This window comes from Prosopis cineraria, unplaced genomic scaffold (assembly GCF_029017545.1).
Source record: "Prosopis cineraria cultivar Desert tree isolate PC_DT_omini unplaced genomic scaffold, ASM2901754v1 PC6, whole genome shotgun sequence".
Classification (NCBI taxonomy): Eukaryota; Viridiplantae; Streptophyta; class Magnoliopsida; order Fabales; family Fabaceae; genus Prosopis; species Prosopis cineraria.
In genome coordinates, this window is record NW_026555337.1 from 1,356,093 (window position 1) to 1,416,816 (window position 60,724).

Below are 60,724 nucleotides of genomic sequence, written 5' to 3' on the forward strand. Positions count from 1 at the left end.
TAAAACAAATATATACTTGTTGGGGGTTTCTTTGTATAATGCATGTGTAGAAGAATTCAGCCATAGCTGATAATAGTTAAGCTTCTAGCTAGTACCGTCAATTTTATAGCTCGAACCGCATCATCTATCTTCTTATATCAGCTACTTTCAAACACCTCCTTCTGATCATATCGTTCAATCCATATAAATTTCTTTTACTGGCTCGAGTTAGATTTATGGATACCAAGTGGTAGCATCCTTCCCAAATTAAACGTAAAGTTTTGGCTGAAATTCATGGTATAATAAGGGCTTGCTTGCCTTAAAAAATGTCAGATTTTACATTATGGGGGCAAACAAGGAAAAGCTGCACTTTGATGCTTGCTCTGCCTAAAAAAATGTCTGTTGTAAATTTCATTAGTTCTGATATGGATGGTATAACCGTTATTGTAAAAACGTGTCAATGACTTGAGTTTCAGTTTTCACATTAAAATATAATCTATTCTGGAAAAGTAAAATTCAAAGGGTATTGAAAACGATGACAAGAATGAAGTATCAAAAGGAAAAAAAAATAAAAATAAAAATAACGACACTCCAGAACTAGAAGATACGTATAGAGGACGACCAATAAGCAGCGTATATTAGCTAGGTAAAAATCTTTTCGAGGAGTTTTGGAGTCCCGATCTTTCGGAATGCTTGGTTCCTAAACCAGGAAATTTATGAGATACCTAACCGATCACCAAACGCTACTCGATAATTCAGTTGTATATAACCCAAGTCTCTTATAACTTTCTCGCAACTAATATCACATAATTATCATCTCCGCTTGTAGTCAGAGGCAGAAGCATCTGACTCTTCAAAAAAAAAAAAAAAAGAAAAGAATGATCCCTACCTCACTTCATTCAATGCCAAGTTTCTCCGTGGCATTGCTCTTCGCCACCTGCTGCTTCCTTTGGACGTTCTCTAACGTTGCTCTCGCCACTTCAAGCCATGCAGGCATCACAAGGCACTACAATTTCCATGTACGAATCTCTCTACATATATGCTAGAAATGAACAAGGTTGATTCTCTCATGTTGAATATGATCCCTTTCTTTTTGGCTGCAGGTAAAGTTGAAAAACGTTACCAGGCTATGCCACACAAAGAGCATGGTAACGGTGAATGGAATGTTTCCAGGGCCTGGTGTTGTTGCCAGAGAAGGGGACAGGTTATTGGTCAAGGTGGTCAATCATGTTGCAAACAATATCACCATCCACTGGTAATGTAATATCGAACATGAGCTTCAATATTCTCCTGTTAAGTAACGTAATGGGTAGATAAAAGAATGTAGTAGAATGGTGAATGTCGATGAGGGAGTTGATATGAGGCATATTGATTAAAGAATAATGGGTAAAACAATTACAGGCACGGAGTGAGACAGCTGAGGAGTGGATGGTCGGATGGGCCGTCGTACATAACTCAATGTCCAATTCAGACGGGGGAGAGCTATGTGTATAACTTCAGCATTGTCGGCCAAAGAGGAACCTTGTTCTGGCATGCTCACATCTCCTGGTTAAGGGCATCCCTCTATGGTCCTCTCATCATTCTCCCTCGCCGTCACGAATCCTATCCTTTTCCCAAACCCTACAAGGAACTCACCATCCTCTTCGGTACTTGTCCTACCTACTCGCTGCATATCATCTTCATGCTTTCATTGAATTTCTTGGTTTCTGATTATTGCTATTGTAATGTGTAGGAGAGTGGTGGAATGCGGATCCAGAGACTGTTATATCACAAGCTCTTCAGACAGGTGCGGGCCCCAATGTCTCCGATGCCTACACCTTTAACGGCCTCCCTGGGCCCCTCTACAATTGCCCTGCTAATGGTATTCTCCCTCATCCCTCAAACCACAACAGAATTCTCAATATCCTCCTTTTCTTATTTTTCTGGAAAATTTTTATAAAGGATTTGATGTTGATGATGATGGGCAGACACGTTGAGGATAAAAGTGAAAGCAGGAAAGACGTACCTGCTCCGACTGATCAACGCTGCGATCAACGACGAGCTCTTCTTCCGAATAGCCGACCACAGCCTTACTGTGGTGGAAGCCGATGCAACTTACGTCAAGCCCTTCACTTCCGACACCATCCTCGTAGCACCCGGCCAGACCACAAACGTCCTTGTTCCCACAAAACCTTTCCACCCCAACGCCACTTTCTTCATCCTAGCCAGGCCCTACTTCACTGGAACGGGCACTTTCGACAATTCCACTGTCGCTGGCATTCTTGAATATCAACACCAAAACCCATCCAACACCAACAATCTTCATCTTCCCCTCTGGAAAACCGCCCTTCCTGCTATCAACGACACTTCTTTCGTGGCCAATCTCAGCACCAACTTTCGGAGCTTGAACAGTCCGAAGTACCCAGCCCACGTTCCCCAGAAGGTGGACAGGCACTTTCTCTTCACCGTGGGCCTTGGGAGTAGCCCGTGTCCGAGAAACCAAACCTGTCAGGGGCCCACTAACACAACCAAATTTCAGGCTTCCGTGAATAACATATCCTTCACCCTGCCTTCCGTGGCCATCCTGCAGCAGCACTTCTTCGGGCTGGCCAAAAATTACACCCCTGATTTCCCGGCTTTCCCGCTCACTCCGTTTAACTATACGGGCACTCCTCCTAAGAACACTGCCGTGAGCTACGGAACGAAGCTCCTGGTCATAGCTTTTAATACAAGCGTGGAGGTGGTATTGCAGGACACTAGCATTTTAGGAGCCGAGAGCCATCCCTTGCATCTTCATGGGTACAATTTTTACGTCGTGGGTCAAGGTTTTGGGAACTTCAACCCCGAGACAGATCCACGAAAGTTTAATCTTATGGACCCTGTTGAGAGGAACACTGTTAGTGTGCCTTCTGGGGGTTGGGTCGCAATACGCTTCTTGGCGGACAACCCGGGTGGGTATTATATATTCTTCTATCCCTGTCCACCATGAATGAAATTTTGTCATTGCCAAGTCAATAATTGATGTCTAGAATTTGACGTTATGGGATGAGTATTATTTGATTTGATGCTCGGGGAATGAATGAAACAGGGGTGTGGTTGATGCACTGCCACTTCGACGCGCACCTGAGTTGGGGATTGAGGATGGCTTGGATTGTGGAAGATGGGAAGCTCCCTGATCAGAAGATGCTTCCTCCGCCGCCCGATCTTCCCAAGTGCTGATTTCTATGGTTTCTTTATATATCCCCTGACAAACTTTCTTCATCTCTTGCACTTCTTTTCTCTCCCTTTTTTGGTTTAGGTTATGGGATTTTGCCATGGCTTCTTTTATCTTCCCCCCCTTTCCCGAGCTGTTCAATAAGATTGAAGAAATGACGAGAATTGGTGTTCAACTTGTGTTTTTACGTGTTATCAGTTGGATGTTCCGTCCTCGCACCTGACTCTTGAAGGAAATTTCGTGTACGTATTAGATGGTGTCTCCAAGAATGTGTCTATTTTTCAACAACAACCAAAACAAAAAAAAAAACAAAAACAAAAACGAAACAACTGATGAATATGACATTAGTTGATACTTATATAGTATGTTCCTAGAAAAAGAATGCCTTATTTTATTTAAAGACGACCTTAATTTTAAGGAGCAATTTTTGTGGATGACGAGTATGGAGTTAGTGGCCTTGACTTGATCTCTGACTTGTTGCTTTTATAAAATAAATATAATTTTTTCAAATCATTTTAATTCAAGTTGGGCTGGAGTCTCAAATAAAAATTACAATTCCCGTACAAATATTGAGTTAGCTTTTCGACTTTTGACCATTATAAATCCAATTCCGATTCTAATAAATACAGTAAAATACTCAAGCCTTCTGTATCTGCATCTGCATCTGTGACCCAAAAAAGAGAGATACTCGAGCCGCGAGGTATCCGTTCAGCAGGTTGGTCTTCCTTGACTCTTCCATCGAAATAAGCACTCTTGACATGTTATCATCTCGCTGACTCCCCAACCCCATTGTATAGGGGAAGAGTTTCATATATTCTTTCATCATGATTCAATTTATTTCCATGTAAACCGTAAACGTGAGCGATGAAGGGACAGCTGCTTCACAAATATAAACATGAAGGAGACCTATTAAGTATTAATATGGAAGAAAATGTAAAGAATATATAAAAATAAAGCTTCTGTAAAAAAAACAAAAAGAAAAAGAAAAAACTGACGGGTCGTCAGATATTATTAGCGTTAATCTTGAAATCTAAAGCGAAGTCGATGCTTCGGGTCAATTCTCACCATTCGCTTTCTCTTCATTCCTTCTTTCTCTGTCATGGAGCTTCTATGTGACCAAAAGATCAACTTAATCAGTGAATTTGCATTTTTTTCAGCTGGGTCTTGCTATAGTTAAATTGTAACGCCTGATCAAAGCGATTTCGCGAGAAAAGCATGGACCAGTTAGTAAGAAGAGAAAAGGAAATCTTGATTTCCAATCGATGATCATATTCCCACGAACTTCAAAAATGAATGGCTATGAGGTGATGTTGCTTCAAATTGCAAAACCCCCCTTGAGGGTATCGTAGAAGGCAGGGGAAAGAACGAAAGTATGAACGAAGTCATGTAAGTAAGTCGACGTGGTGACTTTTTGGACCCAACGCGTCGTTCCGATGTGTGGGAAAAGCAAGGAATGTGGCTTGCATTTCCTAGGCAGATCTGAATACTATTTTATTATATTTGGCGTGTCCAAAATCCTCCAGAAGTTGAAGAGAATCTACCTCTCCTCCGCCAAAAAGAAAGACCTCGCCTTCTGAACCAAAACATAGAGAGAGACTGAGAGAAAGTGGGGGCAAAACACAGAATCACAGAGTCAGACACGGGATATTGACACATGATGAGAAAGGAGAGGTATGGCAATAAATCAATGTGCAGTGTAAGTAAAACCTTCAACTCAACTCAGCCGTCATTACAATGGAATCTATATTGAAAATGAGAAAGAAAAAAGGGTGGATCTATATGAGTTAAAGCCACAAAATGTGAGGATGTCCCGTTCTGATATATACTCGCTTCAAGAATTAATCTCTATGCTTGTGCCAGCAGACTAACATGGCAACACAGCGCCTAATGATGTAAAACCTGGCTTTGTGTTCCTTGGCTAGATCGGTGCATTTTTTGCCTATAGAGGAGGAGTTCTTTTGGGAGAAGCTCCTGGGGAGACTGGACTTGGAGTTTGAGGAGGACGAAGGAGTCTTGTGAGAGAGGCTTCTGAGCAGGGGAGAGTTAGAGGTGGAGGCACTCCTCGCGAATAATGGGTTGCCCTCATTACAGTTCCACGCTTGGCTGCTTGAACTCTGACCTCTCTCCTTCTTTGACACCTTCCACTTGTCGTCCATCACCCAACCCACTCACACCCACTTATAACAGCAACGCCTATGGCTATCACCCACTTTGTGCCTCGCCCTTTGTTTCTGTGGCCTATATATTCTTTTTTTTCCTTTTTAAGAAAACAGGAAAAACTCGTACTGCACTGGTGAATTTAAAGAAGCAATTTGTTTGGAGGGGTTGCGATGGTTAATTAGAATGAGGAGGTGATGCTTGAGTGACTCGACAAGCTTCAAGCGCTGTGTTCGGTCAAGATGCCTGTTCCAGGAGCAGAAAATGCGCACATGGATGAATGAGCCCCTGACATCACCCTGCTTCCTTGATAGTCAAAAAGAGCGCATCAATTAACATAATTAATCATCAATCATGGTCATGAATCCTGAATCCCTCACGTATTCCTAGGAACATGACTCTTGTTTGTCAATTCGCGCTTTAAATAATCAGGCTTTGCCCATCCCCTTATTTCACAGATTTTAAAATCAAATAAAATATGGCATGTGTTGCTTTAATAATCTCCCAGAAAGCATTATTCGGGTGAAACAGAGGAGGAGTGGTAGATACGGTCAATCTCGTGATCACTCCAGCAATATTCCACCTTCACGCCTGCTTCACATATATGCATCGAGTCGGTGCTGTTTGTTGGGTTCTTCATCTGCACTTGCTTCGCCTATAAATCTAGAGTCCACTCCTGTGCATATTATAAATTTATTGGCAACGCTATATATATATACATATTACCATTGCTACTGTTTCCTCGTTGATTAATCTATTGAGGCCGGATTCACTTGCACATGGCACTTGTGTGAGCAGAGCAGTGGTTAGAAACCTGCCCTAAGTACTGAAGCCGCGCATTCGGATTTGAATATTCACAACCAAGTGCGCTGCTGGCTGCTGCTGAACTTGGCATGTGAAGGATTTGATCTCGAGTGTTTTTTCTTTTAAGACTTAAATATGGATGCATGTTGAGGGAAGCCTTCGTCTTGACTGCCCAAAAATTTTCCCGAGCATGCGAGTGTTATATTGGTTAATTTCATTGGGTGATCAAAAGCAGAATAAAACAGAGAGAGGTTTTGGAGGGGGGTGTGACTGATGGAGCCCACGATGCCTTTTTGTGAGGAGGCTGTTTCAATAAGAACGGCAGGCAGGCATCCACAAAGGTCGTAGAATTATGTGGCGCCCACAACAATAAAAAGTAAAAACGGTGCAAAATATGAAGTTGATATAAAAGGTGAGAAACAGTCAATAGAACGCGAGAATGAGATGGTCAAAATGTAGTCACGTGGTATGTTGCGGTTGGTGCAAAATCCTCAACATTTTTCAGAATTTTTTGCTTGTCCAGGGGGAAGAGGGCACGTGGAGGCATGTGAGGTGCACTTGGGACGGTCAGGGTGGGGCCCGACTCTAAATGGTAAATGAGAGATGGCCCTTGGACTCTCCAAATTAAACCCACACACACATGGAACCGAAGTCCACTAGGCGCGTTTCGCATCAAATCTGTTTGTGATCGATATGATGGCAGCGTTACCAGCTACTTTTTGAAATCCTATGACATCAACTTTTATTTAGAAGGGACCGGTTATTCTACTGCGATGCTATTTCACTCCTGTAGTCTCGTCAAGTCTGTTTGTGTTCTTATTCTTAACTCTGCATTTTAACTGTAATATTATTGGAAGGGTTACTGCGTACGACTTTTTGAAATCTTGCAACTTACAGGGTACAGATTCTGCTGCACAGTAACATAACGTGAGCCTCTTCATGTCTTGGCCCCCTTGTTCTTTTCTTGTCTTTTCTTTTCTTTTTTTGGCCCAGAAAATAAGATGGTCGCCGTAAACAATCAAGATCTCACATGTCCACAAACAAAACAAAATAACCCAGAGAAATTGAAACAAGAAACCCTCAAACGTCAGAATTAGAGTACAAGATAGGAAACCAAAAGGAGCCAGGCGGGAATGTGGGACCTCATCAGCGTTTCAGGCACTGTTCCTTGTGAATAAAAACTCAATAGCCTAGCTATTGTGGTGCATTCATTTTCAAATCACAACAAATTGATCACTCTAAAGTAACAGCCATCAAACAGAAACATCCTCTTTCATCACATTTCAACTCTTGGTATTTTATTGTGGTCGTGTCAACCATGTTCGTACTATCGTCCACGCTTAAAGCAAAACAGAGACGGAAAAGGAAATTAAACATTATGGAAGAAAGTTTTCAAATGCTATTAATAGTTTCTCATCCGATCCGTACGTATACAGCCATGAAGAGTATTCTGAACCAAATACATCCCCATCCACGGCAGATTACTGCACTCACCATAAAAGTCACACCACGCGTTGGAGTGACTGTTCACTGATTCACTCATTCCCACACAAAATCCATGCATGTGAAAATAGGTCGTAAGCAGTCGAACTCCAATCTAAACAGCAACAACAATTTTTTTGAGAGAAAGGGAGAGTTTCATGAAAGACTGAAATTACGAGCAATAATAATAAAACAAACCTAGGGTCTGAAAGTTTCTCGCCATCAGCAAGGCAGTCCACAAATCTTCAACATGGTGATATCTGTCAATGACTCGGCTTCATCAAATCTCGGACGATCATTTAGGACAGGAAGTCCCATACTCCCATTTTTTTGGAAATTAATTAAAATATACAAATACGGTTATTATTCTTCCTTGTGTTCCATTATCAATCTAAAATATTCTAAATGTGGGCACCGTGCATGGCCCTTAGCTATGGAGGAGAGCCTCGCCTTTATATAAACATTTGATTCTCGTAACATTAATATGTACTATACTCCATTGAGACATAACTAGATATAACTGCATGGGTTAAAATTAAAGAATTTAAAATAAATATCATTAATACTGTTGATATTGACACATTTTAAATTTCTTTTATTTCTTTTTTATTTATGAATGATAGTTGATGAGAGTTGATTGATAGAGTACAATAAATTAGAAAAATACATGAAAGATGAAAAAAAATTAAATTTCATTGATCAGAAAAATTAAAAATACATGAGAAAGTATATATATCGAATGCAGAATGATAGCTGGATAGAGTTAATACTAACGATAAAAAAATTTAAAAATGGGACTACTCTTGAATCAAAGCTCCCATAAAAGTAGATTGAAAATACATAAAAAAATATAAAATAAAATTAAATCTCATTAATGAATTAAGAGAAATTATCATATTAACATTAACCTAAAATCTATTAACCAATGAGAGTCAAATTTTTTTTGGCTAATCAGATTGAAGCTACAAGATTTGTGTGTGTATGTGTATTGATATTGATATAGTAAATTATAATTAATTAATTCACATTTTACAAAAACTATTAGTTAGAATCTTAAATTCTCAAAAATATTTATATCTTTTTATTTATACTTTCATTAAATATCATATATAAGAGTCTTGATAATAATAACTAAAATTTCAATGCATGATTTTTTTAAAAAAAAAAGAGTAATAAATAAAGTGGCGGTATAGTTGAAAAAATAAATATCAAGTTATCCAATATCTTGCATTTTAGACCAAGAGAAAAAAAATTTTATTTATACCTTACATTGTGGCATGAATGGAGTATGTAGGAAGCCATATTATTTATAAGTCTATGTGACTTACCTCATCATACTTCATTAGGTCTTTCCTATAAAATTTTTTGGCAAATAAGTTAGGAGTTTTAGTTATAAATAAAATATTTAAATTTTAAATGTTTCAGTCAATTTGCATTTAGGAATTTTTATTTAGAATTTTCTGAATTCATAACTCATTTTTTTAAAAAATTTTGTCAACGACTTACCCATCACTACTACAGAAAGGTGTATAATTGACGTCTTATAATTGATGTTTATTTGAAAAAAATGACAAATAAAAGAACGACAAATTTTGGGTGACGTTAGCCCCAGCGGAAAAGATAGCTGTAATCCCTTCAGACAAAATACTTGAGGTAATGCATTTTCTCTTTTAAATTTGCTCAACTAATTTTTTATCTAAACAACTAACGTTCTTCATTTATTTAGGGCGAGAATGACTGTAACTATTTAGCACATGATCCGTCACGCAAAGTAGTTGCAACAGGACACGTGTATAACATTGCTGGGGACATAATTCATAACCTTCCCCTCCCGCCCGATTGCATTAGGGTTTCCTTGCTTGTTGCAATCGACCCCAAGTATCCATTACCTTATCCTACCGATGAGATGCAGACGGTAGGAGATGCGTTGGGGAGCTTCGTTGTATGACCCAGCCACCTTATTGTGGTTGGTACACCAAAGCCGACAAAGGACCCAAAGCCACCAAAGGACCCCTTGCCACCAAAGAAAAAGGTATATATGATTTATATAATTATTTAAAATCTTTTATATATATATATATATATGTCTAACTTTTTCATTGTATAGCCAAGGGGGAAAAGCAAATTGAAGGGTAAGGTGTCGGGCCATACTAAAGAGTCAGTCACAGTTTCGCAACATGCAGTGCCCATGCTTGTTGTAGAAAATAAATTTCGTGACTCTCTTAAGACTTATGCTTCGGCTACGAGGATGATTCGTCAAGAGCCGATAGGGGATATCATTAATTTTGACGACGGGCTATTTGGTAGAGCATCATTTGAAGTCGTTCGGGATGAAATTTTGAATGAAATCCTCAAGCACGATATGGCGAGCACTAGTTTGATGACTTTCTACATGAGGTAATTCTTCAACATTTATTAGTTAATTTCTTGAATTATTTATGTGTGTGAGTATACAAGCATATTAACTTGTATATTGTTTCACCCAAGTCACTTTTATACCTCATTCGTGATTCCTGGTGGCCTCGAGTCAAAGATCAAGCTGGTTAATCCTCATGATGTCTCTCCCCACAATAATATTACAAAGGAAGCCCTTGAAAATCAAGCAAAAATGCTTTCGGATCAATTTCGAGAAAGGGGAGCAGTGAAGGATACTTTTTTTCTCACTCCTTACTGCCACGGGTGAGTTGTTAATATTTGTTACGAGTAAATATTTTTTTATATTTATTTGTTTGGTAACATATGCTGTTTCTTGTTAGGAGACACTGGATGCTTATTGTGGTTAATCCCGTTGCTCCAAAAATATGGTATCTCGATCCCCTTAATGGAGAGCCAAGCAACAGGGAAGATATGGTGGTACTTTTTAATGAGTAAGTTAAATTTTTTTACTTGTTATTTCTTTTTAATTTTAGTTTTCATTCATATATATTTCTCACACTCATTCCATAATTCCTTCTTAGAACTGTGGTGTTGTATCGCACTGCAATCGACATGACTGTGTCCCCTAAGATGAGGGCATTCAAATCTTCAGAGAAATGGGTCACTGTTAAGGTATTCGTTTAATTGGTCAAGTTTTTAATCAAGAAATTGTCTCATTATATTTTATAATTTCATTGATATGTGTTTTTTTATAGTGTCCATTTCAGCCAGATCAGAGCAATGACTGTGGTTATTACTTGATAAAGTTCATGAAGGACATTATCACTCATGCCCCTACCACATTATCTAACAAGGTATATATATATAAAATTTAATTACACTTCAATTATAAATTTTAAACAATTTTAATTAGCTACCTATTAACTTGAAATTGTTATAACTATTTGCTTACAGTCCTTCGAGGATGTCTATTGTGTTCGTTATACGACTGTACATGTAGAAGAGGTCCTTGAAGAGGTGGCCCAATGTGTTTTCAATATGTGGGTAGCAACAGTAGTTAGGCCAGTACAATAGTTAGTTACATTTATATACACATTTTTGGGCCAATTTTTATGGGATAGGCCACTTAATTTTGAAACATTAGTTTGCAAATAAGTTTAGATTTTAAAGTTAAATGTATAGGAATTTTTATGTTAATTAGATAGGAAATATTATTACAAACATTCATTATATTGCATTATTTTCATTCTGGCTGGCTGTTTTTTATCTTTATTTATATCTTTATGCAGGTGGCTGCTTTAAAAACAGCCACCATATTTAAAAAAATTATGTCATTAATACTTGACAGTTATTTCAAAATAACCGTCAAGTATCAATATAGCTGACGCTTGTTTCAAAACAAACGTCAAGTATTTGTAAATACTTGACGGTTATAAGAAAACAAGCATCAAGTATTTATGGCTAAAAGAACTGGCAGGTTTTGGTCATAAATACTTGACGCTTGTTTCAAATACTTGACGCTTGTTTTAAAACAAGCGTTAAGTATTTATTTTAAAAAGTGCATATTTACTTCATATACTTGACGGTTTTTTCAAATAAACGTCAAGTATAAAATTAATACTTGACGGTTTTTAACCATCAAGTATTATTTCTTTAATATATATCGCACCCTTACTTGACAATTAAAAACTGTCAAGTATTGTAAAAAATAAGCTTCAAGTATGAGTATCTTCTGTGGTAGTGTATTAATAGTTTTTTTTTTAGAACTTTACTGTCATTCTTTGAAATATAAAAATTATACTAGAATTGAACAAAACGGATCATAGGTTTTTTTTTTTTTTCCTGATCGGCCATATAGAAATCTTCCAAAAAGAGTTCATGGAATTGGGAACAAGTATTTAATTTTTATTGAAAAGAAAAATCGTTTCTCTAACCTGTCAGGATGTACCAATTTGAAAACCACAATCAGGAACCCAACGCCTTCGTCACTGTATCTGGATATCAACAAAAGCATTAGCTGGCATCATACATATAAATCAAATAAATACCGAGGCAATTAATTAACCCTTAACATTCACGCAATATATTTACTAACATAAAGTGCTTCTATTTTTATTCTAACAAAAAATTTTGTCAAACATGGATCTACTTCTTAGCTCCTCCTTTGACACCCTCAAAAATTATAAAATACCCATTATCCATATCATCGACACAAAACCACCTTTTTTTATGTTCTCGACCCACAACTTTTCTAAATGCTCTTCATAGCTCCTCCTTTGATGAATTAATTAACAAAGATACGGTGCGACGTACGAAAAAAATGGAAGGGTGTTCCTACAGTTTTTATATGTGTCTGTGTGTGCGTGCAGAATCTATCATCTTTGATAATACTGACTTTGGATTATAGTAAGGCATCTCGGTTAGGAGTTAAAGCCCATTATCAGAGGCAGCTTTTTTTCTCCGATAAACTATCTTGGTGATTCCTGTGTAGAGATTTTCAAAATTCAAAATATATATTTGAGCATTTGCATATATACATGAATAATCTTGTACTTATTACATCCAGCTAGATGAACATTTCTTTTATAAAACACGTACTTTCGTTAGAATCCCACCACAAAGGGGTCAGTGATCTCGTGAGACAAACTATTATATATAAAAACCGAAGGCATAAATAAACAGTAAAGATAATGCTTTTTAAATCTCTGAAATCTTGATATAACATGGGCTTGATGTATACAAACCTTGCGCGTTCTTCATGTACTTGATCCTATACGTATACGTTGTCGAAATTTTTACTTTTCAGGCCTCCTGCAGCAAGCTAACAAACAAAAAGATGATAGAGAAACATGCACAACCACTGTGTGTGCCTGTGATTGTATAGACACCAATGCTTACCTTAATTGTATTTCACATGAAATTAAGAATTCCGATTGAGATTGGTTGGATCCAAAGTACAGCGGGAAGCAAATATAGTCATAGATTTGCTGGTGCAGCATCATCAATATTCCCACTACAATAAAAACTGCCATATATTGGAGCAGCGTGAATCTTAATGACGCCGCACAGGCAGATCAGACCGTCGTCTTGTGAGTCCTCTTCTTCATCGTGATCAACTGATGATGCCAAGGTTTATATGTGTGTGTGTGTAGATTATAAATTACTACAAGTTAATAAGGAAATTAAAGAAAGGTATAGCATAGATAATTAATGAATACAAGTAATACAGGTAAATTAATGAACCTAACCTGATAGATAGAGATCACAAAGATGAGAGATCTCTCATCTCTCATCCCGGGTGTCAAGGCTTTTCTGAATTAGTGGCACCGAAAGTTGATTAAGTGAAGCTAAGATTTCTGAAAATCTGAGATTGGATTTGCGGGGTGAGAATCAGATAAAAAAAAAAGGGTTTTGTATGAGGGAAATATAGCAGCAAGAATCAAGTCAATGATAGTTCTAATTAAATCCGGCCTGGTGTGGGCGATCGTATTCGTATCAATTCCCTGTAGAAGAAAACACATGAGGCGCTCAAATAAGTATATACCTGACTTCAGGGAAACATAGGAGCCATATAAAATGCTGCTGTAGTGTTATATAGAAACCCAATCACAGAGGCCTGGCGAGTTTTGTGTTCTTGATAGACTTCAGATGACGGATGCACCCTCATATGCCAGCGATCTCAAGTTCGCTCTTTAATATATTTATATGTGTGTGTGTGTGCGTGTGTTCTTCTACAAAGGCATAATTCTACAGCCCTTCTGATCTGATGAAATCGCTTACTAAATATTTGGTGGCGACACATGTCAGGAAAGAACAAGAATGTGTTAGGCTGTACCATTGCTAGCAAGGTTTATAAGATGGTAGATACCGGTTAATATTTCTTTCTGTATATTAAAAATAATTGAGTAATTAGCAGGATATAATTAGTGGAGGAATCTTGAATAATTTTCTTTCGTTAAAAAATTGCTGCCCGGGATATGCAAGTCTTTTCTAATTAGATCTGATTTCTAGTCAGCTACTGGCATATGCTCATGAATGCAAACAATTAACGTCTATTTTCAAAGAACCGACCTATACTCCTACATATGGATCATTAATTTCCTTTTATTTCATATTAGTTATTAAATTTACCTTTATTTGATGCATGTGTGACTTCTTATCTTCCTGCATCAACTCAAATTCATTCATATTTGAACCACCTAACGATTTCTCTCTCAAATTTGAATTTATTACAAGCTGTCCTCTATTAAATATGCCACTAACACCAAGTCTCCCCTCCTGCAATCAAAGTCGGTCTAATTTTTAGGCTTTAAACAGACTCATGCAAGTCTCTTCTATAACAAGGGACCAATCACATTTTAGGTTTCAAATATACGTACAATATATAGCTTGTTTTCAGGTCAATATCATTTTTTTCTTTCTCCGTTTTCAGACGTTCACTCTCAATTTCTAACAATCGTCAATAAAATTGAGGTAATGAGATTTGAACAGTGAAAAATAACTTAATTAATTAGCTATGTCCTTCATAACATCAAAGAGTTTAACTGACAGACATGGTGAATTCTAGTGTCTACTTGTTGAACTATGTGCCCTAATTGCTTATTAATTAACAGTGCTATGATTCAAATTTATAATTCGAATTAAAGAATAGTTGCATTTAAAAACAATAGTGGCATCGGAATTTCAGTCATCAAATATGCGCGCGCGCGTGTGAAATGATGGACAGGTCTTTATATCATATTGCTCCAGCGGGCATTTTCAGCGATACATGAATTTAATTGTGGTTTTTTATTTAATTTAGGGACATTCGTCTGGTTTACAGATTTTGAGCGATGATGAGCAGAGTAGAAAAGGGGCAAATCCATTATGTTCAACTGAAACCAGCTCACCGTTAAATAGTTTGTGAGGTCATTATTTGTTTATTTATTTATTTTGCGCCTTCCCACTTAAAATTTATGGTCTTGATTTGTTCTTTCTACTCTCCTCTCATCTTCTTTACCTTTGAATTTCATATTTAATGGCTAAGATTCAATAAGTGAATAAATAAATCAATTTGAATTGGTGGAAAAAAATTTTAAAAAAATGCACTTTATAAAATACTTGTCCACTACACAGTTCTGATTAAATCTTGAGCCTTGTTATTTAATTTTAATAAAAAATTTAGGGACCTGATTAAAATAAAATAAACTATAGGGACATGATTCAAGCTTGAGGAAAAAGTAGAAGTGACTTGCAAATAAATTTTCTCAATTTTTTATTGGCAGAATATCAATTAGGATCCTCCAAGGGAGATTAATCACATGTAAGATCTAATAGATTATGAAATTTTTGTATGAAGGCCCAAGGATTTTAATTGCAATTAATTTTTTGGTCCAATTACTCGAATACCCCTAGTTTATGTATATTTAAAAAAAAGAAAAGAAGTCCCCACCATCATTGGAGTTGCGTTGCCAACAAACAAACCTGTCACACAGGAGGCCGAACCTCCATCGTCAGTCGCCGATAGTGGCCAATGGTTGGTCGATTCAAGAAAAAAGCTAGTAGGGGTTTAAACCCTTGACCCTTGGATTCTCCAAAAAGTTAAGGACTATTGAAGCAACAAGCACTTCAATTTATAGAGTGCAAAAATATATATATATGTACATTATAACTTAAACAAGTTGTTGTTCATTTATAAAAAGTCACTTGTAAATATTCAAGCACAACTTGTTAACATCTTAGAAAAAGTTATTAGTTTCCAAAGACTAACTTGTTCCTTAAATATTAATAAGTGATCAATATTATGTTGAACAAAAAACACATGTTATAAATTTCATTGGCACAGGCTTTTCCTGATTCTGGCCAAGTTGTTATTTATTTTTAAATAGTCATTTATAAATATTTAAGCGTAACTTATTAATGTTAAAAAAAAGGTTGATAATTTTTGAAGATCAACTTGTTGGATTTCTTACAACTTGTTCATCTAATATTGACAAGTGGTTAATATTATACTAAATAAAAACAATGTTATAAGTTTATTTTCTAGACATTTTCATGGGTTTTTGTTGTTTTTAGACAAGTTGTTGTTAAAATTCAAACAATCATTGGTTAATATTCGAGTATGACTTGTTTATGTTAAATAACAAGTTTTTAATTTTCAAAGACCAACTTGTTTGATGTTTTATAGCTTGTTCTCTCAATGTTAACACGTAATCAATATTATATTAAATAAAAAATATATGTTATAAATTTACTTTTCAAGCATTTTCAAGAGCTTCTGTTAATAGATGAGTTGTTGTTTAAATTCTAATAATCACTTATAAACATTGAGAAAACAAGTTGTAAAAAATCGAACAAATTGATCTTCAAAAATTGACTATTTTTAAAAATATTAATAAATCATGTTGGAATATTTATAAATAATTATTCAAATATTAACAACGACTTGTCTAAGCATAGCTGATGTAAATCCTCAGAAATGATAGTTATAGTGTGTGTGTATTTCTGTACTATATAAATTGAAGTGTTTGTTGGTGCAATAGACTTCCAACATTTTGGGTTATCAAGGGATTAAGGGTTCAAACGTGCCTAAATCACTTGTCGGATCTCTGGTGGCTCACAACGGAGGCACAGCCTTAGCAAGCACTTAGTAATCGGGCTAATAAATTTAATTGCAATTAAGGTTCTCGGAACCTTTGAAACTTAGAAGAGTTTTAGAATCTATTAAGCCTTGTTGGTGATTACTCTCATTGGGAGGGCCCTAATCGATATTCTTCCTTTTTAATTTTTAAGAATTTCTTTAATCATGCCATTTGTATAGATCAATGAGGGTCGAGTGATTGGGTTTCACTGGAAAACTCGTATTTAGTTACTAAACAATGTTTCTTGCTTCTCGTGACAAGGCACGTGACAGGCTTGCCTTGAAAAAAATCTCTCTCCATGTAATAGGACAAGTGCACAGGCATTATAATTTATAAGTAATCCTTTTTAAATTTGTACATGCTAGTCGTGGTTAAAGAAAAAAGTATACCGACAAGTCTTTTTTTTTTTTTCTTTGGATCAAGGAGAACATGTCAATTTTGAAACTGAGGAGAAAAAAAAAACTGAATTTTATTAGCAGGCGTGAAAATAGTTGCAAGTATTCTACGTATATTAAATGAACCCGCTGCAATATATATTCTTTTTATTTAAAAACATAAGACATTTTTAATTTGTTAAGGTGTGATCATTACTTTTATTTTAAAATATTTTTATTGAATAAATTACTTTATATTTATTATATAATATTTAATAAAAATAAATATAAAAAATAGAATTAATTTAAAAATAAATAATTATTTTATTGAGAGATAAAGTTTAATTAAAAATATTTTATATTTTTTTAATGGAAGAAGTAATTAGATATAATCATAAAGTATTCAAATGTCGTGATAAACCCGTTGTAGATTAGGTACTGTTTCAAAGCCGCAAAGTATTGAGATTTATTGCAGGTTTCGGATCCACGCGATGCAACTTTGAAGCCAATACTCTACCGGATATAATAAAGTGAAATATAAAATAAACTAGAATGAATAATGAAAAAATAATAATGAAATTTCTTTAAGTTATTGTTTATGGTGAATAACAAATATCAGGTGTGTCAGAAATGCTGAGTTTTAATTGATAGCAAAAGACTTCCGAATTCCCTTACCATAGTTCACTCGAATGTAAAAAGATATAAGGTTTTAATAAAATAAGTGTTTGATTTTATTGAAATACGAGAAATTATATGTTTGAATTGAAAGTAAAACTAATTGATAAAACTAAGGCTACAAAATGCAAAAGTGTAAGTTTTTGATTGAGTGTTAACTATTTTTCTTCTGTATCTTCATCTTCTATTTATAGTGTCAGAGTAGTGGTAGCATCTCCCTTAATACTTAGCACGTTTTGCCAAAGAATCAAAGATCTTGTGAAACTTATGACACAGTCTTTATTTAGAGTTTTTCATTTTTGGATAATTAGCCCGTCTCACCGAGATACTTAGGCACGATGTTCGTGGATTTAAGAATTACTGGAGACTGTGTCCTTTTGTACCAAAGGTCTAACGCTTGTAACTGATAGAATTTCAACATGTTTATTTTATCGTGGCCTTTATTGAGCTTCAAAGCTAGCTTTTTTGTTTATATTGGGCCTGACTCTTCAGTTACTCAACCTAACTAGCCTTGTGACCTATCTGAGCGACATTTCATATTTTAGTCCAAACAATTATATAAATGATATTTTGATCATTTGAAATGTCATAATTTTTTAGAGATTTTTTTGTCATTAAGGAATTAATGTGAATGATCAAATTGTCTTTAATTTACATATCAATTGCCGTTTACAAATATTGATCAAAGATTCACAATTTTTTTTTAAATCATAAGAATTCCATAGTAATTTATAAGTTTGTATTTAAAATCATAATATTTTTTAAGTGTTGTAAATATCAATTACCATTCATAATTTTTGTTATAAGATTCACAAATTTTTTTTTAAATAATAAAAATTGAACAATAATTCACAAATTTAAATTAAAAATAATTTAATTATTTATATTAATTTTATAATGATAAAAAAGTTTTTAAGAACTTCAAAAAATATATAACATTTTAAGATATCAAAATATCATTTATATAATTTAAAAGAGTTTTATTATTATTTTTTCAAGAATAATTGACGAAGGATAAGTGTCTCCCAATATTCTTGATTTCAAGAACTAATAAAAATAATAAAATCGTAGTTATTAGTTATATTCAGTGAGGAGCCCAACAAGGGAAAACAGCATGAGTTATTGACTGTGGACCCGTGGGAGAAAAAAGCGGGGTCCAATTTTCGACGCCTAGGCCCATTTTGGTATAATTTGTCCATGGGTCCTAAAGGTTAAGAGGAACCAAAGACTGAAATGCGGAGAAAGATGTGGCGGAGGTAAGGTGTTAATGGAAGGAAGGACGAAGCCGTGGAAGCAGAAATGGAAAGCTGGGATATACTTGTAGGGGAGAGGCTCTCCTGTGGCGATCTTCCGATGAACACCACATAACTAAGGATTGGGCGAGATGAGCGAGGAGCCAAAAGAGAGATACCGGAAGGAGAGGAGAGGAGCGAGAGTCTGGAAGATGGAAGAAGGTGCTGCGAACTCGTGGACACGTGGGCGGCGTCATGACACCTGTGGTTTCCCTCTATTCCCCACGCCCTTCACAGTTCACGCCCTTTCTCTCTGTCGCTGATCACAAAATGAACATGCAGCCCCGCTCTAAGCTCTGCTGTTGAGAGTTGAGACCCTCAGCAGCCGCCTACCATGCTTACACGTGTCGTCTCCACGAGCATTCAATCCATCGCCGCTTTACCCCCGCCTCACCTCCGCTCCATCCCCATCCCATTTCTATTTGCTACTGCATGCGCCTTTTATGTTGTTTCCCTGGATTTCATTATTTGTACATACTCCCTTCTTTTTTAAAATTTATACTCCCTCCCTTCAAAATATATAAAACATTTTTAATTAAATTATACCCTTTAAATAAAATAATTATCTACTTTTAAATTAATTCTATCTTTTCACATTTATTTTTATTTAATAAAATATTTTATTTTAAAATAAATATAATACAATTTATTTATTAACAATGCTTTTTAAAAATAAAAAAAAATTATAATTATACTTTAAAATATTAAAAATACCTCCCATTTTTTTAATATTAATCTTTTAAACAATGTTTTGCATTTGTGAGAGGACGAGGTAATTCTTGGATATACGAGTTTCACAAATATAGTCTCATTATATTTTTTTTAAAATTTAATCAATAATAGTATTATCTTAAAATTTTATAAATGATAGATAAATAGCAGCAATAATTCTTTTAAAGAATGAAAATTTTAATAAAAAAATTGACAGAGTAATTAGCCATTTGTAAATATCATATTAAAATTTTTCCGAACTTGGTGTCCTAGTTGTTTTAAATAATTTCGTGCAAATGCGCTTGGTAGTTTGAAAACTCCACCCCTCTCATTGTGTTATTAATTCCCTCGAATAGATTCGATCCGTTGGCATGTATACCTTCAATCTCAATCGTGTAAGCTTTTAAGCTGTTTCAACATTCAACTCGCGTTTTGTACTCGGAAACAGGAAAATCAAAGGGTGTGTTTGGATTTCAATTAAAAAAAATTGATTATAGAAAAAATTAATTATTAAAACGTGATAATGTTTGGATAAATTTTTAGAAATTAATTTTGATAAATTAAATATGTTTGGATGATTTCTTGAGAATCAATTTTAAATGTGCAAATAAATAATATAAAGAAAAGAAGTCAAATGAAGTTTTGTAAATGAAAGAAATTTCAGCTTTTTTAAAATGAAGTTTCTCAAATCAAATAAAATTTTATAAAATGAGAGTGTTTGGATAAACTTTTACAAAATTATAATTTTAATTTCAGAATTGATTATCAATGTATATCCAAACAAGCCTAAAGAAGCACGGAGAAACGGAATTGAGAACGAGAAAGCTTGCCTTCCGAGAAAAGAAAAACAACAACAGGGCTAAGGAATCCAGGCATTAGTGAATGCATTTTCGGAGCGTACGTTTTGATTATACACTGCGTTGTTGTTGTTGTTTTTTTTTTTTTGGTAACTAGAGGGCGATTTTTTTTTTTGGAGAATTACTTTGAAATCTCCACAACATATTTAAATAATTTATTGGCAACTAAGAAAAAAAATGACAATTTTACTAAGTTGTCAATGGTTAATTGACCCCATAATACTTGCATGTAATAATTATTATTATTATTTAAGCTAGAGGGCGATTGTATGTAGATTGTAGAAGCAAACGTTCTCGTAACACAACAATGATGGTGACGACAGAGCCGAATGCGGCGTGGAGGGGAGCCTGTAAGGGCACTGGAGCTCTATAAAATAAGAACCCAACACCCTCCCTTCTCCGCACCGCCCTCTTCCTATTCGTCAACACTCGACCATGCAGCTCTCCGCACCACGCTTCTTCTCTTCCCTCCTCCTTCCCTCCTTCTTCCTCCTCTTCTTTTCCTCCTTCCTTCTTCGACTCTTCGTCCAATGGCGTCGCTCCCAACACAAACGCTTGCCCCCCGGTTCCGTTGGCTGGCCCTACATCGGCGAGACTCTCAAGCTCTACACCGAGAACCCAAATTACTTCTTTTCCAACCGCCAAAAACGGTAACCATTCTGCTGGGGCTTGATTTGCTTTATATGCCAGTATATGTATTATATGTGTGTTGTACTTGATTATTTTATCAGGTACGGTGACATGTTCAAGACACATATATTGGGGTGTCCGTGCGTCATGATATCGAGCCCCAAAGCGGCCAGGACCGTGCTCGTCACTCATGCGCATCTGTTCAAACCCACCTTCCCTCCCAGCAAAGAGAAATTGATAGGCCCCGAGGCCGTCTTCTTTCAGCAGGGTGCTTATCACTCCGTCCTCAAGAAGCTGGTTCAGGCCTCTTTTTTACCCTCTGCTCTCAAGAACTCTGTCTCTGAGATTGAGCAAATTGTTCTCAAATTGCTCCCCTCTTGGAACCACGGCACCATCAACACCCTCCAGGAAATGAAAAAGGTACGTCCCTTCACGTTTATGTTACCCACAGTATGTGCATTAATTAGGGGTCTCAGCGGATTCCCTTGTTCTGTGGTTTGTTCAGTATGCTTTCGAGGTAGCGGTTATTTCGGCATTCGGTGAAACCCAGGAACTTGAAATGGAAGAAATCAAAGGCTTGTATCGGTGCTTGGAGAAAGGCTACAATTCCTTGCCTTTGGATCTTCCCGGAACTTCCTATAGAAAAGCAATGAAGGTTAGCTGACATATCGAGTTTTTGACTAGCGCCCTGTTTCATTCCCCCCTCTTACTGTCTCACCCCCACTGCATTGCACATTCGTCTGGTGGAGCTTCTGGAAGACATGTCAAGTATTTGAACTATTTCTGTTTTGTATTATTATATAAAGGCGAGGAAGCTTCTGAACGAGAGTATAAGGAGGCTAATACGTAGGAGGAAGGAAACTGAGAAGCATGAACGAGGATTATTGGAAGATCTATTGCGAGCGAGGAATCAAAACATGTATCAACTCACTGATTCTCAGATTGCTGATAATCTCATAGGCGTCATATTTGCGGCCCACGATACCACTGCTAGTGCTATAACATGGGTTCTCAAGTATCTGCACGATAACGCCAGTATTCTGGAATCTGTCACGGTATAACTTCTTAAACCTCCTTGAAATTAATTTCACCATTTTTCTTAAATATGGTTTGTATTCACTTGTTAGCATGCTTTCAAATGTTTTAGAAAGAACAGGAAGAGATTAGAAGCAAACTTGTTGAAGAAAATCGGGGGCTTACGTGGGATGATACCAGGCGCATGCCATTCACTAGCCGGGTAATTTTATTAATAAATTGAAACATGTGAGCAAGATCGTGATGTGGTTGGCTCTTGGCTGAAATAAGAATGGAATTCTCAGGTAATTCAAGAAACGCTGAGAAGTGCAAGCATATTGTCATTCACATTCAGAGAAGCTGTACGAGATGTTGAGCTGGAAGGGTATTTAATTCCCAGGGGTTGGAAAGTGCTTCCCCTCTTCAGAAGCATTCATCACTCTGCTGATTTCTTCCCTCAACCAGACAAATTCGACCCTTCCAGATTTGAGGTAATTCACATGAACGTCACATGCACCACAATAAGAGTGATGATGATAATAATTTCAAATATAAACCCAAAACCTTGTTTCTACATATACCGAGTGGGAATGGCCAAAGGTATTTGTGACCAGGAGTTATAAAGCAGGGGATCAGGGGATTGTTATGTGTTATCTGGTTGTGTGAAAAACATAAGGTTATCAATGGTTAGATTATCTTGTGGTCAGGTCCTTTTCACGTCCTCTATGAATCTTCTCCGGTTCTCCCCTATTTGGGTGATTCTTTTGTTGAAATCTTTCTGGTTTCAGAGCACGTGATCTAGTTTTGTAGGCTAGTACAAATAATTTTTACAACGGCTTTCCTGTTCATTTAATTTACGTGAGTAGCTGGCTGGTACAGCAGTAAGAAATTGAGTACACAGAAGAGAAATGGGTTTAACCTTTATGTGATGATGAAGGTGCCACCGAGACCAAACACGTACATGCCATTCGGAAATGGAGTCCACTCTTGTCCAGGCAGTGACCTGGCTAAGCTCGAGATTCTCGTCCTCCTCCACCACCTCACCATTTCCTACAGGTATTTTTCCTCACTCTCTTCTGATCCCACATTGATTTCACCAGCCATACACGACGATGCCTTGTGAAACCACCAAGTACACGTATCTCTGATCCCTCTGCTTAGGGTGATTGATGATATCATATGACTGTAACCCCAGCGATAACATCAGTTGTAAATTTAGATGGATCCATAGTCCATTGCTAAAAAATGGATCTTCTACCAGCCTTTACAAAAGTAGTTTGTCTGCCACCCTATATCTTAGTTGACTATGTCATGGTGAGTGTTAATGGTGGTCCTGGTAATGGTGTTCCTTGGGCTGTGGAAGTGGTCCTTCGCCTTAAAGTGTAATGAACAATGTAGGTTTCCATTGCAATTGAACACCACCACCAACTCCACCATTTTACCAGCGAAAGGTCGCTCAAGACTTTAACGTTTCTGTATTCAATACGTATACGTGGCTGACATGCAGAATATTGTAGCTAAACTTAGAACATCTACAAATTTTATATAACTGGGCAAGTTGCCATCTCCATAGAAAGTATTGTAAGTAGGCGGGTCAATCATTACCAGAGAGATTCACTTATTTACATGTCTATAAATAATTAATTTAATACATCAACATTATGCGGCCTTAGCAAGAGGCTTAAAAGAGAACGAGACATGTCACTGTGTATGCCACTTGATCAACGTGTGGCATTTAACGATATATGAATTTCTATCCTGGTGAATCAAAATATTGTCCTTAAAATTTACGAACAATTTTGGTAAAGTATCTGTATCGCTAAAACAAAAATAAAAACTTTCGAATGGAGCAGAAATAACAGTAAAATGAGTCCACGCAAATTGCCAGCTGCCAAGTCTTGATCAAATGACAGAAACACGTGTTGAGAGCCAGCTGTGAAAACCAAGACAAAGTCCCATGTTGTTAGCAGTCAAATTGAAACAACCAAGTTTTACTTGACACCACACGTACCTCTGCACAATCACGCACCACATCATTTTTTTCACATACTGTCATCTGGCTCAGAAATTCATTCTGAAACGTGACCCCAGTCGCCCATTTTTCCATTTTAATTTCCTTCAAAGGGTCCTGGATCGTTAACTTCAAATAAGTATACCTGGTGCCTGCATTAGTCTCAAATTGACGAGACACACTTGTTTTTCTGGTGTCCTGATAATCAAGTGATGTAGGAAAGAAACAAGGAGTTTGGATATTTTAACAATTTAATTTGCCAAAAATATCAAATTTTCCCGAGACAGATTCGGTCAATTTTGTACTGATGCTCTTTTGATGGGTGCTTTAGGTGGCAAGTTGTGGGAAATGAAGATGGTATACAGTATGGTCCTTTTCCAGTGCCCAAACATGGATTACCAACAAGGATAACCCCGAGGAACAAGACACTTACCTGAGATGTTGCCCATTTCATTTCAGGCTTGGGAATTAAGACCATGACTCAACAAAAACGTCCAAACCAGTGGGTCCAATCCAAAGTATCCCACCCCAATCAAGAGCTATCTTCTTCCTTTTTTTTTTTTTTTAACTTTTCTTTTGTCCTCCCAACATGAAAGCCTCTTGGGATGGATTTAGCACTGATTACAGTGCATGCCCATCTATGTAAAACTGTGTTTCTGCAGAAATGTATATATACATATATATATATATAATTTTTTAGAAAAAAGTTACCAAATGGAAATATGCATATGTGAATATGGAATGAAGTTCGTGAATCTCAAGGATCAATGTGAATGTGTCGTTTTAATGTAGAGACAATGGAGCATTCTAATCCGTACGTATATCCCTCGACCGCCTCGCTTGTGTGTAAGAACGTTTTTACTGAGGCAAGGTACCGCTGGAAGATTCCCCCCCCCCCCTCATTTTTAACGTTAAGTTAACTGGTGGATCAAGTCCTAAGAAAGGAATAATATAATATGGTGTACACATAATTCAGTGAGACCCAAGTTCAATTTATCCATATATATCTTCTGTCACAGTGAGCTTAATCCATAGCTTCTTATTGTGGATTCAATAAGTTAGAAATGACTCAATTGAGACACGGACATAGACGCACAATGTTGACAACCAGAAAACCCGTTGCATTGCACGTGGCATGAGTGGGTTGTTGATGATAAATCTCCACGTGGACAGTGTTTCAGCACCCAAATGAAGCCTACGTGGCTAACTGACCATGTTGTATTGGATTTGTTGCAAGCATAGGTCGAAGACAAAAACATATTCTGTCAATCCTTCAAAAATAAAAGACAAAACCTGGACTCTCCATATATTATCAGTCGAAGGTGGTAAAAGTCAATATTTCTCAACTAAAATCAATTCCCCACAAACATATTGTATGGTCCCAATTCACTGTCCAATTATTTTTCTGATAAGACGGAGTGCTGTGTCTCATGCTAGCATTCATGATAAGCAATGAAAGATACATGCCTTTCACACAAGTTCGTTTCTTTTCCTCAATACTCATTTTCTGATCACTATATCCGATACTTAAAATTTATATTTTGTTCTTACATCGAGAACCATGCCCAAATTTTACAATCCCCCAAGGTGGAGGCCATCAATGGAGTGCGCGATCTTCTCGTTGTTTGTTAGTCCCCATTTGTTTTTCACAAATGACTAATCCTGCCTTTAATCCAGATAAGTTTTGTGAGAAAATGTATTGTATTACAGTAGGCACACCTATATGTAAACACAACCCTAGAGTATATGTGGAACTGTCATATACTCATATGTAAAGAATAACAAATGAATAAATAATACATACACATATCAGATGAACTATAACTTGGTGGACTGAACGACCTTAGACTTATTGGACTTAAATGAAGCACCTTTGGGCTTAGTTGGGCCTTAGTCTTAACATTTCTCCTCAAACGAGGGTTGAGAGAATGCACTAAACCGAGTTTGTCTCTGAAAGCTCAATATTTGGAGTGAGTCAATGCCTTTGTGAAGACATCTGCGACTTGATCAAAAGATGGGACATATTGGACTGACAGTTGGCAACTGATGACTTGATCCCAGACATAATGTACATTGAACTTAATATGTTTCGATTGAGCAAGGAGAATAGGATTAGAGGCGAGAGTAAAGGTGCTAACATTATCACACCATACAATGGAAGGTTGCCTTAATCAGAGTCCAATCTCACCGAAGAATGATGAACGCCATGCGAGGTCAACTGAGAAATTAGAAAGAGCGCTATATTTTTCAGGAGACCACTCGTTGCTTTTTTGGCAAACCAAGATACCAAAGAGTTTCCCAAAAACACACAATAGCCTCCAATAGATCTCTTGTCATCAAGACAAATAACCTAGTTAGCGTTTGAGAAGCCCTGTAGTTAGAGAAAATAACTAGGTTTGATGTGTAGAGCCAGGTTTGAGGTGCCTCTAAGGTAACGAAAAATTCATTTTAGGGCCTGCCAATGAACATCAATAGGAGCACTTAGGAATTGATTTAATTTGTTTACAATAAAAATGATATCTGGTCTTGTTGTAAGTATTGAAGAGAGTCAATATCTTGCTTGTAGATTGTGGGATTTCTCATACTAGTTCCATCTTCTTTTGAGAAATAACAACTAACAACCATTGGGGTAGGTATACTAGCACACTGGTCCATGCCAAATCTTCTCAACTAATTCTCAATATATCATTCTTGCCTGAGGTGGAGACATGTTGGATCCCTGTATGCTTCAATTCTCAAAAAATAGTTATGCCCTGGATCTTTCAAGGCAAAGATAGAGTTCAAATTCTCTACAAACAATTTTAGCATGCTAGGAGAATTTCCAGTGATTGTATGTCGCCTACATAGATTAGAACAAACATTACTCTATTCTTTGGCTTGAGAAAGAATAGAGATGTGCTACATTTTGAATGCACAAAACTCCAGTCAAAAGAGTGTAGATTTTAGTTTTTCAAACCAAGCTCTTGGAGCTTGTTTCAAGCCATAATTGCTTTCTTCAAAGAACACACATGATTAGGAAATTTAGAACTTAAAAAGCCTTCAGGTGTTGTCTCATGAATACTTCTTCTTGCAAAGTGCCATTAAAGAAAGCATTGTTGATGTCCATCTGCCTTATTTGCCAATGGTGAAACATTAGTCATCTGTGAGGAGACTTCCAATGACATAGTATTGAGCAACAATGCGGGCAGTGGTGAGAAAAGGCAAACTTTGGTGCCATTGATGAAGTATTTGAGCTTAAAGCTTTTGATAATAGGAAGGACATGCATCTGACATACAGTGACATTTGTTTTGTCCAGCTTGATAGAGCAAGTTTGACTCAGTGAGCCAATGGCATTGTTCAGCTTGGGAAGATTAGAAGCAACGAGCAATGAAGCAGTGTCAAGTCAGATGCTAAGGAGGAGCCAACATTTGATGGAGACGAGGCCATGGTGGCTCTAATGCCAAGATAAGTTTTGTGAGAAAATGTATTATTGCAGGTGCAAGTATCCAGGTGCAAACATTGCCTCATATAGTCAGGGCACACAAACCTAGAGTAATGTGGAGCTGCCATGTGTAAAGAATAACCAATAAATGAATATTACATATACACGTCAGATGGACTATAACTTAGTGGACTGGACCTTAGACCTATTGGACTTAAATGAAGCACGTTTGGGCTTTAGCTGGGCCTTAGTCTTAACAAATCTAGACTGGGGATGAAATGATATAGTTAATTCTTCCATCTTTGATGGCTTATCGCTATAATTTTCTTCTGTTCTTTAAGATATACTGAGAAATCCTTTAATTGTTAGGTGTGGTTATAATTTCAGTATGGGGCAATAAATATGAGACACAAAAGGAAAATAAAAGAAAGAGTGGCATGCTGCAGGTTAAGCTCTACGCCATACGGGGCGAACAGACAGATGAGTGTGTCCCAGAAATCATGTCTATGATCCATTATTGCTGCAGGTTCAGCTTCAACTGAGACACAAAATATAGTGATAACTTATTATGGAACCTTGCATTAGAATATAAGAATTTAGGGGAATTTTAAGAAGCATGTTCAAGAAATTGGTTGACAACCTTCCGGCTTCTGTTTTCCTGCCAAAAAGATCAGATAATGCTTATTTCTCAGTTTCTTTAATTTCTTTCTTTCTTATTTTGTTTTTTTTTAATAGCTGTTTCTCAGGTTCTTTGTAATCTAAAGGTCGAACAAAATCTACTTTGTCTGTCTGAATTATATTGGTTGCAGGAGAGGAGATTGTTCGGTTTCAACCAGAACGTAACACTTGTTATAAGCTAAGCAACCGTTATATTGTGACCCGTTGTTAAACATGTGTAACGATATTCCTTAGTGAATTCTCTAAGCTGCAAGCGATGGAGGGAGAGAAAATATTGACTGACACGCACAATATGAGAATTGAGAAGCATATATTGTCAGAGGAGCCAAGTTACTATGACTGAAACATGCTAACATGGCTTTAGGATTGAAGATATCCGGCCAAGAGTGAGGCTGCAGTTTCACAAATTTTCCCTTGAAAAGGCTGACATGTTTCACACTCACAATGTCTCCTTATAAAAATATAAAGAAGATCCAAATAGTAGCACAACACAACTACGCAGAAAATGGATTACCAGGATTCTTTTGGGATATGATATCCTCAATGAGACTTGACATACAAAATTAAGTATTATATTCCTGTAGATCTGCTTATCAGTGCAAATGAAGTTGTCAATAAAATTGATGAGGCAAGGGAGTGACCATTCATCAAGACCCTAATTTCTATTTAACAATTTGACTAAGAAGTTTTTCAAGCCATCATAGTGATCAAAGGTGCATATTTGTTTCGGGTATTTCACATTTTTTAATTTTTAATTTTAATTAAAATTATATATCATTATTTTTAAGTTACTGACACTTAAAATTGAGTTTTTTATGTTTTATTTTTTCGAATAAAAGAGTTGAATAAAAAAAATAACTCGAATGACACAATTTGAAAATTTTGATGAATTTCATGCAGTTGAGATTAGAGATGATAATTTAGAATATTCATTAACCTGCTTGCATTGAATAAGTTAAGATTTGATTAGGATTTTAACTTAATGGTGATTCAAAATATTTAATTTGTAGAAAACCTTTATTGGAATGAGAATAGAGATGATGTTTGATAGAATGAGATAAGTATCTTTGATGTATATCCCATACGTACTAATGTGAAATAGAGTTAACGATCTCAAGCCCTTTTGTGCTGTTAGGCTTAATTAGTCCATGATGGTTGGGACAATATTTTCTCCAGCGGAATGGATGGAGATAATATAAAAATATAAAATTAAAAGTGTTCAAAAATATAAAAAATATAAGAAGGTACATTTAAATGATTATAATACCCTTAAAGAAAAATATATTAAATAATATTAACTTTAAAAGTGTTCAAAAACCTTTTTTTCATAAATTTAATAAAAATACAAAATATTATTTTTTTAAAAATTTGCATAAGTTTTTTTTTTAATCATCAATATCAAGAATATAGTGATATGAAGCGATGCGAAACGGCAAGTTTCAGACTTAGAGCTCGGGAAAGAACTGGATTTCTACTAATCAAGTTTTAACTGCTACATTTTATGGTTGCCTTCCGGTGAATTCACGATTCGAAAGAAAGAGCTGCTACCTTTATGGGCTTCAAAAATAAACTTGGGCAAATACCCGACCCCCGATCCGACGTGGGAACATAATGGTCTTTAAGGAAATTTGGAGAATTGAGTCATGGCCCGCTCTGATGAGCTAAACAAAAAGGAAAAACGATTTTTTTTTTTTAAATTCCTCCGAGAAACCCTAATTTCTACCCCAGAACAAAGGAATGCTGGTTCCAGCTGAGAAGATATAATTTCGAGTAGAGGTCAGGCTTCGATCTTAGTCTTTCTGGTGGAAGCTTGGAAATCATAATGGCAAAACGAGAGCTTTCCAGCACGCTCAAGAACTTGAAGGTTAGAAATTAGGAATTTAAGGCGTTCCCTTTGTTTTTTTTTTTTCAATCTATAACGGTTCATATTAGATTTGGATGAATTCTAAATGTTTCTACGGTTGCGCTTCATTATATCTTTGGTTCAAGATTTCATATTTATATTCTTTTTATGACTTAATACGGGTATTGTATTTCTGTTTCGACAGTTCATGCAAAGGGCGGCTCTGCGAGAGGAGAAATCCAAAAAAGAGGATGAAGTAAAACCTAATGGCGATATTTTTGGAATTGCCGCAATAGGTAGAAAATGGTAATTTCAATTTTCTTTCATCCTGATGCTAATTTAAACTTCAGTCTTGCAAAAGTCGTGTAGAGTGTGCTGACATGGTACTGAAATTTTCTTAATCAATTTTCACCTGGAATTTTTATGTCGAATTCTAATTAGCGTTATGGCTACTGGATTGATGGTCAGGTGGGGTTTGTTATGTATACATCAAATTAGGACTCCTCATTTCTTAATATAGTTCCATATGTCTTGAATCTGCTCCTTTCTTAACAATAAATATCAGTCTTGTCGAGAGATGCGGCTAGTACATCTGACCATGTGACTCAATAATCCAAACTGATCAAGGGTTGACTGTGAATATAATAGGTTTTACAAACTGCTGAACTGATTCTAGTCTCATGTTGCTAATTTGTCCAAGTCTTATCTATGGCTGTCTGCAATAGGCTATTTTTTCCTCTGTTTTTCTGTTACCAACCGTGAGAAATCTTTTTCACTTTATCATGTCTTGTCATGTTTGGCTAATGGGTAACTTTAAAAAATTCTTTCTGAAATTTGAGATCCTGTTGAGTTATCATTGGTGAAATACGCCCCTGATGCCATTTTACTTATAGCTCTTTGTATCCGTAGTTCATTTTTGCAACCGGGCCTCCGATCTGTTACTAACTTCTGCACTTTTTTTTTTTACCAGCAACTTCTGCATTTGCTGAATTTTTTTTTTTTTTGTGTTTCTTAACTTGCCATTTCTCTCTAAAAATATATGCAGTATCGTCATAATGGAAGGTGATCCCCATCCAGAAGCAGTTAAAGGTCGGATGTCATTTCGAAGCTTTAATCCACGCATTGATGTGAGTAGGAAGATCAAGAATTTTGAAGCTTTTCGTTCATTTTGATTTCTAATAGCAAATTCTTGCCTATGTAGAGATTGAATGAAGAAGAAGCAAGGCTCCGTCAGCCAGCAGCTGAAACATCTATTTCTAGGAATCGAAGTGTAAATATTTCTACTAGGTGGGTTCTCTTATCCTATAATTCTAAGTGGATATATGATCTTTTATTGTAGTTAACTTGCGTCGGTTTGCTCATCCCCGTTCCTGGGGAAAATAAGGATTAGATGGTTCTCCATCAATGGTTTTAATTTAATTCCCAAATCTGATAAACGTTACATCTCTGGATTTGGACTCTGGTTAACTGACAAATCCCTTCACGTTTGATTTAGAGAAAATGGAGCCACAGTAGATGGTCCAGATTGTGCAAACCCTGCAAGTAATGATGTTAGTGGTGACCTCAAAAGGAAACAGCCTGAAGTAATGTCTGAAGCACAATATCCAAATAAATCGCCCGAGAATGATAAAGGCGATTGTCATGCGTCCCCAAAAAACAGTTTGGGGTCTTTCAAAAAATCGAAGGGGGATAAGTTAAACTGGAATGTTCTTAGGCCGCCCAAGTGTTAAAACCAAAATGAGTTTATTGATTGTTAGGTCTCTGTAATCATGCTAAACTGAGTTCTCTTTAGTTTATGATATTGGATTTTGCACCGCTAAATATCATTTTCAGAGTGTAATTTAATTCATAAGCTTCTTGTAGTTGCAAACTAGATCTTACAACGCACGGGCAGTTCATGTTTTTGGAGGTAAATGTATGTGTGATGAAATGGGTTTGAGTAATGTTATTAGTGTACTTGTAAAATCAATTTGGAAATGAGGAGTGAATTTGTTTTGTAGTGATGATGAGATTGTATTGAGAATCTTTAATTTAAAATAAATTAGCATGGGAGTTTATGAATGACCAGGATAGTATGGAAAGGAAAATTGTCAGTTGAATGGGACATCAGAAATGTATAATTGAGCCTATTATTAAAATCTCATGGGAGCTTTTAGAAAAGAACAATGAGGTCGTTATTTTTACTTTCCATTGTATAGAATATGGTAAAGTTAATTATAAAAATTGTGGTTGAATGATATGTTAGTAAAGTTAATTATAAAAATTTTTAATACAAGTGATGTGCAGTTATAGTCACTAGCTAGGTGTCATGGAGACAACATCTGAAGTTTTGGAACTTGGTAAACTTTCCATAAAAATTGGTCTTGTTCTCTATTGTTGAGCAAATAGGTGTAATTGATTTCTTTTCTTTTCTTTCTTTTTTTTTTTTGTTGAAATAAACCCTAGCAATGTTCTAGCAAAAAAAAAAAAAAAAAAACTCTAGCAATGGTCTGAGTGTATGGGATCATACTTTCCATATTACAACAAGAGTTGAGCAACACAAGAAGATTGTATTAATAATGACCTAGTCATAGATATTGAAAATATAAGTTATGCATAGTTATTGTGAACTAGCATGAAGACAACGTTCATAATTTATAAATTTTGTAAATTGTTGGTCAATGATAAGGTAATTTGTCGTAATATTGTTCTTTTTTCTTAATGCCACTAATTTGGCAATTGAAAAGGGCAGATGTCAAAATTTTCAATATGGATTGCACTTGAAAAAGGGGGCGCGCGCACATATATGAAAAAATCATTGAAATATACAATACAAGTTATATAAAGATAAAGGTTAAAAGATAGGATTTTGTCTTTTATTAATGGTAAATCAAATCCTTGTAATGTGCCTCCCCCCACCCCTCCCCCCCTTTGCAGTTAGTATAGCAATTGAAAAATATTGGAATCCAAGAAGAGGATAAATGAAAGTGCACTTCAGCTGCAAGCTTTCTTTCTTTTTCTTTTTTTTTTATGATACTGGGTGAGCTATACTAATAATAATTGTAAAAATTTATATTACGAATTATACATAGTTACAGTCAATTGAAACGAATAAAACGTTAAAAAGTCTAGAAATTTTGTGAATTAATGGATGATAAATTAATTTTCAATAACATGCTTTTTTCTATTTGTGCTGCTAATCTAGCCATTAGAAAATAAAGATTTGGAAATTTTTAACTGTATAATATGAGCTGCAAATGAAAAAAAGCATCATTTAAATCTCAAAAGAGGTTTTAGGAAAGTACAATGAAGTTGCAATTGATATAACCCACAGTACCATATGTGTTGAGCTATACTTGGATGATATATTAACAATGAATTAACCATCAACAGAAGCTAGGTTTAGTAAAAGGAGTTAATCTCTCAAAATGCAGTGAATTAAGATTTAAATCTTCACTAAAAAAGGTGTCCACATTAAGTTATTGACTGTGTCTTAAACAGGATTGCTTTCAATAAGAGAATACATCTGATCGATTAAAAAAATAATGAATTAACTGTAAAAATTTATAATACAAGTTATGCATAGTTACATTCAACTAATTTAAAAATTATGTTAAAAATCAGGGTATTATGTAAATTGATTGATGTTAAATTAATTTAAAGAAATGTGCTTGCTTTTTTCTTGAAAGGATTCATATCTATGCAATGGAGGAGGACTACAAGGCCCATGTTTGATCCAATCAAAGTGATTGCTTTCCAAAAATGCTTTCCAACAAATGTGGTATGTAATTTTGTGCCATTTACTAGTCATGATGTTTGATCTATATTCCATGCAAGCATGACCAGTGTTCCAATGTTGAATGTTAACTTGTGACAAAGAGTTTTGCTTTAATGTTACAAGTCATGTCTTTCTTAATTAAATTGGGATTGGCAAATGTGAATGATTCATATTGAAAGGCAATAATTTTGCTGCAATGTCACTTGATGCAATTATTAGAACAATATCACATCTAGTACTGATGCAAAAGTTACTTCACACCTTTATTCTGATGCTAGTAGCCAAACATCTTACAAGAATTTAATGTTGATAGAGATACATTGCAAGAGGAAGCCAATAAAATTAACCATTTCATTGATAGATGAGTGCAAGATTATCTTTGATTTAATACTGACTCCAACCTTATCATTAACATGAGGCTTCTACTACATGTATAGATATTGTGGTATATGAAAAACTTTTTTGAAAAAAAAATGCATTGACTTTTTGTTTTAGTACAAGGTCACGGTGAAAACCATGCAAAAAGATGAAAATCTAGTCATATCAGAAGCCATGAGGCTTATACAATCGGTAGGCGGGTTGATAAAGATAAAGGTATCAAAATCTTCATAAGGAGTCTTATGAGCCAGGAGGTTAGTGCAATTATTTGCTTTCCTGTAGACGTGGTCAAATGTAACAATCCAATCTCTCATAGAGAGATCTATAATATTTTTAACAATTCTAGAGAGGGGGTGGGAGTCACAGCATCCGTTGTCCCTACTGATTGTATAAGGCTTATGGCTTCTGATATGACTAGATTTTAGTTTTTTTGCACAGTTTTCACCGTGGTCTTGTACTAAAAAAAAGTCAATGCATTTTTTTTTCAAAAAAGTTTTTCATATACCACAATATCTATACATAGAGTAGAAGCCTCATGTTAATGATAAGGTTGGAGTCAATATTGAATCAAAGATAATCTTGCACTCATCTATCAATGAAATGGTTAATTTTATTGGCTTCCTCTTGCAATGTATCTCTATCAACATTAAGTTCTTGTAAGATGTTTGGCTGCTAGCATCAAAATAAAGGTGTGAAGTAAGATGTTTATTTCATATAGTGTTGACTCTTTACAAGAAAATACCATCTAGATCTTGAATTATAAGTAAATATTAATTCATAAAAGTATATATAAATAATGGTAGTATAATTGTACATAGTTCAAAGTATACCATCAAATAATTAACCTCATTGCATTTCTAAGATTCAAATTTACAATCTCTTGTTAAGCCAGTGCAATTCCTACCAATTGAACCCAATATTTGGTAGTTTTGTATAAAGAAGTTGAGATTGAGAAAAAGCAGCATACTTTTCATCAAATTGATATGTAAGAATTGTACATGTAACAATAAAAGAGAATTTCTAAAAGATGGTTAAATTTAATTTGTATTGAGAAATATTTAATTGAACAAGAAATGGAATCTAGGAAAAAAAAGGTTAAAAGTTTTAAAGATATTGAGATTCATTTAATTTAATAGGGATGGAACCAAGCTACATATCCTTCGTCAGATTGATTTTAATCCTTGTGTTGCATACATAGAGAAGTTTTTTCCCCCTTACCATAAATGATGACAAGTAATTGAAAACATATAAACATGAATAATTTATTATAAACTTGCTCTATTATTATTAAGCAATTACTCTCGTACAAAATACATGTTTTAACCTGTAACATACTTTATTATATGGCAATTTAGGATTCCAAAATCAAATAATTAGTCTAAAAAATAACATTAATGAGTATAAATAAAAAAATATAGAATAGTATAAAGATCTATAATTAATAACTAGCAATATCAACTTTCAGAATCATTGTGCATGTGCTACTTTATTATACCTAATGTGCTTCTTCCAACGAGAGGATTGGATTTCTTTAGAATTATAACATCTGATTGGTTTAAGAAGTATTTGAAGTGAAATCAAGTGCCCATTTAGTTCATTGAATCCCAATAACTACTCAAATAAGCTTCAACTCTTGACATTTCTCATATCTATAGGTCTGTGTATATTCTGGGTTTGAAAGAATCATAGAAAGTTGCATAAAAGGAAAGCCAGTTAAAATCATGTCTTGAAACTCTCTTGTTCTTGATCCAGTAATTTTGGAACAATATTTACCAAAACAATATGCCAAAGCTAATAAAATCAGTTATAAAGCTTGGTACTTTCTTGGATCCAACAATATTTAAGATAAGTTAGAGCAATTGGGAGATATTAAAGACAAGTGCTTTATGTAAGCTTACCATGACTTGCAAGACAAGATCCATAAATCATCAAAAGGCTTATCTTAAATCCTCTGATTCATTATATATCATGAAAGCAAGGTGTAGGCTACTGTTTATGTAGGAGCTCATAACCCTATAATAGACTTTCAAGTACCAAATACCCTTAACTTTCATCTAATATAAAAAAAAGGCAATGAAACAACTTATCTCTTCACGATACAAAATTCTATCATAAATAAAATACAATATTAGTAATATTAATTACCATTAAATTGGTTGTCAGTGCAATACAATATTCCTGATGTGGAACCAAAATTAGGTTTTTTGCTTAGTTGAACCCCATTCACATGAAGGCAAATAATTAAGCATTTCTGATTAGCTTGCCAATGCTTGCTTTTGCTATTTCTTCTTAGTTGCATCATGAATCAAGTGAATACATATGAGGACATTTATTTATTGTGCCTATAATTTGTCAAAAAGACAAAGCTAGAAATATAAGATATTTTCTTAAAGGTTAATAACTTAAGGTGGCATAATAATTCATTCCATGCTCTTGAAAAATAGCATATAATTAGTAAATCAAAATAGAAATTCATTGATGAGGAAAATAGGTGAGTATAAATTTACCTATTAGGAAAAAAATTAAATTCTCTTAACCTTTAGGTCCTCTAGAATTGAACCAACTTTTTGAAGATAATTTACTGGGGATAAGACCAACTCCTACTAAGGCTTTAATTAAAATTGAGGGAAAAAATTAAAATTTTGTCTATAGAAAACTTATTTTATTGTAGGAATAAAGATCAATAATCTTTTACCTTGAATGGCTGCAAAATCTAGGTCTTCATCCTTGATATAATCAAAACTAGTAACCAATAACCTAAAGAGTGTAAGTAATGATGCGTTTTGGATTCATGAAAGACAAAGAAATCCATTTATAAAAGATCATAAAAAAAAAGTTTTAGCTCTAAAAGAAAAGTTCGTGCTTTTGGTTAGACACTAACCATTTTAGAAAATAATTTAATTTAATCAATCATCTTGCAAATCGATAAAGCTCATAATTTTTCTAATGCCTATAAGAGGAAATCAAGGAAGGCAATGAGCGTAGAAGATAACATTATTATTGATTCAGATGTTTGCCCTTTGGATCCTGGATATAAGGAAAAGTAATTGATGGCCTAGTAATATGTTAGAGTCTGCCTAATGATGTGTTAAGAGTTTCTAGAGGTATGGGTTATGTTAGAGTCACTTTTTAGGTCTTGAAATCTTCCTCTTTGCCTAGAGAGAGGGAGGGGAGTATTTTGAATATTAAAAGTGGTGAGGAAAATTCTGGCCTCTCAAAAGTCTATTGAGGAAGTCATCTTTCTTCTTCATTTTATCTGCTTAGGGTATGTTTATGAGTGATTTATATTGTGTTGTTGTTTGGTGGAGTGTATTTGGTGCTGTTCAATGTACTTTTAGTTCCTTATTTTTATTGTGATCTAACTCTGTTATTCAACAATATATTTTTCTAGTTCCATTTGGAGTGTATTTTTTAGTTTTACTTGTTTTTTAAGTTTAATATAGTAGAGGGTTACATCATTTAGTATAAGAACAAGTTGATCTTTAAGAGTATGGCAAACTTATATGAAAAAATGGCAATAATAGCAACCATGATGTCAAAAATGTTGTCAAGCATTGTAACAATCCTCACCCCATTTCACTGGGAGTCTTTTAGACTAGGCCAACATATATCACTACAGCGAAAGCCAACTTTCCTCAAGATAGTACTTGAGCTATTCCTCACCCCACCAAAGAGGTCTTTTGGAACCTTCTCAGGGATCGAGCCCCTAACCTCTACAAGTATTTATAATATAATTCATCAATATCCTTATTTGAGCTAATTTTTACTATTAACTTAACACTTTTTTATGCTCAAAATTCATTCTATACTTATATAAAAATGCGCACAAAGTTTTTTAGCTTTCTTTAACCCTCATTAACATCGTTAAGCTCTTAAATGGCTATTAATGGAACCACAATGTTCCCAACCAATAAATTTATTGTGAAATTTGCATATTAAATGCTCTCCAACTATCAATCATCATAAATTCATAAAAACCAAGTTTCATTAGCTTAATCCACTCTCATTAACTCTATTTAAGTCAAAAGGTTCAGAGTCATAACCTATATGGATCGAAAATTATAATTATCAACCAAACCCTAACTTTTACCATTAAAAAAATGAAAGAAGAGAGAAGGATTTAGATGTAAGAAGCTTATCTTTGATGTTTATGAGCTCCAAAATATTTCAAATACTTAGATTCTGTAAGTCTTAACAGAGCATTTTTGTCCCTCCTTCGTATATCTCTGTTTTCTCCTTCTTCTGTTACATCAGTTCACGATCTTATTTTGGAAAAAAGTGTTCATGTGCCACGATAGACGCATAATGCATCGCGGTACATGGCACAGAGAGCATCCCTCCAGGCGTGTCGAGACATACATGCCGCACAGAACTTTCCTTTTTAGATTTCTTCCTCTATTCATTCTTGGGTGACTCGATTCTCTTTTAACTTCTAGGGCTGGAATTCAAATCAAACACGCCCATTAGGCCTCTCTAATACACTTAATTAATCTAATTTAGGCTTAATTAATCCAATTTAAAATAAAAATGTTACAATCCAAGTGTCTACGAAAAGATCATTTAGTGAACTAACTAATGGCACAGGTCTCATTTATAAATTTTATCATGTAAAAAGTTAGACATTTGAAATCAAAACTCAAAACAACTACTTTCTCACATTTTTTAACTTTCAAAGTGTCCAAAACCCAACCAAAATGCCATTAGCTCACACAATTCATTTTGACTTTAAAACTCAAATTTATACTTGCATTAGTATTTTGACCTTATTCATATATTTCTACTAAAAAGATACCGCACACATTAAGGCTCAAAATACACCTTTCAATACTCAATATTTAATTGTGTAGGTAACAATAAAATATGAACATCCTAGTTGGCAATATTAATTAATTACGCATATGCATATACAATTATGAGAGGCCCACAGTAGGAAATTGAGTTCCTAAGCCTCTGATGCTTTCCCTTTATCTTGCTCGGAACTTGTGCCTATAAAAGTTTAAATAAAGGGATAAGTACAACAACTTAGTAACCAATATTAATTTAGCCTGTACAAATGCATGTTAATTAATCATATTGATGCAAATGACATATTCACATATTAAACTTTGCAATTCATATAGTTACAAAACTAATGAACATGTGACATTAGATTACTTAGCATGCAAGGGTTACAACAATAGCAACTATATACCCTTTGTACAACACAAAAGATCACAAAAATAATAACCATGTAGTCATATAATAATATGCATAAAAACACATAAGGAGTCACGATACTAACAACTATGTGCCCCTATAAAATTATGCTAAACCACAATAATAACAATCACATGATGGGGATATGATATACATAATCAAAGCCAGCCTTTCACTTATGAGAAGCTGCTTGACCAAGGTTACTACACTTACTTATAGGACACGATCTCTCTAAATACTAACAACCATACAGTGTCGTACTCCCAATCTAACCTCCTCATAAACCAATAGAGGCTAGTTAGGTTCGAGTTCCTCAAAAAATAAGTAAGACAATGACTACCTATCAATTTCAATGGTTAACAATTTAGCTAACTTTTGATTCCAATAGTAAGTTACCAACGCCACGTGAATTTACAACATCTACTCCTTTCCCTATAGGCAAGCACCCGCCTCATTTAATTATGTCGTGCACAAATGTTTAACACATAGCAAGCATATTCATACGTATCAATAGCATGCAACTTTTATTGATATCAATATCATCATATCATGCTTATCAATATCACAAATACAATCATGCTCAACACAAGTCTCAATTCATAATTTTTCTTTTTCATAGGCACCATTATACACTTTAATATCTACTCACAACAACAATTATATATAAGATATATTTTTCACAAATTCTATTCATATCAATTTCATCACATCATATAAACTTATTCATATTGCCACAACTTGCATCAAATATAGTTTTACAATACGTCATTGTTTTCAAATAAGTCTTTTCATCTATATTCAATTAATCAAGAAAATGTACAAGCTAAATTTCCCTCGATTATTTTAAACCTTTAAGAGATCAAAGGCTTACCCTTCATTATCACTTGTTTTCGAGCTAAATTTAAGCTCTCCGGTGCTTTATGAAGTTAGTTTATAATTAACATTAACACCCATCACTAATAATCATCAAAATCACCACTTTCAACATCTAATTTCATACTTTAATAACCAAATTTCTCAACTATAAGATCAATCTCACATCCAATGAGTTTATTAACTTCACTTAGTTCTCAACAATTTAAATAATCACTAATATATCATCCAACAATCCAAAATCATCATTAATGTCACAAATTACTCACTTTAAACTTTCAAATTTTAATACTTTAATCACCCAAGACTCTCAACTCTTGAATTTAATCACTACATCAGGTTTATTAACTCTCATTAGCTCCAAATAACTTTATTAACCCATCTACCACCATTAATGACTTCCAACAATCCCAAGATTCATCATTAATGGCATTTTAATGGACAAATTCATCTATAATTGAGAGCCTACTCTCATAGACATATAAAATCACTATATTTAGGCTTAAATAACTCCTATTAGTCTTATTTAGACCAATGAATTCAAACCCATAGCCCTTGGTTCGAAAATCCTCATCCCTCAACCTCAAATATTACTTTCAAAACATGTAGAGAGGAGAAGAAGAGATAAAGAAGACATATCTAGATAAAATCAAGCTCTAATCACCTTTAAAATGTCCAAAAGTTGATACCTTGACAGAGCAACTACTCTCTCCATCACCCTCCCTTTGTTTCAAGCTCCTTTCTCCTTGTTTTGGATGTTTTCAAATTTAAAAGAACAATTGGTTTTGAAAATCATCATGCAATGTAAATTTTTATGCTACAACATAAAGCACTGAAGACCACAATCCAATTTTTCTTTACAATTTAAGCTCGAGTAACCCAATTCACTTTCAAATGCAATCCAAAGGCTAAAATCAAATTCAATAGCCAACTCTAACTATCTTCAAATCCATTTATACTTAAATTCACATATTTATCTTTCTTTAGCTTAATTAGTCAAGGGGATAATGTTTAAGATATTACACAACACGTCGAGGTGGGGTGTCATAATAATTTTGGCACCCCCTGCATTAGCATTCATGATAATATTCCATACAAAATTATGAGTTTATGGATTGAAAATTACCCTTTAAATATTTTATATGATGATTTGTGGCTTTAGGGAAGGCTTGGGTTATTTTATGGATCTCAACCAAAAAAAGCAACATAGGGAAGGGAAATGAAACTTAACTTTGATACCAAATTAATGTAAAATAGGAAAGTGAAGAGGGGGAAGAGAGAGACAAGAAAGGAGGAGGAGAGAAAAAAAAGAGGAGGAGGAAGGCTGAAACTCTAAAAAATTTTATTTAATATTATTTAAAATTAAATGCAAATAGAAAACCTAACTCTATTTATAGAGCTCTAAAAGAACAATAAAAATGATAAATCTAAATCTAGATCCTAAATCTAATTTAAAAAGATAATGATAGGATAATCAAATAATAAATATAATACTAATAGATAAAATTTTATTCAAATATCCCTAATGGATAATCCTAGTATTTTAAATAAATTTTAATCATCCTAATTAACTATTATCCTATATTCCATTACCTTGTTGATTAAGATGTTTGCCTTTCGGATCCTTGTTTTAAAGAAAAGTAATTGATAACCTAGTGATGTGTTAAGAATTTTCAAGGGTATGAGCTATGTTAGAGGGAGGGGAGTAGTTTGAATATTGAAAGGGGTGAGGAGAGTTTTGGCCTCTCAAAAGTCTAGTGTCTTGGGGTAAAAAAGTCATATTTCTTCATCATTTTATCTGTTTAATGTGTGTTTGTGAGTAATTTATATTTTGTGTTGTTTGGTGAAGAGTATTTAGTGTTGTTCCATATACTTTCAGTTCTTTATTTTGCTTGTAATCCAACTTTATTATTCAATAATATATTTTTCTAGTTTCATTTGGAGTGTATTTTCTGGTTTTGCTTGTTTTTTAAGCTTAATAAAGTAGATGGTTACATCACAAATTCCCTTTTGGTACACAATTCATGAGCCTTTACGCGGTCATCTTCAATTATCTAAACAAATAAAATAAAACCGGAAAACTCTTGCTAAGAAGGCAAGCCCTTTCAATATATATATATATATATATACATATATATATCAGAATATCATGTAGTTTCGCAGCTAATTACTGGAAGTTGGAACGATAAAAATAAAAAAAGCAAGAAGACATAAACGACAAGCTGATATTCCAGGCAGAAAGCAAAAATTCACGAAAATTCTATCTTTATGAGAAATCAAAAGTGATACAGTACTTTGGAATCTAACGTATTTTTTTTTTTTATGGAAAATGATCTATATATTCACAAAAAATAACAATAATTAATGCCTAATCTTCCCCATTCCAAATGAGCAGAGGGAGTCGATGGTAAAAGGCACTAGAAGAACTAGTGCAAAAAGAGTCTAATCTTTTTTCCGTTGTATCCACACACAAAAAAGAGTCTAATTTAATAATCTCTTTCATAGGATTAGAAAAAACATTACAAGAGAACAAAAGCTCCTCATTCCAATCCTGGACGATGAGTTTCCTGGCTTCATTGAGCAGTGTCTGCAGGGTTTGACCGGAGAGAGACAGTTCCCTAGTTAGGAGATTGTAAATGTAAGGACAACTAATGGATACCACAACTTTCTTGAAACCTTTCGTCCAGCAATGATTGAGAGCATGACAGAGCACTTGGATCTCCGCCATTTCCTTGGATTTATCAAGGTTTTTCTCGGAAATTCCAAGCTCCCAACCATGATCGTGGCGTCTGATAACAGCAGCACCTACTGGTTCATGCATGAACAGAATTGCCAGCAGTGCCCACTTTAATTTTGACAAAAGTAAGATTACTACTGTGGTTAGCAGCAGCATCTCCTCTACCTCGCCCAAGCCCAAGCAAAGTTGAGCAGAGGAGTGATCTTTGATCCTGAATCTCCTTATTCTTCATATTCTTTTTGAGCAAAAATTGAATTCTTCATAGTCTATATAAACACTAAAAACTAATCATGTAATTGTATATACCATCAAAACAATTTAGGGGGATACTGCTAGCGACAAAAGCATTCTTTATCAATAGCCATTAATGCTTAACATGAAATGGACCAATAAAATTTTATGGCTAAATCCTGGCATATACATACCTAGACCTCTATAAAGACCATAAACTCCCCCTTCCATGTAGGCACTTGTAAGCACACTTTTAATTCCATTATGTGCTGGTTGAGAAAGAACGTCTTTCATGCCGTCTCTTATACTTCCTATCGCGTCTATCACCCATAATATTTTGACAAAGACTTTGATTGCAAGACACAAACAATTCCATCCTTAAAAGACAACCTCTACTTACTAAAGCACTATCAAATGGATATAATACCACTCACAGAATAAAATTATGAAAGAAATGGTACAGGTTCAACTAATATCAAGGCAGAAATAAGTTGTTGCACACGACACAAGAAGTAAAACCAAAATCTAAAGTTGATGCATGTCCGTATTTTAAGTGACTTACAAACGTTCTTTGTAGAAACTCGATCCACATATCAACAGTTCGTTGAAAAAGTATTATAGAAAACACCTAAGCCACTTTATTTATGTATATGTCTGAGGGTTAGAAGAGAATTAAAGAGAACAGGACACATCCCATTCAAGAAGCTTAAGGTGAAACAAGACTACTAATAAACTGTCCAAAATATGAATGAATCTTTATACCAACATTTTTTAACGTGTTACTGAATGCATTGCTACTCATAGTTGACTGTGTCACCTTTTATGAGATGAACCAAAGGCCTTACATAAATATCATTCGTGTTCTTTCTGATCTATTTCTTATCAAGCTAAATTTTACCAAAGTCTATCCAGGCATGCTTTAAATGTTCTACAAACACCTAACACCAGGATAAGTTCTTTTCTGGTCAACTTTGGAAGTTAACACAAATGTCTTTCTTTCTCACATCGTCTTTTCTTCTTTTCCTTTGGATATATAGATTTGCAAGAGAGTAGACATCTAGTTCAAATATTTTCAGATGGGTCAAAATGTTTAGTGGAGATCCCTGCCTTATAAGCAAGTTTTGCACGAGCAAGATCTAGAGGATCTGTACATAGAACTGAACTGCCTCCAGCTGCGGATCCAACTAAAAAATCAATAATAGGACTTGATCCTAACATTGGACAATTCTGCCAGATCCAACACTTGTACCCAAGGCGGCAAAATGAATAATCCAAATAACAGTTACTCCATTTCCACCGAAACCACCAAAAATAAGCATGCGTAAACTATAACTACAGAGTACCTGTGGACTACAGAAACATAGAAGAAGGGTGTAGACAATAAGAGGTTCAATCTTACTTGCATAATCCTGGCAAACCTTCATAATTCACCAACTTAGGTCCCATTTACTTACTAAAAAAAGGAATGGAATGTATTAAAAAACTAAAGGTAAAAATAAGATAATTAAAGAAGATAAGTGAACATATTCATAAAAAATAGAGATAATTTAGTTCATAAAATTAAAAATCATTATTTATTAAATTTTTGAAAAGTATGATAATTTTTACATTTGTAATATATATTAATGAGTTTTATCATACTTATTATGAAAGAAATGGTGATTTAGTTCATTTTCATTTTATTTTTTTCAATTCATTACATTCTAATAATCAAACAGGACTTTAGAGATTGATAAACACCAAGAGAGTGAAATCCTTGTGTCCTTGTTCTGTGGGTAAAATTAGAGAAAAAAATGAGCTAAAGCGAGACATACTCCCACCAATGAATATGTAAATCATAAGCGAAGAAGTTACAATTAAAGGAGCAACAACAAAACATCCAATGATGCGCATGCCAATGCACTGTCTCATGTGTAAATATGTAACACCTTATATGCCGAGTGTTTGGGATTCCTTTAATCATTATAATCGTGGGACTACTATTGGCCCTTTCAAAATTTGCTATGTTCTCGGCAGTAGGATGGGTGGTTTTGGTCAGTTCATTATTGTACTAAATAGCAGGCAACCAGATGCTCGAGAGACAGTAGAGGTATAAGAGCAACAAAGCACATACCACACGTGATGTACAAACTAGGCTATTTTTTTACAGAGATCGTATTTGTGATAACAGCGCGTCTGAATAATATTACTTTTTACATCGGTAATACTCCATCAGGAAAGTCAATGACAGATGTATGTTTGCTAAGCTTCCCGACAAATCGTTGCACGCTAAGAGAATGCTTACACTAGCTAGGGACCAATAAAACACTATCTACTACAAGCTTCAATGGACGGAGGAAAAACCGGTCAAGAGCGTATTGCGATTCTCTTTGGCGACTGCCTTAAGCAGGTTTCCAGATAGAAAGAGCATGAATGATACGCCCTTTCCATCCCTGTAAAACCCACCTGCTATCCTCATCCACGGCAAAGTCCTTGTGATATTCCGTCTTTACCATTTCTTGAGCTTTATTAAAGATTTGTGCGTCCATACGGAGTTGCTTGAACCCAGCTCTACGATTCCTAATCTGCCACTGCTTGTAAGTCTCTGGCCGCTCAACCCTTTCTGCCCCCTCGCACGCGATAACATTCATGGCGTCCCTTCCAAAGATCCCCTTCTCAAACCACAACCTCTCTGGATCTTCCCGGGGCACATTCGCCTCGAACATGTCAAACAAAGATGAGAAGTGGAACAGAGCCTCCCTGAACCGAGTCACGAAAAATGGGGCATTGTAGGTGCCATTGACAACCCCATGTATGAACATATTCGGGTTTATCTTCCTTATCAGCTTCAAAACAGCATCTCTTGGACTGTTTGCGGACACAGTTTCATCAGGCAGGTTCTTCAATCTGTACAAACAGTTAACCACAGTTATCTCGGTCCTGTCGATCTTGAGATCCTCCAGTCGGATGGTTTCCCATTTTTGTGCCAAGCATTTGTATTCGAAAGGGACGTTGAACCTCCTGCAGTAGTTTGCTAACCTTCGTCCTGTCTCCTCAATCCTCTCTGCTGGCCGAAACCCTGATTGAGGGAACTCAATCCCAGTCATACGAAGCTTGGGAGGGCCGCCTTGTCTTTCCGAAAGACGCTGGATAAGGCAGGGCCATTGAAAACCATAGCAGATGCCAAAATCAATGATGTGAAGGTTATTTTCACCTTCTACCAGATTCAGAATTGTTCTGTTAGCCAAGAAATTTGAAATCCTGAGGAAAGGAGATGTTGTGATGTATAGCTTGTAAGCTTTCAACATCTCAGCAGCAGTTGCTCCATCGCAATCAAGGGGGTTATATGATGGTGTCCCAGCAGCCAAACGCGTCTCAAGACCATTGGCAAAGTAATGAGCTAAGCGTTCGATCCCATCGCCAAAAGGGGAACAGTGCAGCCTGATCTGCTTGAGAAGCTCGTTGGCATTCCTTTGGTCAAAGCTTGCAACAGCTTGGGCACATTGGGTTAGTAGAGTCCACAAATCTACTGCTGTCCCTTTGTTAGACCCTTTCTTTGAACGCGTCGCCTTCCCGTTTGATCCTCCAGAGTCGACATTCAGGTGGAATGTGCCATTTTGAGATGATCCAGGGCCACATGACGAGGACTGGGTAGTTCTGAGATTACAAAGAAGTACTTCATCAAACATTTCCGTCGGCTCTGAATCATCCGAACTGACAGCAGAAAGTTTGCTGCCTCTGCCCTCTTCTTCGTTTATAGAATCACCCACCCAAAGGGTTCTCTTTTCCCTTGTTCCTCTGGATCCTGAGTTGCGCAGGGAATCCCCTAGATTCATCTGCAGATTACTCTGATCAAGGATCCCCCCATATAGATCGGGAGGCACATCTGAAATATCGAGGACGTTTTCTGAGGAATTAACGACACCGTTCACCCATTCGGAGTCAGATGTATTATCAGTGGTATAGCTGCCGCTGCTCTCGAAACTATGGGTAGGGAAGAAGTTTTGATCATCTGGGCTATCAGTGTTTTCACCATGGAAGCAATTAGAGATTTGATGAGGAGAAGTGGGGTAACTACGACCGAGGGCATCGTAGAAAGATTTTTCAGCAGCCTGGAGAGCTAAGCAGTCTTGTAACATGCAGGGCTTGCGCTCCAGGTCGTCTTCTTCATCCAAGAGGATTTCACTGATGAATCTGAGAGCTGGATTGGAATATTTGTTACTGTCCGCCGATTCTTCGTTCGTGCTCGTGCTAGAAGAATGACCCGACTCACCATGAAATTCTGAATTGGTTTGAATGAAGGACGAAAAGTCGGCTTTATCATCATATGTAAACCCGTTTATGGGATTCTGAATTGGAAATTCTGAAATATGACCATTTTCAAATCTGAATCCATTTACGGCACCGGGAAAATTCTCCAGAAGAGCATCCATAGATACCAGTTGAACGAGAACCAGAGAACAAGTTTGACTTTTAAAAAATCAAGACTGAAAATTGTATATGAAGAAGAATGAATATTAAATTTGGAACTTAAAACTTAATCAGCCAAGGGAACTAAAGATTCACCGAGACGGAGCAGATGAACAACATATACACAGAACAAACAGCGAAATCAAAATCGCAATAAGATGCGAATAGTTGAGAAAACTAAATACCGAGACTAATCAATTAGATGAGATAAATCAAAAGGAAACGAAGAAAGAAGAGGAATCAGGAAGATAAATGAATAGGTAAGGGCTAAAGTAGACAAAAAATGGAAACAATACCTAGAAGATAAGGTGGAGAGTGAGGAGTAATCGGCAGATAGTCGTCGACGCGGAGATGTGATTCTTATAGAACTAATTAAAAGAGCCATCTTCGCAGTAAAGAACTTTCTAGGAAGGTGCTTAGCTTAGACAAGACAAAGACAGCCGCCATATTATCATAATAGTAAACGAACTTTTTTTTTTTTTTCTTTTTTTCGGCAGGCGTTTAGTAAACGAATTTTACAAAGTAATTAATTAGTAGTTTCATACGTGATTATTGGATTGTAAACGCTCCATACTCCGTTGAATAGCGAGAGGGCACGAGTGGAGCATTAATCATATCATCTTTTCTAATGAGCGTGAGCCACGGCAGGGGCAGGGTCCCTGTCCACTCGCACAAGGAGTTATAACTAATAATAATATTTTGGTTATAAAAAATATTCTTTTCAACTTTATGTGGCATATTTTAGAAAATTTAGAGAATATTATTTCGATTGGAAAATTTATCTTTCTGCATTTAAGATATTGGCAAATTTTAAAAAAAAACTTTGCCATGTACTTTTTTCCTTAATATAAGGAATTTTTGGAATAAAATTAACGTTTCACCAACTTCAACTGACCCATATTTTAGACTATAAAAATCTTCTAAAAGATAAGATAACTTAGATGGAAAAAAAATCAGATAAAGTATAAAACAGTAGTTAATAATATCTTAGGGGATATAATTTTAGAAATGAGGTCATGGAGGAGTCAAGGAAGATGTATGGTAGTCAAAGATTACACGTGTCAGAATTCAAGAGGGAGCAGAAACTTGACCATCAAGATTCAAGATATTGGCCCCATTTAAAAGAGATAAGGCATTATACCCGTGTAAATTTGAATGAGGTGGTTTTTTGTTTTTTTTTTTGTTATGTTATGAATATTAAGATGGATGTTCATCTCTCTCACCTTTTCATTTTTTCTCATAAAATTTCCACCATTTTCATAAGTGTTGATTAGTCTTTATTTTTCATTATCACTTATGTAATTTTTGATGTAAGATCATGTTTATAAATAGTGCATGCTATTTGTATTGTAAAGAATGAAAAAGAATACAAAAGAGGCTATCCTCATTTTTATTGCCTCTATTCTTCCTCCTCCTCCTCATCTTTTCATTTTCATTCTCTCTATATTTTGTTTATAACACATTATCAGCACAAGTCTTGAATGAATTTGCATAAGACATGGACTTCAAAGGTTTTTTACTGATTACTGAAGGTTCTTATTTATCATATGAAAGTATGATAATTTGATTCTATTATTAATTTCTATTATTGTTGTATTTCATGTCGTCTCATTTAAATATTCAAGATTTATTCATCTATAATACGATTGTGATTGTCGATTTGATAATTATTTATTACTGTGATGGAAAGATATTGAATATGTGATGACTGACAAAGCCATATTATATTTATTTCAAGATTAAGTGACAAGAAGCCATGTAGATTTTCACTTTGGAGAAGTTCATTATGGGGTTTATTGGCAATTTATCTATTTATATAGCTATAAATAATATAGCCCTGAAGGCTAATAATTTAAATATTTCATACCATTAGAAGCTTTGATAGATTTAAAAAATATTTTTATTGGTCTTAACAACTAGTATTTGATAAAATTGATATAATATTAACAAATGTGAAAAATTGACAAATTTAGCTTGCTTATGAGCAATAACCATATATGTTGTGTACAAATTGACTATTGAAAGTCAATAATAATTAATGATATATATTGAAATTGGAAAAGGTGGATTGTCATTGTTATTAAGATGATACTTTTACTTAATCATTGAAATAAAACTTATGACTAAATATTACAAATATATTGTTACAAATACCATGGTCTTGAAAACTAAAGGTCTACATCAATTTTTTATAGTAATTTTATTGTGAAAGACCATTTTATAGTTTCAATAGATGGCATGACAAGGAAAAATTCAAGGCATTTTGATGATATGAGCACGGTTAAAAGTATTATAGCCTTGAAAGTTAATTATTCAAGCATCAAAGTATATGAAAGAGTTGTGTAAATTTGAATTGCCATAATCTTGAAGACTAATATTTAAAAAAATTGATGATGTGCTATTGAAGGCATGGACAAATCTCTATGAGAGATGATGATTATGAAACATGGCGTTATAAAAATTAACTAGCTGGCAATTTTTTGTCCAAGCTCCTAAAAAGATATTTTCTTGCCATAATTGTTGAAAAATAATGTTTTCATGGGCATTGAAATAAAATTATGAGGAGATGTTAGATAGAAGCCATGCAAACAAATATGCATGAGCAATTCATTAAAAATAAATATTCAAATTGATTGTGAAGTCAAAAGGGCAATGAGATAGTGATGAATGTAGAAAGTAATTATAAAATTATCAAAGCCAAATATTGTGATCTAAGAAATTGCATGGACAAGTTTCTGTTGGGAAAAGAAAAAATAATGACAAGCTTAGAATGTTATATGATGTTTAAATTTAACATGATATATGGTGTTCAAGCCTAGAAAACTATGCCAGAAAACTTATATGGTGTTCAATTGTTATTAATGTTTACATTTATTACTATTAATTTCTCAAGTAATTATTATAAATATTTGATATTGATTTAATCTTAATGTAATATTAAAGAAAATATCAAGAATCATTGCAATATGTGTAATCCTGTATTTATACTTCTAATTTACTACATTGAACATGGTATAACCTATAAATAATTTTTTGTTGAAATATGTCAGTTTTTGAATAAATTAGTTCTTGTAGAACTAAAATGTATGTCTCTCATTATGTGGTTGGAAATGAATAAGTGATGAGAGATATAGCCATAGATATCAAAGACTAATTTGTTAAGGACTTGAATATAATAGTTTAATCAAATTAACACCCATAGTTTTTTGTGAGTAGAGAAGCACTTGAGTTTTCTAATAAAAAGCAGGCTATTGGTCTGCTATTTACAAGTCATTATCTACAAAATGTAATAATAGAAAAATTATATTCATGTAACTCCTACTTCAAGGGGAGATTGTAGGGGCACAAGTGAGATAATACGTGACCGAGCACTACTCACATACCTAATCTTAAAGTTCATTGGGTCCTAAATGCATATTGATATTATAAATCAATTGCATGTTATGAAAAATGAAAAGTTTACATTGGATTTTTGTTATAGTAAACTAAAAGTTTATTTATCCATTATATATTGTTAGCATAACTTGTTTGATCATTTCAATACATATATAATACAAATGATTACAAAGGATGTGTATTGACGTTATTGAAGAACTAGAAGATTCTTCATAAATAGAAAATATATTATAAAATTTAATATTTTATATGTGCTACTTGTTCTCAAGAAAAATATGATGTGCTCACTTGTTATGATTGAGAATGGATCTATTCATTCCTAGAAATATAACAAATTCAACTATAAGGGCCTAATAGATAACATATGAATAGTGGTAACATTAAATAGATTTGATATATGCATTTATAAGATAATTTTGCAACCTGAAATTTGACAAGATTATATGCATAAATCATTATATAAAAGCATACAATTTTCAAACTGTGTGATATTAATAATTTTAATTGGGAATGCTAGTGAATTTATACTTCACACTTTGAAAAATCTTACTTAAAAGGTGATTGGCCAAAATCATTCATTAAAAGCTAGATCGATGCTTATGAGAACAAAATTTTCATTTGATTTTACAAACTACAGCATAATACACATTAAATCAATAAGGTATTGTAAATTTTCTTTTTTAAAATTGGCTTTTGGTCAGGAGCCAAGTATATACCATCTTAGAATTTTTGACTATGCAATACTTATTATCATTGTTTCACCACGTTGCACATAGATGGTTATATTGCATATAGCTCGTTATTCATGGAAAGTTAGGATAAATGTTGGATAAGAAACTCCTCCTTCTTGCTTGTCTCTAAATGAAACAAAGAAATGTTTCTAAAGGAAGCAGATGGTTTTAGGAAACTTATACTGCACAATTAGCTAGTGATTATCATTTGATAAAGTTTTCTCAATATGAGGGGGAGAAAATGAGTAGCTGAAAAAGAAAATATATGAAATATATATCACTCTATCTTATTTAGATCCTTACATATAAAAATATGAACCAGGAGTTCATCAAATGCTATATTTTTGAAATATCACAAAAGTATCTAACTGATTCAATCATTAACTCGTATGAGAATTATTAAATTTCTTGTTCCAGCTGAAAAAACTTCAATTAGAGTAAATAAAAATGAGATATGCCTGAAGCATGAGAAATTAACCAGTTCCTAATACAAAATCTTGTTAAAAGAGGAGCATTTAATTAAGATGATCATATTAAGGAGGCATACACTTTAGAAGAGGGTTAAGACATAACTGATTCTAAAAGCCCCAAAAGAGGTTCAGGTACCTAAAAGTAATAAAGAGATATCTCAATAAGTTATGTCACATTTAGAAAAATGGATCCAAAAAGATAAAATTGTCGACAATAATTTTGATGATCATCTCACGTGATTAAATGAAAATCTTGTATACAAATTTCTCATGAAAAGAAGACAAACAATGATTGGCTAAATAAAAAAGGGTAAAGGAAAAGACCCAATATGAGTAGAATTGTATTAATTTTCAATATGTGAAAATTATGGACATGCAGTCCAAATACTTGAAATGTAAATGTTATTACGGGATAAATGAACATCTATGTGAAAATAAAGATTTTCACAAAGGTCTGATGATGATCAATTATATTATCTTATGATAGATTTTTGTATACATTATTAGTCTGACAGTATATGAAATTGAATTATGGTGCATTTATTGAATATTATTATAGCACTTTACATGATAACCTTTAAAGGAGTTAAAATGCTAGAAGCATGAACAATTCCCAAGAAAATCTCTCTCCCTCTGTGTGCGTGTGTGTGAGATAGGTTTTGATCAAAAGAATTTGAGAATAAAATTTTGATATTGACTTTACATTCAACTTGTTGATTTAGTATTTAATACCAATGGTTATAAAATTACTATACCATCTTTATTTTGTCTATGAGACCATACTAAATTGATTGGTCCTGAAGTATCATATATTTATTACTTCCTCTGTCTCAAATTATATGTCACTTTTGAAGGAGTTTTTTCATCTCAAAAGATAAGACACTTTGAGTAGATTAAGATTTCATTAAATGTACCAATTTTAATATTACCCTTTCTCTCTCTATAATTAATTTTCATCTCTTCTCTTTTCAATATATTAAATGATAAGTATCTTTGAAAGTTTATATTTTTTGTTTTGAAAAGATAAGATTATTAAGTGTATTTAATAAGGTTTATTGGTATGAGAGATTTTGTCTAAAAATGTCTTATAATTTGAGACGAATGGAGTAATATTTATACATTTGGCTAATGTTGTATATAATACAATTTTGTTTTCAAATTTAAGTTCCTGGTGAACTAATAGATATTAAAAAAAAGATATGGTAATATGAGAAAAGCATTGTATCTTGAAGATATATTTTCAAGATATGACAATGCATCTAATATGGTTTTACCAGTAGTAAGATTTACTTGGAAAAATATTGACAAAAGTTACGTTTGAGAAATTAACATATTATCTTGAAGTACGATAATTTAAAAGTGGTATTATCACAAGGGGGAGTAAATAAGTGCTATACTTGTTTTTTCTTAACTAAGGTTTTGTCCCATTGAGTTTTCCAGGTAAGGTTTTTAATGAGGCAGCATTAGATAACATATAAATAAATGATATTTTATTAAGTTTTAGTCCCACAAGATTTTTCTTAGTTGAATTTTTAATAAGGCATATTCTTATATAATGAACATTTAAGGAGAGTCTTATGAATATCAAGTTGACTCAATAGTACCAGACTTAATCTTAACTTTCTTAAGGTAATAGAAGTTGAAGGTTTGAGTCTGAGAAGGTTTTAAAAGACCTCTTTAATAGGGTAAAGAATAAATCAAGTGCCACCTTGAAAAAAACTGGCTTCTACTATAGTAATGTGGGTTGACCTAATCCAAAAGACCCCCGATAGGGTAGGGTAAGAACTGTTATAGGGACAGTCCCTCATCAAATAAGTGAGATGATAAATGTAATAAATTCAGGCAAACCATTGAGTTCCAATGATAGCTTTACCATATAGATTTAAATTCTCTACTTCTCTTTCTAGAGGAACTCATGCCTCTTATAATTATGCAATGCATAAAGATGTAACTTCTCATAACATGCAAGTAATCATCACACAAGCATACTTAAAATTTCATCATACTCATATCGTACATGTTCATCATCCATACACATAATAACACATCATCAAATTCCATAACATGTCACACCATTAAACTCTATTTACAAACATTCATGGAACTTCATATCTTACACAATCATTGAACTCACCATTGCATGCATTTCATTAAACTCTACTAACACATTACATCATTGAACTCCACTTACAAATAATCATAGAACTCCACATAAACTATGTCATTGAACTCTACTAACACTATATCATATAACTTCACATGAATTAGGTCATTGAACTCCACAAAATCATAATACTTGATTTTCTAGTATTTTATGTCACACTTACATTTCAAATAATTTTACACATTTCAATTATAATGTTTAAATTAAATCAATTAACACACAAAAATACAAGAAAGATTTTCCTTCGGTCATTTCAAACCTTTAAAAGGTCAAAGGTTTACTACTCAGATACACACTTTCAAAACTTTCACAAAGCTTGAATGGTGCTAAATATTATCATTTCACATTTAATTACAATATTAATCATTAACATCTCTTTTAGGATAATTTTTAATATCTATTTCTACACTTCAACGCTCTCACAATTCAATCTCCTCATATATAAAGGTACCTATAAGGTTTATTAGTTTTTTCTAACTCACATTAACCTCATCGAACTCTTAACTAGCCATTAATGGCACCACATTGCCCCAACCAGCTCATTTATGGTGAAATTTAGGATATTCATTATCCTACAACCACTAAAACTCACAATGACATAAGTGTTAGGTTTAAATAGCTTAAAAAACCCATATTAACTCTATTTAAATCAGTAAACTTAGACCCATAGCCTCTATAGATTGAAAACCATCTTTTCTAACAAACCCTAATTTCCATATTCAATAAAAATGGAAGAAGAAGAAAGATAAATGTTTAAAAGACTTACCTCTAGTATTTAGAAATTTCAAAATACTCTTAAAGCTTCCAAATCTTAAGCCCTAGCAGAGATCTTAGCATTTCCTTATCTTACTCTTTTGGTTTCTTTTTGCTTCTTGTATTTGTCATAGCTGTATTTCTACAAAATCTTAGCCGTGTGCCGCAACGCAGCATGTGGTACAAATAAGCCTTCCTCTCTTTTTGGTGGATTATTCACTGTAGCATGTGGTATAGAGTCATTTGTCCTTGTTTTTCTTCAATTTCAAGGCAAGGTGGCTCAACTTCATTTTAGACTCAATCTTAGGGTTGAAACTACAATCCAAAACATCTATTAGCTCTTTGTAATCACACACCACATAAATCTATTTAATTATCCTCATTTACTCAACTACTTTGGGGTTAAATTTTCCTAAATGTTATAGGCTACTCCCTACCCTAATTGAAAGTTTAGCAAGAATTTATAGAGTCAAAATTACAATCCTGTATAAAAAAAATTAAAAAAAATCTAAAGAAAAAGAGAAGAAAGAAAGCTCTCAACTCGAGAGACTCTTTCAAACTCCGTAGTATGCCTTCTAACCTTCATATGTGAGATTGGCTGTGTTGAGAGACTTTTGAAAATTGTATTTATAATAAATTCAACCTCTATAAGCTTAAAATCTATCCAAATCACACCTTATCTCATTATATATGATGATATCTTATTTAAAATAATTTAAAAAATATTAATTTTCGTTTTGTGTCCTTCCTTTGTGTGAGATCATGCTTATTTTGGCCATGTTTGTAAGCAGATGAGTGTCAGCTCACAATCTCTACTGTGAGTTATGTCAACGTGCTTTACAAGCTTGTCCACGAGCGAATATGACTTTTTCTCTTAATTCCTTGGCCCTTGACTCTGAACTTCACGTTTTAAGGTCCTTTTCATTCTACTTTGCCTCCTTTTCTTGAAAATATGCCAAAATTTTTAGGTGAAATATTTTATTAATCTTATTTTAAATTCACGCATTAAATAGTAAGTATAAGAGCAAAAATAATATATAAATATGCATAAAATATTCCCCTTTCAAGATGTTACCTTTTGGTTGGAAGAGAAACAAACTGAAAGAGTAGAAAAGGAAAATTGGAGGACTAAAGAGAAACAAATCGAAGGGTAAGAACAAGGAAATCATATCCGAGGATGGAACATGGCCGAAAGGGAGAGGGATCGTAACACTGTGCGCAAGCCAATTTGCTTTGCTTCATTTGTTAAAGGGTAGAGAAATTGCAATGGGAAAGAGAATTAGGAATCTGTGTTTTCCGTGTTCTTTGTATTCAGGTCTTTCTTCTTTTTTCTTTTGATTGACTTTGAAAGTTTTCATCCAAACTAAGTGTGATGCTGACTCGGATTCCGTTAGACACATCATCTTAATTTTAACGCCCTTATGCCATGATGGAGCCTATTTAAAGCATAAGGAATGGCAATACGGGAGGAATTGCTGAAAAAATTTAGCCAAGCACGTCAAAGAAAATTGAAAATTGAAAATTGAACAGTGGACAATAAAAAAAATTAAAAGATATGGCAAGGAAATAAAGAAGGGACTGTTTTATTGCCATGTTGATGAATCATATATACCACCCGGTAATGTGGCAAGCACTTTAGAGATTTTTCATTCATCGTCCAATATGAAAAGGAACATTTTCAGGCAACAAACCATAACATGTGGGATGAATACACGTTACAGGCTGAGCGTGCACGAACCTGCCCACTGAAACAAATTTAATTAAAAAAAAATGGTCACTTACTCAGGAGTGGTAACGCTAAGGCTAGAGCTGTCAAATTGAGCCTAATCCGTTTAAGTTCTAAAATAACTGAAGTCAAGTTGTTAAATTAAAGGGTATAGATAAATTTTGAACCTAAAATCATCAGTCCTAATAAACCTTAAAAATGAAAGAGTCAATCTTTTTAAGCCTGATTATCTTTTAAAAAAATTCAAGTAAAAATTAAAAAAAAATAAAGTGCCTATCATACTTTAAGTCTCTCATCAACAACAATAATCACCTTTGATGATGCATTTTATGTATATTTTAAGTGCTTTGTCAATTAAATTTGTATTTTCTAATCTTATTTTGTTTTATTAGTATTTAAATGATATTTCTTTAATCCTTTACAACTTATAATGTAGGATTATCAAGATAATTATATTAGTATGTATGATTTTTTTTTATAGACAAGTTTGAACTAGAGAATTATTTTGATAAACAAATACTAAGTCTCATTATTTGAAAGAATTAGATATTGAACTAGTGAAAGAACAATTAACATTGATTTTCAATTCTTTTAAGGAGGACTATTGATATTTTTAGTATTTTAATCACTGCTATAACTTGTGAATTAGTTTTTAATATTAATTCACATGTTTTGACAAAATTTAGAAGTTTGCTTCTTTCAAATAATGTTAAATCTATTATTTACACTTTATATTTATAATTGCTCGCACAATTTTAATAATATTTTAATAATATTAAATTTATTGTTCATATTTTACACTCGTAATTGGTCGTACAATTTTAATAACATTGTTATCATATTAAATTTAAAAGTTTGCATTTTATAGATTTGTTATGGATTTATTTATATTTATTCTTTAAACTTAATTTTATATGTAATATCTTTTTTAAAATTATAAATATATTTATTAAACTTTTAAATTTTAAAAAATGTTAAGTGCGGGTTTTAAAATTAAGAGCTCTAAAATAATTTCAGATCATGATCCTTCAAAGGTCGATCCTGATAGGTGAAAGCGGAACATGTCAAGTCAACGGGGCGCTCATTGAGTGTTACATCACCCTCCAAAAAACACCGTCATAAATTCTGGGGTGATCTGTTCTTCGAATTGATATGCCCTTCGTATGAACCTGTGATGAATAGTGAGTCAAAGGCGGGATGGGATGAGGAGAAGACAGAGGAGATGGCGGCTAGGGAATGGGGGGGGACCCACAACCGAAAGATGCGAAGGAGATTCGGAGTACTAATGAGCAACAAGTCCAATGGGTCCCTCCACCTCCAACAAAAGGCAGCTTGGGCCGCACGCCAACATGCACATGCTTCTGCCTCTGTTGACCCTCCCTCTAACTTCTATTGCCTGCCTCTTTGACTCCCCCACCATCTCCACTCCCCCTTTCTACCAACCTCTCCTCCCTCCCTCATTTTCTCTGTTTCTATCATCATCCAAAACCTTCTTGTTCATTCTTTTTACCTATTAAATAATACTCCCTTTATTTATAAATATAAAATATTTTTAATTAAATCTCACCTCTTAATAAAATAATTACTTACTTTTTAATTAATTATATCTTTTTATATTTATTCCTTTTAAATATCTTATAATAAATATAAAATTATTATTAATAAAAATAATTTTTAAAAAAAACAATAATTAAATAGATTAAAATTGTTTTATATTTTTGAACATTTAAATTTTTAAAAAATACTTTATATTTTTAAATAGAGGGAGTACATCTTTTCAAAAACAAATATTGAATATCAAAATTGTTTAAAAAAAAACGAAACAAAGCCTATGTGGTGCATGATAAAAAATACTATAAAACTCTTTCTCCAAATATCTTATGAATATGATTAGAACCATATAAATTAAGTTAACTAAGAATATGTAGATATTAGGATAACATTCCTATTTTTGACTATAATTCACTTAATTTGTTTTTATCAATTCAATGTATTTAAGAATCTAATAATTAAAACGTTGAAATTTATTATTTAAAAATCAGATAAGTAGATACTAGTTATCTAATTGGGTATATATGAATCAATGGCTCGTTTTAAAAAACCTCCAAGTTCACGGTCCAAATTTTGCCTGATTTAACGGTGATGATCAAGCTATACATAGATATGAAAGCAGACGATGGATTATTCTATTGTATCTCCTGCGTGGTTTGCAAAGGACTTTTCAGTAAGAGAATGATTTTGTTTCTGGCCTTTTGTTTTAGTTGCAATAGTGATTGATTTAGATCCAAGGAAATTATCATGGAGAATTTCATTTAAGTCTTTTGCGTGTGACATAATTTTAATCGGATTTCAAAAAATTTTAAAATTTTACTATAAGTCAGGAACACTAAAATAAAATAAATTTTCTTACTTGAGTAATCAAAATATCTTTTAATTATAATTAATATTATTAAAATAACATATCAAATTATAATTTTTTACAAGTAACGTTATTAGAATAATAAGTTAAATTTCAATTTTTACAAATAATATTATTATAATAACAAGTCAATTTATTGTTTTTATAATTAATATTAATAAAATAATAAGACAGATTATAATTTTTGCAAATAACATTGTTATAATAATAAATCAAGTTATGATTTTTATAAGTAATATTATTAGAATAACAAGTCAAAATACAGTTTTAACAAGTAATATTATGACATTAACAAGAAGTTACATTTATTTTATTAATGTTACTAATAAAATATATAACTTGACTTGTTATTCTGTTAATATTATTTGTAAAAATTATAACTTGACATGTTATTCCAGTTTGAAATGAAATTGAGTCACCCAAACTTCAAATGAGAGTAAGCATTGAGCAATCAATTAGCATTTGGTTCTTTTAATTGATTTTAATCAATGTCTTAGATACTGCGGTTGGCGTCCTGTTGCCTATTACGCTGCCACCTTTCCCACCATTGAGCAACGTGTGCATGGAATTGTCGGGGTAGAAAAGCTGTTGCAACGCATGTATGCATCTCTTTTGAGAACCAATAAAAACAACCACTATTTTCGTTAAATTCTACGAGGTTGAACCGCTGTGGAGTTTTCTTTTTTTATATATGATTGGCATTATTTTAACTGCATTAATCATGATGCTATGGGCAATCTTGTTCATTGATTAGCTTTTTTTCCATGTTCCATACAATAAATGAAAAAGAAGAAACAAGAATAAGAGACATAAACGAACATAAGGATACTGTGAATTCTGCTTGTGCCACTTCCTCTGCCTTCGTAGCACCGACGAGTCACCATATTGGAAAATTTGTTTGGTCTTTCAGGTATAAAAGTCGAAAGCCCTCTTTAAAAGGATATAAGAATACAGGTTAATGCAATATGTACTGTCTTATCATGTTACCTTGTGAGCATGGCTGCTTATAGTGTTTGGCAAATGTACGGCATGACACTTGATAGTAGTGGAAACATTACCTATCAAATTGGAGAACTTTGTTTTTTTAGTAATATTTTCTTAAAGTTCATAATAACATTCACATATTAAGAATAGTTTGTGAGCTTTGAAGTCTGATACTGAATTTAAATTCCTCATTAAAAAAAATTAAATAATTGCTATTGTTTTCCTTGATAATGGGACCACAACATCCCTGAAGAATTTAGTGAATCAAATCAGGCAACTACGCTTGATTTTTTTAAAAAAATGCAAATCTCGATGGACCCATGTTCCGAAGGTAAATAGTAG

The 60,724-nt window shown here is 34.0% G+C and overlaps 6 protein-coding genes and 1 long non-coding RNA gene across 9 annotated transcripts; 3 read left to right on the forward strand and 4 right to left on the reverse strand.

Moving 5' to 3' along the window:
* The first annotated feature begins 881 nt into the window (after positions 1 to 881).
* On the forward strand, positions 882 to 3,347 carry LOC129313191 (laccase-2). The gene is made up of 6 exons (XM_054956160.1): positions 882 to 998; positions 1,083 to 1,234; positions 1,381 to 1,625; positions 1,712 to 1,840; positions 1,947 to 2,909; positions 3,047 to 3,347. Exons 1-6 carry the CDS (start codon positions 882 to 884, stop codon positions 3,175 to 3,177), a joined length of 1,737 nt encoding a protein of 578 aa, XP_054812135.1. The 3' UTR covers positions 3,178 to 3,347.
* Positions 3,348 to 3,715: 368 nt separating this feature from the next.
* Positions 3,716 to 5,478, reverse strand: LOC129314671 (small polypeptide DEVIL 13). 2 transcript variants are annotated; one of them, XM_054958173.1, is made up of 2 exons: positions 4,238 to 5,478; positions 3,716 to 4,048 (listed from the first exon to the last, which is right to left on the reverse strand). In XM_054958173.1, the coding sequence occupies exon 1, from the start codon at positions 5,326 to 5,328 to the stop codon at positions 5,011 to 5,013; it is 318 nt and encodes a 105-aa protein (XP_054814148.1). In that variant the 5' UTR covers positions 5,329 to 5,478; the 3' UTR covers positions 3,716 to 4,048; positions 4,238 to 5,010. The 2 variants fall into 2 exon arrangements, with proteins under 2 accessions (XP_054814148.1, XP_054814149.1); XM_054958174.1 differs by having other exon boundaries at positions 3,716 to 4,051.
* Positions 5,479 to 7,434: 1,956 nt separating this feature from the next.
* On the reverse strand, positions 7,435 to 13,651 carry LOC129312768 (uncharacterized). The gene is made up of 7 exons (XR_008593693.1): positions 13,536 to 13,651; positions 13,240 to 13,355; positions 12,890 to 13,107; positions 12,736 to 12,812; positions 11,926 to 11,985; positions 7,814 to 7,875; positions 7,435 to 7,730 (listed from the first exon to the last, which is right to left on the reverse strand). It is a non-coding gene; the product is annotated as an uncharacterized LOC129312768 (long non-coding RNA).
* A 7,165-nt stretch (positions 13,652 to 20,816) lies between these two features.
* On the forward strand, positions 20,817 to 24,756 carry LOC129312910 (abscisic acid 8'-hydroxylase 2). Of its 2 annotated transcripts, XM_054955694.1 has the most exons (8): positions 20,817 to 21,170; positions 21,252 to 21,570; positions 21,656 to 21,805; positions 21,957 to 22,205; positions 22,298 to 22,387; positions 22,470 to 22,655; positions 23,102 to 23,220; positions 24,507 to 24,756. In XM_054955694.1, the coding sequence occupies exons 1-8, from the start codon at positions 20,956 to 20,958 to the stop codon at positions 24,610 to 24,612; spliced, it is 1,434 nt and encodes a 477-aa protein (XP_054811669.1). In that variant the 5' UTR covers positions 20,817 to 20,955; the 3' UTR covers positions 24,613 to 24,756. The 2 variants fall into 2 exon arrangements, with proteins under 2 accessions (XP_054811669.1, XP_054811670.1); XM_054955695.1 differs by lacking the exon at positions 23,102 to 23,220.
* Positions 24,757 to 29,917: 5,161 nt separating this feature from the next.
* Positions 29,918 to 32,121, forward strand: LOC129313777 (uncharacterized). The gene is made up of 5 exons (XM_054957152.1): positions 29,918 to 30,139; positions 30,324 to 30,424; positions 31,164 to 31,245; positions 31,320 to 31,405; positions 31,614 to 32,121. Exons 1-5 carry the CDS (start codon positions 30,098 to 30,100, stop codon positions 31,846 to 31,848), a joined length of 546 nt encoding a protein of 181 aa, XP_054813127.1. The 5' UTR covers positions 29,918 to 30,097; the 3' UTR covers positions 31,849 to 32,121.
* Positions 32,122 to 42,727: 10,606 nt separating this feature from the next.
* LOC129313192 (mitochondrial carrier protein CoAc1-like) lies at positions 42,728 to 45,234 on the reverse strand. Its single transcript, XM_054956161.1, has 2 exons — positions 44,361 to 45,234; positions 42,728 to 43,667 (listed from the first exon to the last, which is right to left on the reverse strand). Exons 1-2 carry the CDS (start codon positions 44,506 to 44,508, stop codon positions 43,414 to 43,416), a joined length of 402 nt encoding a protein of 133 aa, XP_054812136.1. The 5' UTR covers positions 44,509 to 45,234; the 3' UTR covers positions 42,728 to 43,413.
* Positions 45,235 to 45,382: 148 nt separating this feature from the next.
* LOC129314565 (scarecrow-like protein 11) lies at positions 45,383 to 47,750 on the reverse strand (the record flags this gene model as incomplete). Its single annotated transcript, XM_054958044.1, has 1 exon — positions 45,383 to 47,750. A coding segment is annotated over one exon (2,079 nt), but the record flags the coding sequence as incomplete, so codon positions are not given.
* Positions 47,751 to 60,724: the final 12,974 nt, after the last annotated feature.

Bases quoted from the DNA above. Each gene is read 5' to 3' on its own strand.
- LOC129313191 (XM_054956160.1), top strand. From the start codon at position 882: ATGCCAAGTTTCTCCGTGGCATTGCTCTTCGCCACCTGCTGCTTCCTT. The intron at 1,626-1,711 runs GTACTTGTCCTA...TGTAATGTGTAG, and splicing joins GGAACTCACCATCCTCTTCG to GAGAGTGGTGGAATGCGGAT. The intron at 1,841-1,946 runs GTATTCTCCCTC...GATGATGGGCAG, and splicing joins CTACAATTGCCCTGCTAATG to ACACGTTGAGGATAAAAGTG.
- LOC129314671 (XM_054958173.1), bottom strand. From the start codon at position 5,328: ATGGACGACAAGTGGAAGGTGTCAAAGAAGGAGAGAGGTCAGAGTTCA.
- LOC129313192 (XM_054956161.1), bottom strand. From the start codon at position 44,508: ATGTTAGGATCAAGTCCTATTATTGATTTTTTAGTTGGATCCGCAGCT. The intron at 43,668-44,360 runs ATATTTGAACTA...TTGTCTTTTAAG, and splicing joins ACATTTTGACCCATCTGAAA to GATGGAATTGTTTGTGTCTT.
- LOC129312910 (XM_054955694.1), top strand. From the start codon at position 20,956: ATGCAGCTCTCCGCACCACGCTTCTTCTCTTCCCTCCTCCTTCCCTCC. The intron at 21,171-21,251 runs GTAACCATTCTG...TTATTTTATCAG, and splicing joins TTTTCCAACCGCCAAAAACG to GTACGGTGACATGTTCAAGA. The intron at 21,806-21,956 runs GTTAGCTGACAT...TATTATATAAAG, and splicing joins CCTATAGAAAAGCAATGAAG to GCGAGGAAGCTTCTGAACGA.
- LOC129313777 (XM_054957152.1), top strand. From the start codon at position 30,098: ATGGCAAAACGAGAGCTTTCCAGCACGCTCAAGAACTTGAAG. The intron at 30,140-30,323 runs GTTAGAAATTAG...CTGTTTCGACAG, and splicing joins GCACGCTCAAGAACTTGAAG to TTCATGCAAAGGGCGGCTCT. The intron at 31,406-31,613 runs GTGGGTTCTCTT...CGTTTGATTTAG, and splicing joins AGTGTAAATATTTCTACTAG to AGAAAATGGAGCCACAGTAG.